The sequence below is a fragment of the Bufo gargarizans genome, chromosome 3 (assembly GCF_014858855.1).
Source record: "Bufo gargarizans isolate SCDJY-AF-19 chromosome 3, ASM1485885v1, whole genome shotgun sequence".
NCBI classification, from domain to species: domain Eukaryota; kingdom Metazoa; phylum Chordata; class Amphibia; order Anura; family Bufonidae; genus Bufo; species Bufo gargarizans.
Window position 1 is genome coordinate 423511043 of NC_058082.1, and position 72089 is coordinate 423583131.

Below are 72089 nucleotides of genomic sequence, written 5' to 3' on the forward strand. Positions count from 1 at the left end.
GTTGAAGAGGGGGGGAAGGCATATGCCAGTTGAAAGTCCCACTTCTGTGACAACGCATCCACACCTATGTTCCCGTCGAAGGGGTTCAGGGAAAATAACTTTTCCATATTTGCATTTGCTGCTGAGGCAAATAGATCTACTTGTGGGGTCCCCCATAATTCTGTGATCTGAAGAAAAATCTGTTTTTCTAGGCTCCATTCTGTTGATGTTAGTGAAGTTCTGCTTAAAAAGTCCACCTTTGCATTTAGGGATACTTTTAGGTGTATAGCTGACAGGAATCTTAAGTGAACTTCCGCCCAATAATTTTTATTTTTTTTCTGTTAACGGGCTCAGAGCTAAGCTTCTTGTTCCTCATTAATGATTTAGGTAGGCAACTACTGTTGTCTGTCCTTACTTGATTGTCCTGTCCTTTTATGTAATGAGACAATGCCTTTATCACTTCCCAGACATCCACCAACTCTCTCTGATTTGAAAAGAGGGATCTCTGACTGTCGGACCATTGTCCTTGGAAAGAGAGATGAGAGCAGTGCGCTCCTCATCCCCAAAGGTTTGCATCTGTTGGAATAACTAGTAGATGTTTGGGATTCCAGGGAACCCCTCTCATCAGATGTTCTGGATTTTTTCACCACTTTAGGGACTGATTTACTAGTAAGTGAATTTGAGCTACCCTCTCTAACGATTCCTGACTTCTGTTCCAGCACCCTTATATTCACTGTTGTAGAATCCAAGTGTGGAACTGTGCCCATTTTACTACCGGGATGCATGAAGTCAAAGAAGCCAGTAGCTTCATAGCCTCCCTGATTGTGCATACAGATTGATTTTGAAATCTCGAGACCTTTTCGCTTATCCCCATCACCTTCTGAGTTGGAAGAAAGGTTTGTTGAAGAATAGAATCTAGACGGACCCCTAAAATGTTAAATCCTGAGAAGGGCAAGGATTTGATTTCATCCAGTTTATTATCCAACCTGTCTGATAAAGGGTCCAACAAGTTATGAACAAATAGTTTTCCAGTGTTTGTTTTGAGACGTCTACAATTAACATATCGTCCAAGTAGGGATGATTAGTATGTTCCACCTTCTTAAGTGAGCCACCACCTCTAGCATATTACTTTGGTAAACACCCTCAGGGTGGAGGTGATTCCAAAGGGAAGTACTTGGAACTGGAAATGTAGTTCCCCCCCAAAAAAATGCTATGCGGAGAAATATCTGAGCTTTCTCACATACAGGAATATGGTAATCTGCATCTTTTAGAGCTATAGATGCCAAAAATCTCCTTTTAACAGATTTATTGTGGATCTTATGGTCTCCATTTTGAATTTGTCGTATTTTATGAACCTGTTCAGTATTTTTAGATTTATTTTTAGTTGGAACCCTCCAAATTTTTTTTTTTTTTTTTTTACCAGAAAGACTGTTGAATAGCTCTTTTTTTGTTGTGAGAAAGAAACCTGGATAATAGCTTTTTGAGCCAAGAGATTCCAAATCCCTACTTCCAAAGAAGGTCGATCTTTGAATTGGGGTTACCTTGAAGATATTTAAGGGAGGAGGAAGACAAAGTAATATCGTGACCTTTTGCAATAATGTTTAGTACCCAAGGATTTACCGTGATCTCTTCCCATTCTTTTACGAAAAACTTTAGTCTTCCTCCCACCTGAAACCTGGCGTCATTGTTTGGAAGATTAGTTTCCACTCCTGATTTTTTCCTTTGGACCAGTGTGTTTCCCTAGTATATCTTTTTGCCTGAAAGGTACCGCCTTTTTTAACTCTTCGAAAGGGAAATTTTATTTGTATCCTTAGGAAAGGACTTTTTTTTTTAGAGTCTAAAGCCTTTTCTAAAATGCTTTCTAAATCCTGGCCAAACCAAGTTTCCATGAAAAACTACATAATTTAATCTTTCATCTTGTAATTTCATCTTGTAACTGATCACTTGTCCAAGATTTCAACCAAATAGACATTGGAGGTTTACCTTTACAAGTGACTGACAGATTTAAATATCTAGGTGTGATGGTGACTCCATCTCCAACTTACTATATTAAGTTGAATATAGAACCATTGATACTTGGCAAACTGCTGCCTGGGATACCGTTTCTGATAGCCAGGATATTTTACAGCGGTTCAGAAATTATGAACTATTATATTCCTCTAGATTACAGCGTAGTGACCGAGAGATTGAGGGTTTCCTTGCTCCCATGGGTCTGTTGACTTTGACAGAGGAGCAGAGAGACATTTTAGAAGCTCCTCTTAGTTTGGAAGAGCTAGCGGAGGCGGTGCGGGGGCTCCCAAACGAGAAGGCACCTGGACTGGCTGGTCTCCCCGGGTAATTTATGAAAAGATATGCTGACTTTCTTCTGCCACATCTTCTTGGGGGTGTTTGAACAGGCTGCGGTTGAGGGTGCGTTGCCGGATACCATGAACAAAGCCAGTATAATTGTTTTGTCAAAACCGGGTAAAGACCCTGTGTACCCAGATTCATACAGGCCCATTTTGCTCCTGGGTACGGATGTTAAAATCCTTGCCAAAGTATTGGCCAGCAGGCTAAATACAGTCATTATCAGTTTGATACATCTGGATCAAACGGGTGTTATGCCGGGAAAATCGACAGCTATTAATATTAGACGACTGCAGCTTAATCTACAAGTTGGCGGGAACCGGAGCGGGTAATAAGGCAGTTCTTTCGCTCAATGCTGCGAAGGCCCTTCAACAGCGTCAAGTGGAAATTTCTGTGGGGAGTACTGAGGACGATGGGCTTTGGATACAAATTCCTATCCTGGATCCAATTGCTATATGCCCGACCACGAATGCGGGTTAATGGGCGGGTATCGGAGACCTTTGCCCTAGAGAGGGGAACGAGGCAGGGATGTCCCCTATCACCATTGCTATTTGCTTTAGCCATTGAACCCCTGGCCCAGCTGATCCGTAAAGATCCCCGGGTGCCGGGTTTACGTTATGGCACTATAGAGGAAAAAATAGCACTATATGCTGACGATGCTCTTTTTGGATAATATTTCCCACTCACTACCGTATGTAATGCAGCTGATAATAGATAATAGCCTACAGAAAGTAAACTGTTAGTGTAAACTACCGCTATCTCTTATAGGCAGAGCCAATTTAGTTAAAATGGTACTCATGCCCCAATTTTTGTATATACTACACAATAGCCCGATCTGGATCCCCATAAAATACTTTTATAAAATTCAAGGTCTATTTCGGTCATTAATCTGGAACACAAAATCCCCTAGAATTAGACTGGAAACCTTGCAGAGAAATAAGGAAAATGGAGGATTAGCTGTACCCAATTCCTGGCTCTATTTTTTAGCTTCGCAAGCCCAGCAGTTTCAATCCTGGGAAGTCAATGGTGGTATGAACCCTGTTGGGACCCGGATATCTTTTTCTCTTGGGGGGCAAACCACCATCTTATATCTTGGAACTCAGCTCGGACACGCATCCGCCAGATACTACCCCTAACTTCTATCAATATTTACAACTGCGCCATTAGTGACACAAGGAAAAGTGAAAGATCTTGGTATAAAGGTATCATTGATAGCTGATCAGATTTAAAAAGGCGGAGTACTAGAGGAACGATATCAGTATTTTATAAGATCCTGCTTTCATTTTATCAAGACTTTTTCCCATTGAAGGTACGAGATCAGTGGAGCGTGGATCTGGGACCTTTGTCTGACTCCCAATGGTCAGAGATGTTGGAGATAGGCCCATCTTTATCTCTATGCGAACCGCAGAGATTGTAACAATTGTATTTAGTGCATAGGGTATATCGCACGCCCATGTTCCTTCACAAGCTGGGCCTGCGAGATACTGAGTGCCCGAAATGTGCTGGTACAGATGCTCACATTTTACACATGTTTTGGGAATGCACGGCGCTGGGGACTTTCTGGAAGGATGTTCTAGATGTTATTCATGCAATATACAAGATTAGGCTTCTAGCTGACCCCATCGTCTGTGTACTGGGTCCCTTGCAGGATGACTGAGGAGGGTACAGCCACAGCTATTCGTAGGTTACTGTATAGTGCCAGAAAACTAATAGCCAAGTACTCTAAACGAGAATTTATAGCTCGCATGAATGCAATGATTGAATTAGAAAGAAGGGTATATACCAAAAGGGGTACTGCAAAGAAATTTGCTTCTATATGGGGACCATGGATGCAAACGCCGGGTATACCATCTGGTCGCCTTTTATTGGCCGATATGGGGAGAAGCCTTTTTGGCTAAGACACACAAGGTGTATATTATTCGCTGCTCTGGGCATTCTATCATGGGTTTAAGTACTGGCTGATGGAGCGGAATGGAATGGTCTGGTGTGGTGTGGTGTGGCTCGGGTGGGGGGAGGGGTATTGTGGTATGTTATATTGACTGTATTTGTGTTCATGTCTTATTATATTCCTACATTATACTGCACTGGATTACTTCTGACATTCTTGGATAGCTATGTCAATACTGCTGTACTTGCGTTGTACTTAAGTATTATATGCAAAAAATAAAAAAAGACGACTTGATAAAAAAAATGAAAAATCTAATACTTGGTGTAAATTGCCTTTATCAGTTATTGGTCGCAGTAACCTTATAAAAAATTGTACTTATGCCTCAGTTGTTAGATCTTCTTCATAACTCTCCAGTGTGAATCCCAAAACATTGTTTTTTTAAAATTCAGGGGATTTTTAGATCCCTAATTTGGAAGAAACAGCAGAGGGGGTAAGTATTGAAATGCTTCAAAAAAGTAAAGAGGGGTGGTCTATCTTTGCCAAATCCCTGGTTTTATTTTATAGCTGCCCAGCTGCAACACTTTAAAGGGTGGCTTCAAACTGATGACGTGGATTCTTCAGCTAGCATTTCATTCATCACAAAACAAAGGGCTCCTATTACCACAGTGGAATTAGGTACCTCCCGGTCGGTTTATGGAACACTTCCCACATTGTCCCTGGTGACCAAAGTGTGGTCTAAATTCAAAAATCCGATAGGTATTTCTGGCTTCTGTGATGTTACCCCTTTATGGCGTAACCCTCAATTGCCTGAGATATTTCGTCTGGAAGGTTTTTCTCCATGGGAGAGGAAGGGTGTATTTTTTTTTAGGGACAACTTCAATCAGGTGGAGTTTTTAAATTCTTTACGCAGTTGCAGTTGCTTGACCAACAAGTTTTTTTTTTATCTTTCAGTTTTTACAATTGAGGCACGCGTTCCAGGCACAATTTCCCAAGGGAGTGCGGATTTCTGACTCTCCCTCAGTGATTAAGCATTTACTAAAGGGCTCCTCTACTAAAGGCTGCATATCTTTGCTATATAGACATATTATTGATACCTCCTCCTCTTCTATTACCATTAAGGCAAAGGCCTAGTGGGAAAAGGATCTTGGAGTGTTGTCCCAGGAACAATGGACAGATATTCTGGCCCTCACTCCCTCTTTGACAGTTAGTGAATCCCAGCGACTGTCACAACTGTTACTTATCCATCGAGTATATAGGAACCTCCAATTTATTTTCAGGATTGGTGTTCGTTCAAACTCAAAGTGCCCTAGATGTGAGGAAGAGGATGAGACATTGCTCCATATGATTTGGAGTTGACCACGGCTGCGATCCTATTGGGAGGATATCAGAAATATAATAGCGACGGCAACTCAGATACGTTTACCTGATGACCCTAGGAACAGTGTGTTGGGGCTACTGGATTTTCCAGGACAGGGAGACAGGAACTCCTTATGTATTCATAGACTCCTGTTCCAGGCTAGGGTACTGATAGCTAAACACTGGATATGAGAGGCTCCGCCTACAAGCAAGAGTTTATTAATAGGATTAATCTAATCCTGAGATTAGAAAGGTGAGTATATGCTAAACAAAACTGTCCAAATACGTTCTTATCTCTATGGCAAGGGTGGGTTGAGTCAGTGCAACTAGCTTCACAGGCATTCGTTCAGGATTGTGTATGGGTACAAATGTCCTCCTTACATTCCCTCTCCAGGTGATTTACATAGTTCCTGTGTAAAGTTTGAATGACTGAGCCATCATATTTAGACAGAACTGTCTTGATGCCCAAATGTAAGGTTGTCCTTAATGTGCCGACATTGAGGTCTCTCTGCTCAAGTTGGGTTGGGGTGGGAGGGTGTTATGGTGCTATTGACTAAAATGTTACAGTATTTTAATCATTTTAACGCTGTATTGTTCATATAAACCTTGACTTCCCATATTTGTCTTAAGTGTCTGCGTACACCATTATCTTTGCATCTTTTTATACTCATTTTTACAAAAAACGAAGAACTCCTTTTAGATGTTCACGTGATAATGTTAATTTTAATAAAAATTAAACCGATTCAAAAAAAGATTTCAACCAAAGAGCTCTTCTAGCCACTACTGCTAGTCCAGTGGCTTTTGCTGCCATTTTGACTAACTGCTGTAAAATCCGACAAGAAATCCACTGCTTTTAAAAGCAAAGGGAAGGAGTCTTAGTGCGTCATAAGAAAGAGCTCCTTCTTTTAGGAGAGCTTATAACTGCAATAACCACCTTTTCAAGGATCTAGATAAGGACGTGGAGGCAAGATTAGGATTGAATAGAGCAGCGCTAGCCTCCCAGGTCTTTTTTAAAGTCAGATCTGCTTTCTTATCCATGGGGTCTTTTAGGGTCCCTATGTTTTCAAATGGAAGTGCATTTGCCCCTTTTACCAATTTTGAGAGACACATAAACTTTAGGGTAGGATGTTAGCAAGGCCTCATCCTCTTCACTAAAGGGGAGGCAACAGAAAATTATTTCTCCTGAAAACTGTTTGGCATCTGGAGTTTTCCATTCTCTTTTTACTAATTCCTGCATGTTTCTGTGGACTGGAAAAACTCTTGTTCCAGTCCACTAAACATTTTATCTTGGACGGACCGATGGACTCTCATCCGAGAGATCCATAGTCACCCTGATCGCTTTAACTAACTTTTGTATCTTCAGAAGAGAAGGTTTTTGAATTCTGAATCAGACCCAGGTGAATTAGAAGAGTCCAGATCCTCTGAATCGGATTTCTGTTCAGAATCTGCAGCTGACGAACTGGAGACACTCATTTTAGGATCCCTATGTTTTGAGCTAGATGTCCCCGGATAAGATATAGAATTTTTAGCTAGGGCAGACCTCATCTCTTCCTTAATTACATCCCTTAGTTCTTCCCTATAAGACGGGACTAGGTCTTTTGCCATTTTTTTTGTAACAATCTATTAATTTCATAACATTGTAATTATCATTTCAAAAAAACACCTTGTGCCGTTTTAACATATGGAGATCACTTTATTAACCATTTCTGCCATGTTCTAGTGAATTTCAGTTTTCTCTTAATATTTGCCAGATGAAACTCCTCTATGGCAAGTGAGATTCTAGTGGACCTCTCCCATTCCCTGACCGTGGGCACAGCACTACCTCCCCAATGCCGAACAATGCATTTCCTTGCTTGAAACAAAAGTTTGGAGGTGACCTCTCGATGTGGAGCGGTGTCAATTTTTTCCATCACCCCCAATATACATATCTCACATTTCCTGGGGAATTTAATCCTATAATATTGTTCTATCTTATCGTTTACCTTTGCCCAACTTCCCCACATTTTGGACAGCTAAAGATTTTAGGTTTATAGCACTTCATTAATATCCTTGGGGAATAATATAACCGATATAGTATATTGAATTGAGTAATCCTCTATGAAAAGTTCTTTGAAATCCTATTTTTTCCTTGTATAGCCATATCCCAAAACTCTTCTCGCTGAGAGCTTATATCATCTTTCCATTTATGCATTAAACTAATACCTGCTCTCTTCTTAGTCTTTTGCTGTAATAAACATTGATATATTTTAGATACTAATCTTCCCCCTGTTGTCAATTTAGAGATATTTAGTAACGACTGTGGCAGAAAGGAGATTTTTTGTGAAACTCACCTGTAAAATCTTTTTCTCGTCTTTTCCATTGGGGAACACAGACCATGGGTGTAGCTTAGAGGTATTAGTAGGAGGAACACTATGCAAATACAAAAGAGCTCCTCCTCATCGGGCTATACCCCCCGACTCCACCAGGAGGAACTCAGGCGTTGCACAAGCAGTAGGAGAAGGAGCAAGAAAAAATTATGGAAACCATCGGACCAAGCCATAAGGTCCAACCACAAACAGAAACTGAACTGAAGACCCCTCCTGCAACAGGCAGAATGGGTGGGAGCTGTGTCCCCCAATGGAAAAGACGAGAAAAAGATTTTACAGGTGAGTTTCACAAAAAAAATCTCCTTTTCTCGTACTTTTTTCCATTGGGGGACACAGACCATGGGACGTCCTAAAGCAGTCCATGGGATGGGAAAAAAACATCAACACCGCCAGGAGGAACGTCCAACGGTCAAACAGGAACCACAGCCTCCAAAACCCTGCGGCCAAAGACAGCATCAGCAGAAGCCAGTGAATGCAACTGATAAAACTTCGTAAAGGTATGCAAGGACGACCAGGTGGCCGCCTTACACAGCTGAGACACAGAGGCACGATTGCGTCTTGCCCAGGAAGCCCCCACCGCCCTAGTGGAGTAATCCTAGCCGGGGGAACTCTACCACGAGCGCTATAAGCCGTGGAAATAGCCGAGCGGATCCATCGTGCCACAGTGACTTGGGAGGCTGCCAAACCCTTGCGATGCCCCTCGGGAATCACAAAGAGGGAATCTGAACGGCGGACGGAAGCAGTAGCCGCGAGATACACCTTCAGGGCCCTTACGATGTCCAGGGAATGCAGAGTGCGTTCCTTGGGGTTAGCCGGAGAAGGGTAAAAGGAAGGCAAGACAAGATCCTCGTTAAAGGGAGTCTGTCACCTCCATATGGCCATATACAGTGCTTACATGGCTCTGTAGCACACCTATACAGGATTGTAACGGTACCTTTGTCTTTAGACTTGCACCAGCAGGAAAAACTAAGTGCCCAGGGGCGGCGTTCAGTGTGTAGGAGCCCAGGCTGCTCTGCCTTCTTTTCACTTTACTCCTCCCCAGCCTCTTCCTTTGCCCGCCCTCCAAGTCCGGACCTATCAATGAGGCAAGAGACTTGGAGGGCGGGCAAAGGCAGAGGCTGGGGAGGAGTAAAGTGAAAAGAAGGCAGAGCAGCCTGGGCTCCTACACACTGAACGCCGCCCCTGGGCACTTGAAAGTGCTCATTTGCGTATGAATTAAACTTAGTTTTTCCTGCTTGTGCAAGTCTAAAGACAAAGACAAAGGTACCATTACAATCCTGTATAGGTGTGCTACAGAGCCATGTAAGCACTGTATATGGCCATATGGAGGTGACAGACTCCCTTTAAGGTGGACGGGAGAGACCACCTTGGGCAAAAAGGAGGGGACCGGACGAAGCACAACCTTATCCTGGTGGAAAACCAGAAAAGGCTCCTGGCAGGAAAGAGTGGCCAGCTCCGACACCCGTCTGATGGAAGTTATGGCCACAAGGAAGACCACTTTCCAGGTGAGAACAGTCAGAGAGACCTCCCTCAAAGGTTCAAAGGGGGCCGACTGCAGAGCGCGCAGGACCAAATTGAGATCCCAGGGAGGCAAAGGGGGAACATACGGAGGAACCGAATGTGCCACCCCCTGCAGAAAAGTCTTCACAGGACCCAGAAGCGCAAGGGACCGCTGAAAAAAGATGGCCAGCGCCGAAACCTGACCTTTCAGGGAACTCAGCGACAGTCCCTTCTCAAGGCCGGACTGAAAAAAAGACAGCACCATCGGGATGGAAAAACGAAGGGGAGGGAACCCTGAACTCTCACAAAAGGACAGGAAGGCCCTCCAGGTACGATAGTAAATCCAGGAGGAAGCAGACTTTCTCGCTCTGATCATGGTCCTAATCACTGAATCCGAGAACCCCCTCTTCTTCAGGATGGCGGTTTCAACAGCCACGCCATTAAACGAAGAGACCGTAAATTCTGGTGAAAGAGCGGGCCCTGAGACAGTAGGTCCTGTCTGTCGGGAAGAGGCCATGGGGCGTCCGCCAGCATCCGAGCCACGTCTGAAACCGCGCGCGGCGAGGCCCCTCTGGGGCGATGAGAACGGTCGGGATTCCTTCCGCCTCGATCTTGCGTAGAACCTTCGGTAGGAGCGGAAACAGAGGGAAGACATAGAGGAGACTGAAGTCCTACCACGGAGACACCAGCGCGTCCACCCCGTGCGCCTTCGGATCTCGGGCGCGAGTCAGGAACACTGGGAGCTTGTTGTTGAGCCTGGACGCCATCAAGTCCACATACGGACAGCCCCATCTGTGGCAGATTTCTTCGAACACTTCTGGATGCAGAGACCACTCGCCTGGATCCACCTTTTTGCGGCTTAGAAAGTCCGCTGTCCAGTTGTCCACTCCTGGAAAGTAAACTGCTGACAACACTGGAACGTGCGACTCCGCCCATGTCAGAATTCTCGTCACCTCCTGCATCACCATCCGGCTGCGGGTCCCGCCCTGATGGTTGATGTAGACCACGGCCGTGGCATTGTCCAATTAAATCCTCACCGGGAGGCCCGCAAGGAGAGGGGTCCAATGGGAGAGAGAGTGGAAAATCGCCCTCCGTTCCAGAATGTTGATCAGCAGGCGAGACTCCGCCGCCGACCAAATCCCTTGAACCGTGTGAGACTGGAGAACGCCGCCCCAACCCAGGAGGCTGGCATCTGTGGTGACGACAGTCCAGGAGAAAGGGAGAAAGGATCTCTCCAACCTCAGGTTCATCGGGGATAGCCACCAAGGGAGAGCTGCCGGAACCCGCTAAGACAAGCGGATGCGATTGTCCAGACCCCGAGGGGTTTTGTCCCAGAGGGAAAGGATCTCCTGTTGCAGCAAGCAAGTGTGAAACTGGGCATACGGAATGGCCTCGAAAGAGGCCACCATCAGACCCAGGACCCGCATGCAGTCCCGTATGGAGAGGGACTGGGAGCGCAGTAGATGCGATACTGCCCCCTGGATCTGGGAGGACTTGGAGAGTGGCAGGAACACTCTGGAGGACGAGGTGTCCAAAATCATCCCCAGGAAGGAGAGCTTCTGGGATGGGGGGAGAGAGGACTTTGGGAAATTGATTATCCAGCCGAACTGTTCCAGAGTCTGAACAGTGATCCGGACACTGCCCTCGGCCTGCGGAAGCGAGGGGGCTATTATCAGGATATTGTCCAGATAGGGCAGCAAAGAAATGCCCCTGGTACGAAGAAGCGCCATGATCGGTGCTAGGATCTTGGTAAATACTCGAGGGGCGGTTGCCAACCCAAAAGGAAAGGCGACAAACTGATAGTGACGACCCCCAATGGCGAAGCGCAGGAATCGTTGGCGAGATTCTGCGGTCGGAACATGCAGATAAGCGACCTGGATGTCCACGGACGCGAGGAACTCCCCTGGAAGAAGAGAAACAATAACGGAGTGGAGGGATTCCATTCGAGACCTCAGCACCCACCCGTAGAGATTTGTTGAGTAGTTTTAGGGCCAGGATCGGACGCACCGACCCCTCCTTCTTTGGGACCACGAACAGGTTTGAATAAAAACCTGTGCCCTGTTCCTCTGGGGGAACGGGGGTAATGACCCCACAGTCCAGAAGGGAAGAAACTGCCAGTAAGAGGTCTGAGGCTCTGGTCGGATCCTCCGGAACGCGAGAGGAGAAAAAAACGTTCCTGCGGTCTGGACGCAAACTCTATCTTGTAACCAGACGTTACAATTTATAGAGCCCATGCGTCCTGAACATGAGCCCTCCAAACCTGCTGATAAGAAAGCAGGCGGCCCCCCCCACCACAAGAGGTGGGGGCACCCCTTCATGCAGAAGATTGCTTGGGAGCGGCAGGGCGGGTCGACTGTGTCCTCGGGCGCCAGGCAGGATGGGGTTTGAAGGAGGGCTTCTTGCAGGAGTCCTGTGACCCTCCTGCAGAGGAAGCAGTCGACGACCTGTTCGCAGAGAAGCGGCGAAAGGACTGGTACCGAGAACCGCAAGTCCTCGCCCAAAAGGGGCGTTTAGCCCTAGGCTGGGGAAGGTGAGTGCTCTTGCCCCCTGTAGCGGCAGAGATGAACTCATCCAGTTGAGCCCCAAAAAGTCTGGAACCCTCAAAAGGGGAGGTTCGCAAGGGAACGCTTGGAGGAAGCGTCAGCGTTCCATACCTTCAACCAGACCTCCCTGCGTTGAATGACCAAGAGGGCCGAAATGCGGGCAAAAAGGGAACCAATGTCCATGGAAGCTTCACAGAGGAATTTGGAGGCCTGAGACATCTGGAGAACCAAATCCAGTGTCCGCAGACGCACCTTGGTCCGGCAGGTCCTGGTGATGGCCCTGAAGCCACATTGAGAGGGCTCTGGCCACCCATGCCAAGGCAAAGGCAGGTCGTAGGGACGTGACCGCCAGCGAGAGTATGGATTTTGCCAGAGAATCTAGGCGCCTGTCCACAGCGTCCTGCAGAGAGGAGCCGTCCAGGACAGGGAGGGCCATGTTTTTGGCCAACCTGGCTACCGGGGGATCCACCCTAGGGGGAGAAAACCACTTCTCTACGCTGTCCGCCGGGAAAGGATAGAGAGTATCCATGTGTTTTGTGGCGGAAAACTTCTGATTAGGACGGTTCCATGCCCTGGCTATGACAGCAGAAAATTCCTCATGGACCGGTAAGGCAGCAGCCTCCGTTTTTTAGGGGAGGAAAAAGGGCGAACTCCCTCCTAGTGGAAGGAGGAGAATCCCCTTGGAGATTAAAGGTGTCACGGACAGCCGCTACTAGATCAGCCACCATGGTGGAGAGCTTTGGCGGAAGGTCCCGCTCCATGACCTCGTCCGAGCCGGACAATTCCCCTTCAGACCTGCGCTCCCTAGGAGGGGGAGAGGAGTCTGAGCAAGCTTCTAGCGGAGGGGGAGAAGCGGAGTCATCCGAGGAGGGATGCTGTCGCTTACGCTGCCTCTTAGTAGTCAGGCGTCCTCTGCGGAAACCGCTGCAAGGGGACGGAGTGGTTGGCGCTGCAGGATTGGAAACGGACATACGTTCCATAAAAGACATGGCTGCCTTGGCGAACAGGGCCAAACAAATCAGCAGCCGCGCTGGCCATGGCAGATGGCCAAGCGGGGGCCGCAGGCTCCGCAGTGACCGGGGGGGGGGGGGGGGAACTGGTCTGGGCAAGAGCAGGGGGAGAAAGGTGATTCTGTCCAGGGGCAGGGCAGGAGGCACAGGCACCGGCACCAGTGACCGAAAGTGGGAGCAGACACTCCATACAGGACCCCATTGGGGTCTGAGAAGGTCTTACCGGACTTAGGCTTAGGCATGATGTCTCTTCACAAAAAGTGACTGGAATCAGTACAGAGAGAAGACTGGTCTGGGCAAGAGAAGGGAGAGAAAGGTGATTCTGTCCAGGGGCAGGGCAGGAGGCACAGGCACCGGCACCAGTGACCGAAAGTGGGAGCAGACACTTCATACAGGACCCCATTGGGGTCTGAGAAGAGGTCTTACCGGACTTAGGCATGATGGTCTCTTCACAAAAAGTGACTGGAATCAGTACAGAGAGAAAAAATCCTACCGCTCAGGCAGAGCGCAAAGCAACCAATCCAGAGAGGAGCAGGGGAGCAGCCGTTCGTTGTGAGAAGCTTCTCAGCAGCAGCAGGAAGGAGCCAGAGTTCAGATTAGGCTCCGCCCCCGGCCGCAGCAGCAGGGAGGCGGGGGTGCTGATTAGGCCCCGTCCGAGTCATAGGAGCGCAAAAACAGCGTGCGCTCCGCTCTGTTAAAGAAGAGGAATAAAATGGCCCCCGGCGCCGCTCGGCGTGGCGGGGGAGTAACAAAGATATGGCGTCCCCAGCAAGGGGGTTGTAAGGCCCAGAGAGAGAGGAGACCGGAAGGGGAAATGCGCTGCTTGCCGAGAGTAAAGCAGCACCGCTTCATAGAAAATGATATGCTGCCAGAGAAAGCCGTAAGGAGCAGAAGCGTCCAGAAACGCCTGCCCCGCTGGGTGGCAGCAGGTGACCCAGGAGCTGGTGGGATGCCGGAGCTGACAGGTCGAGCCCGGATCCACTTGCCTTCTTGGGGGGATAATGGAGGCAGCCTGGCAACGTCCAACAGACAGCGGTGGGCAGTCCATGGGGGACCAGGAAGGCGCCGTGCGCACTGTGTCCCCAGCTAGAAGAAAAATAACAAAAGGGAGACGAATCAAGAAAGTGTCAACCTCCTTCACCAGACACTAAGCAAAGACTGAGTTCCTCCTGGTGGAGTTGGGGGGTATAGCCCGAGGAGGAGGAGCTCTTTTGTATTTGCATAGTGTCCCTCCTACTAATACCTCTAAGCCAGGGATGTCAAACTCGTGGCCCTCCAGCTGTTGCAAAACTACAACTCCCATCATGCCTGGGCATACTACAGCTATCAGGGAATGATGGGAGTTGTAGTTTTGCAACATCTGGAGGGCCACGAGTTTGACATCCATGCTCTAAGCTATACCCATGGTCTGTGTCCCCCAATGGAAAAAAGTACGAGAAATATAAATTTGGGTATCTATTCCTGGCACTACTTGTAGTGCATTTTTTAAATTGCAGGTAATAGAACCTCAGGTCTATATTACCAAACCCATGCTCCTTTTTAAGATCCTCGTATAGTCTTACATTCCCGTCTCCACACCTGCCCTAATTTGTAAACTCCATATTTCCACCATATTTTCTGTTCGATTAACTTAAGTTAGAGTTGAGTATCCCCCCCACAACAAAGTATCAGCATGGAGTCCGGATTGATTCCATAGTGCTTTTGCCTGCCTCCAGACTGTCCATCAGCTGAAATAGCGGTATCTTACTACCCTGTTGTGTTAGAATACCCGCTTCTAGTATTTGGAAGATAGTACAGTTCTTTAGCCTAGGATTTATCCCTTCAATGATAGCCTTATATCTTTGCATATTACTCCATGTTATGTTTTTTTATATGTCCAGACAAAGTAGACTTCCAGGTCTGGCACTGATAGTCCACCCTCCTTCTCGTGAATACACAATATTTCTGCTTTTATCCTTGGTTTTTTTCCCCCTCGCCATATCAGATCCCTTAAGAGGCTGGCTAATATTTTAAATATTTTTTGGGGGATAATTACAGTTGCATTCCATAGAATATAGTTCAGGGAGGGTAGACATTTTTACCAGAGATATGCGACCTGCCATAGAGACTTATAATCTTTTCCATACCTCTTTTTCCTAATCTCTTGTATTTTAGAGATCACATTCAGTTTAACATATCCATTGTGGTTTAGAGTTATTTGAATACCCAGATATTTAACGGGTTCCTCCATTCTCTTAATTTCCAGTGATCCTGGTATGAAATTGTTTAGAGGATCAATCGGGACACAGGCCGATTTAGACCAGTTTATATTTAACCCTGCATGTTTTCCATACTGATCAAATACCATATTAGTGGTACATTTTTTGCCGAGTTGTTTTACTATATGTATCAGGCAATTTTACTGAACATATAAAAGACTTTAGCTTTCAGACTAGACTTCGCTTTCTGAGCCCCATCCTTCTCACTCTGCATACATACAGGAAGAGAGGGAGACAGAGGAACAAGGGGTTAGCATTAGTAACATAACCAGCATTCTCCCAAAAAAAGACTTCCTTACTTACAATAGTAGGGCCCTGTGAGGGCTCCATCTAACAAGTACCTAGCTCAGACATGTTTGTCTGAACTACCTCTGATCCCCTTTAAATACTCATACCTGTAGACATCAGATCAGCGGGCGACCTCCTCCATGATCTTGTGTACCAATTGTAGCTCCACACCCTCAGCATGCATTCCACAGACCAGAAGTACCTCCTGGAACGCACGTGAACCGAATCCAACTCCAGGTGGAGTCAACACGATTGCCAAAGGTATCGGATCGCAATGAGCTTACAATTCAACTGGAGGGACTCAGTGTCCTGTCACAAATGGAACCCCAAGCCCAAAGCGCTGAGCGGGAGGTAAGAAGCATGGATCTTGAACGGTTCACCAGAATCTCAATACCAAACTAGGGCACGGGTGCTGCCTGCTTCCCTCATGTGTATAAGGCATTCCATTTTCTTCTATCCACCGTCTCTGCCTGCCTTAGAATAGAAACGGGCTCATAGCAAGTGCCAGGAGGCGGGTCAAATTTATTCTTCCTGTCCCTACCTGGTTGGAGGCAGGTCATCTCATGGTATGCCGTCATGGAGGATGAAAGGGAAAATGTACTTTAATATGCTGAAATCTATAAAAGCACCACCACCAGGTGATTCTCCTAATAAGTTGCTAAGTACAGGACAAGCTGCTACAGAATGCACAATACAAAATAGCACTGGGGAGATTTACTGGGCTTACGCCCGAATCAGACGCAACAGGAGCAGACATGATGAGGCTTCTAGCAAACTGACCGCCACCATTCTTGCGCTACATCATATGCGGACGTGCCCACACAGCTGATGGAAGCCGCCCAGCAAACTGAATATTCATGAGCTGGGCGGCGCTTCAAAGCGGCAGTTGGGGGAGGCTGGCTGGGCGCAAGAGAGGTGAAACTCCGCCCCTTGGGCAGATTGAAGACCATTGGAGCAGGACTGCAAAGGAGGAGCTGGGCACATCGCTGATGAAAGCAAAGGAGGAGCTGGGCACGAACGGCGGCGGGTGGCATCTTGGAGACATGAGCGTCCGCCTGGGCACCTTAATCTGATGAATGACAGGTTAGATAAAATGTTTTTTTACACTAAATGAGCCTACAGATTTAGCTTATAAGACCACATTAGGAATCACAAGGGCACCATGCACATAACCATATTTTTGAATGTGGGGGTCAAAAACTGGTGACAGAATCCCTTTAAATCAGAAAGATGCTCTGGATTCTAGGCCTCGTAGCTCAAGGGCCAGGGACCGGTTGAAACAGTGCAGCCATGACCGATTTAAATTCCTCATGACCCTACACTTGTCTGTCAAACTGGATGAGTCCTAGGATTTCTTTAGAATATGAAACCTCAACTTTTATGGGCACACAACCAGCATAAAGGGTTTAACTTTCAGATGAAGGGGCAGAGGGAAAAGGAATTCCTCAGTAAGACAACCTGCACATCAGAAGATAGCGCAAACATGGCACCCCCACAGAGATCAGCAACCAGACCTCTTCCATTCATCCATCCATCATTTCTACTGAAGGGACAGAAGATACTGTTGGGAGGATGAGGAAGAGAGTTTAATCTGACTGCGCTGTTCCTGCCCCTACAAAAAGTTAAATATCCAGGTAGTGGCATCATGACAAAATATAAGAGAAACCCTACTGAATTCAGCTCTGTTCCAGCATCAAGGCTTCAGCAGTAGTGTGTTCTTGAATTGCATGTGACAGTGGATCAGAGACAAATCATTAGCAAGGTAAAATGGTTGCAACTGCCCATGTGACCACAGATACCACATTACACCTTTGGTCTGCCACGACAGGAGCGGCATTCAATGGGTGAGAGTTCACCCCCTTCTGTCACACTGAGCCTCAATTTATATGAATTTTTAAATATGAATTCTTATTAACCTGAAACCTACATATATTTTTTCTGAAAAGCACAAGCATTTTTGCCATGTTTCTCACGCAACTCTAGCCTACACTGCACCCTTGCAGTTTCTCTAAAGCAGCAACCTCTGTCACTACAGATTTTCTATGTGGATTGCTGTGTTTCTGCACCAATCTCACCCTTTGCATTGCAGGGTGAAATCAGCACTAAAGCCACAGAAAAATTGACATGCTGCGAATATCAAAATCCACATGGCAGGCATCACTGCATAGGGAGAAAGGTGTAACATTTGTACTGTTTAACGCTGCAGATTTTCCACACAAAATCCATGTGGAAAACCCATGTGTAATTAGCAGAGTGTGCAGGTACCCTAAGCTTTCCATATAAAAGTCAAACTGCAACTTATGAAATCTACTAGGAATAGCGCTTCACAGGTAGCATTAATGAGTTATCATTGATTAAAAGAGCCAAGAGAGTGTTGTGATACCAACTGCATGTTCATGATTTATTTTCATATTATAACCAGCTTCTTTACAATAAAGGAGAAAATTGAAACGTATAACAGATCACTTTCAACTTTTTATAAGATGGCTTCCAACAATTAAAAATTACACATCGTTTACATTATTCTGACAAAAATTAAATACACATCTTTTGTCAGTACCTTCAAAATTGTCAATCCAAAAAGGTAAATTGTGATTTTAAGATTCCCTGCATGGGCAGGAAGGTCAAACCGTGAAAACCCTCAGCAGTACATTTGGGTAATACAGCACTGCACAGCTTAAATCTGTTAGCGCTTAGAGGCATACCATTTGCTGGAGTTCAGTGCCCCATGAAGGTTTGAACTGTGACAGAAAGGGAAAAACCCATGCCATTATATAAAACAAAATAAAAAAACAAAAAACAAAAAAACACCACATTAGTGTCAACATTTAGGAAAAACTATAAATGGTACAATGGCTAGCTTCCCATTGGTTACTGGCAGAGGGAAATGACCACATACAAATGAATCTACTGAACAGCAGAGAACATTCCAAATTCCAGATTACCATTCAGATCACTAAAAATGCTAATGAGTAATGTAAAAACAAATGACAGAAAAATAAAGGGACTATATATCAGCGATGCAAACTTATTAAAAATGTGCATGACTTTATTTCAGACAGGTGATGGGAGCAACCATTAACCCCAAAAATGGCAAAAAGTATCACCTTTTGCTGGATAAAATAGAAAAGCGCATATGTAACTCTTAAAACAGAAATTATTAAAGACAGTTGGAGGTGAAAAAGTCAAGCAATAGCCTAAATCAGGTTCTAAACCAAGTCTGTCTGTTTTGTTGTTGGCTTTTTTTTTTTATATCTTTTATGTTTTTTTTAATAAAATCTCCCCAAACAATCACCCTCACACCCTCCTAACAATTTAGTCTTCTGTACTCTGCGCTTCTTCATCAGATGCCTCTTCACCAGACTTCTCTTGCTGAGGGCTGGCAGGTTTCTTCTCTGGGGGTGGTGTCTGTGGCTCATCATCCTCCTCTTCCTCCTCCTCCTCCTCCTCTGCTTTGGGTGATGGAGGTTTTTCCTTTGATGCCTTTGCTGCTGCAGGGCGACTCTTTCCTTTGGCCTTTGCTGGACTTGGGGTAACTACAAAATATAGTTTTGTGAAAATAAATGCTTGTCTATTTGGTAATCTGAAGTCACAAAGGCAGAGTTACTAAATGTTTTTTTAGCTCTGTATATACAAAAGAGAAAGGAGCCGATATCTGTGGTGCCGGGGCTGTTAGCCAATTGAGTATGTTACTGGATGTACTAACTGTAGATATGGTCCAAGATAAGTTAAATAGGGTAAACCAGGCTCTGGGTCCAGATAGATTACACCCAAGAGTGCTTAAAAAGCTCAGGTCATTGCTGTGCCCCTGTTAATTTTTAAAGATTCTCTAGGTACTGGTACAGTGCCAAGTGATTAGCACAAGGTAAGCTTGGTGCCCATATTCAAAAAAGGATCAAGATCCTTCACAGGTAGTTATAGACCAGTTATTTTAACTTCTGTTGTGGGAAAAATGCTTAAAGGGACTCTGTCACCAGTTTCTAACCCCCACTTTTAAAAATATTGTTCTGTCCATGGAGCCCTTGTGATTACTAAGGTGTTGTTATAAGCTAAATCTGCTGGCTCGTTTGATAAAAAAAAACGTTTTATCTAACCTGTCAGTCATATAGTTAAGGTGCCCAGGGCGTTTCTCATTGCCTTTAGATGCCGCCCGCCGCCGGTGCCCAGCTCCTCCTCTGCCCTCGTCAGCGCCGCCTGAAAATCATGAGATACGCCTCCGGCTCTCCCTCACTCCCCCCTCCTTTTCTAAGATCCTGCGCGTGCGGCAGTGTTCGCGTTATCGGGAGGTTGAGCGAAGTGCTCGCGCATGCACACTTTGCTCAATGAGGCTGAACCGAAAAGTCCGCACGGGCGCATCAGGCACAGGCCTGTGCGCACACGTGGGAAATTAGAAAAGGAGGGGGGAGTGAGGGAGAGCCGGAGGCGTATCTCATGATTTTCAGGCGGCGCTGACGAGAGCAGAGGAGGAGCTGGGCACCAACGGCGGCATCTTCAGGCCATGAGAAACGCCCTGGGCACCTTAACTATATGACTGACAGGTTAGATAAAACGTTTTTTTTTATCAAAACGAGCCAGCAGATTTAGCTTATAACACCTTAGTAATCACAAGGGCTCCATGGACAGAATAATATTTTTAAAAGTGGGGGTTAGAAACTGGTGACAGAGTGCCTTTAAGGACTCTTAAAGAGGACCTTTCACCTTGAAAAACCACATTGTGAACGAGGTATGCAGCCATGGAGAGCGGCGCCCGGGGATCTCACTGCACTTATTACCCCCGGGCGCTGCTCCGTTCTCCCGTTATGCCCTCCAGTATATTCACTCTAAGTTATAGTAGGCGGTGTCTGCCCTTGTCCTGTGGGCGTCTCCTTCTCCTAGGCGGCAGCGCTGGCCAAACGCAGCGCACAGCAGTGGGAGAAAAAAAAACTCCCAGGCTGTGAGCTGTGAACTGCGATTGGCCAGCGCTGCAGCCTAGGAGAAGGAGACGCCCACAGGACAAGGGCAGACACCGCCTACTATAACTTAGTGAGTTAACATACCGGGAGAACGGAGCGGCGCCCGGGAATAGTAAGTGCAGTGAGATCCCCGGACTGTCCCTCAGAATCTTAAGTAAAGTAGTAAGGTTTATTGGTTTGGAAAGTATAGTTTGTAATTTGAAAATTGGCTGAAGGACAGTGTCCAGAGAGTTGTGGTCAGAATGGTCCTGGGTTATACGTGGTGTACCCCAAGGTTCAATGCTGGACCCTTTATTAATGATATTGAGGACGGGATTAATAGCACCATATCCATTTCTGCGGACACCAAGCTGTGTAGAACTGTACGGTCTATGGAAGATTTCATATACTACAAGCTGACTTGAACACTGAGTGATTGAACCTCTTCTGCCAAGTTGATGCCCAATGTGGACAAAGGTAAAGTTATGCATCTTGGTAATCTCTGTGCTTCACATGTCTTAGGTGATGTAGCACTGGGAGAGTCACTTAGAAAAGGATTTCTTTTTTTTAAATAAAAAACAGAAAACATCCATGGCATCAGTGGGGGGGCCACCCTACAAGTTAATACTATAATTAGCCTAGGTAAAAACTGATGAAAGGCCCTCTTTAATGCTTATGAAAGTGTAGAAATCCGAGTCTCACTTCCTTTTTAGGATTCACATTCCCCACCTATCCCTTGGTTGAACGTGATGGACTTATGTCTTTTATTAAGCGTATTAACTATGTAACATAGGTGCAGTGCTGCAATAAAACTAACAAACTTGATATCAGTATTGAAGATATTAAAATTATTTTTACATGAATACATACAACCAATTTTATTCTCCAAGTTTTTTCTTCAATTGGATCCAAAATTAAGTGTTCGATCATGCCAAATCAAACTTTTTTTTTTTTTTTTTTTTAAAGAGATCCGTTGACATAACGGGGCTCTCAATGTGGAAAGCTAGGCGGAGGCTTCTGCCTAGCAGTGAGGCCGGTGATGACACTGGAAACCGGCTAGTGCAGCGCTAAAGCATGCCCATCAGAGCCGTTGACATTACTGGCAACACTGCTAGGGGGAAGCCACCGCCCAGTAGTGTTAAAAGCATATAATATAAAAAATAAATAAAAAATAAATGGCATTAAATGCTCCGATGTTCAGCTCTGAACCTGGACAACCCCTTTAATTTGTCAAACTCCAGACAAAGCTAACCAGCACTACCCAGCCTGTCTAACAGGTCAAAAGGCATGCTACACAGCAAGAGGTGGAGAAGTAGGGAGCATAGTGAATGTATGGACAGGTTTGCACTTTTTTTTTTATTAAGATGTACAGCATTTGTTACTGTGGCCCTGGGTTTACAGAACCTGGCTCAGTGAGCCACAGCTTGTTCCTAGTCCTGCTCAAGATATGTGCAGACTTGGCACCGATTCACACAACCACGCTGTTTGGGGAAGGAAAGGCCATGTGTTGTCCGAATCTCCTGAACAGACTGTGGCACTCCTGACCCCAACTAACTGCATCATAGTACTTAGGACAATCAGTTCCTAGCTGATCGTGGGTTTATTGTACTGTAGGAAAGGAATGTACTACAATAAATTACTATAATAGTTAGGGTCAGGAGTTCCGCAGTTGGTCCAGGAGATGCAGCCGACAGCGTTTCCCAGACTAAGCATGGCTGTGTGAATCAGCCCTGTGAGTAATTCTGTTTCTTACCTGTAGCTTTTAGCCTAGGCTTCGGGACTTTCTTCTCCCTTTTTTCAGGCTTAGATTTTTTCACAATTTTCTTCTTCTTCTTTGATCGCCCATAATCGCTGTCATCATCATCTTCCACCATGAAGTCTTCGTCACTCCCAGAATCTTCTACAAATATGTAAACATGCAATTTTAAAGATTGAATTCCATAAGAGTATTACTGAGAACATATGCATTTAAATATTCAGAGTGCCTGGCTATTACCATGTTTTCTTACATATGGATGTCATAGTGGGTTGAAAGGTCAGCTAACCAACATAGGATATGATGTTTATTTATGTTGAAAGACACCCGTCATGTGCACCTCCATACTATGTCCTTTAAAAGCTATATGCATGGAGCTGTTCTCCTGTGACGGCATTGAGTCCAGGAAAGAATACAGCACCAGAGGGAACATACAACCAGGACTTTGCTAAATGACATACAATGGCACTAACAGCGATGTCACCACTTTCAAGCTAGTACTAGATTGAACATCCAGCAACATCACCAATGTTTAGTTATGCATGCCTGAACACCTGAGGCATTAGGAAAATATTTAAATATTAAATCTTTCAGCTTTAAAAAGGGGTTGTCCAACTTTTATTAAGTGATGGCCTATGCCCAGAATAGGTCATCACTAGCTGATCGGCAGTGGTCTAACACCTCGCTCCCCTGACAATCAGCTTTTCAGGTCTGGCAGGTTAGAAGCAGACAGCTCTGTCCACTTTGTAGTGGATGACCTTGTAATAGCCTATACTATTAGATGGACAACACCTTTAACTAGCACACATACATTTTAGAAATTACAGCAAGTTGGAATTTTATTGTGCAAGATAATTCTGTTGCTCTTATAACACTGCACTGAGGCTTCAGTCAAAAATGTTTTGTACTATATTTAGGTGCACACTCCAAGAAATCTCAGGTAATCTGGGTAGCATTTTTTTTTTTAAAAAAGGTAATAGTAAAAACAAAATGGTAAAGAGTCATAGCCATGTGATGGTTTACCTTCATGAGACTGCTGGGTTAGCATTTTTATTTTACTGTGTGCAAGTTTGTACTAGTGGAAGATGTGGGGAAAATCCCCTTTTTCAAACCTGTTATCACAAAAATGACTGGTTCATAGTAAAGTAAAAAATACAAGCTGTCTAAAACTCACTTTCCAAAAACTGTGCTTCATCTTCATCCTCTGGCTCCTCCTCTTCACTCCCAACATCTTCCATTAGCATCTCCCTTTGCTTTGAAACAGCCTTGGATGCAGCTTGCCGTTGTTGACGGACATTTTTCCGTTGTTCCTTTTCATCGTCACTGTCATCTAAAAACAAAGTTTTAAAGAAAGTGAAAATTAAACATTTAATAAGTGTGTAACAAAACAATCCATAATTATCTGAAACCAAGAATCTATCAATAGAAAGCTGCTACAGCACAAAATAGTGAATGCAGATTTACAGCGAAACCGCTCCAAAAGACCTCCAATTTAAGGGTACTTTCACACTAGCGTCTCTCTTTTCCGGCATAGAGTCCCGTCCTAGGGACTCTATACCGGAAAATAACTGATCAGTTTTATCCCCATGCACTCTGAATGGAGAGCATTCCATTCAGGATGTCTTTAGTTCAGTAATTTTGACTGATCAGGCAAAAGATAAAACCATACTACGGTTTTATCTCCGGCCAAGTAAAAGAGAAAATTCAGTCCGGATCCGTTTTGCCGGATGACACCGGAAAGACGGATCTGGCACGTCAATGCATTTTTCCTGATCAGTCTTAAAAATGCCTGATCAGTCGGCATACATTTTGCCTGATCCGGCAGGCAGTTCTGGCGACGATCACTCTGCCGCAAGTGTGAAAGTAGCCTTACAGTATAGTAGAATCACAACTCAATACTTTATCAACTATTGCTTTATAAAGCTCCAATGGAGGACTTCTGGCTTAAAGTAAATTCATAATTACTCAAAATGTATTTGCTACCTTGGGCTGATCGCTTCCTTCCTTTAGAAACACGTTTCTTTTCAGGCGGTGTTGGTTTTTTGACTTTTTTACTCTTTTTTGGACTCTCATAGTCACTATCTGCTTTTCCGTCCCCTGCTGCCACATCATCATCACTGCCAAAGTCTTCCTCTGGAATAAAAAAAATTAAATGATTTACTATTAGTACAGAAAACTTGGGGTCCCATTAGGCTGGAAGATATTTATTCATTAACTAGTCGTGATTGACAATTTAGCGAGTAGTTGCTTTCGGTGGCTACTAATCTTTCCTTTGGACATCTGTTAGTTTTTTTTTGTAAATCTATTACATGCAACAATATCTTTTTAAACGATTATATTCGATTTCAAGCGATAGTAGCCCCTAATGGGCACTTTATTGTGCAGTGCGATTCCACCGATTTGTCACAAAATCCAAACTGCCCATTTAACACATCACAAACCCCATACCCAGGTGTCATTTTGTGGTTTCCTCCGGTGGAAATGGATACCACTCCATTCAAAAAGATTTTTAAGACATTCACAGGACAGAAGATAGAGTACTGAACTTGGCCATCTCATTCAGGGCCAACTACTTTAATAGCGTTCCTTTTTGGTGAGTCTTTATTGCCAGACTCCCTCTGGCAAGACCTGAGGAGTATAGTATACTTACTCCTTGACACTGGGTTCCATCTCCTTTGGTCATCACCTGTCAAAACATGACTCCCAGTTGCTGGGGGTCATGTGACCAGTGCGGACATGTACCCCATATACATCACATGACCCATTGACGTGACACACAGGGACTATGTCACCAATGCGGCAGCAATGTGAACTGTGTAAAACAAGATGTTGACAGGCTGGGAACAGAGCAATGCAGCTACGGCAGGGGACAGGAGACATCTGCCCAGTCACTGGGCAGATAAGTATACTTCCCTCTGTAGGTCCAGAAGTAAGACTGGCTCACGTGCACTAGCATGAGAGGGGGAGAAGACACGGCTGCAGCCCAAGAGAAAAATACACTGCTTTTGTTATATTTCATGGTCTGCAATTGTGATATTGGACAAAATATATGCGTCTAGGGTTCCTTTAAATTAAAAGGGATTATTTAAAAAAAAAAAAAAAAAAAAAAAAAGTCATCTAGTATGGTATGCAATTCTCATTCTAATGACAAATAAATAAATAGGGGGGGGGGGGGGGTGTAATATAAGTATACCTGCAGAGTCGCCCTCTTTTTTGGTTTTCTTGACTTCTTTTTCCTCTGAATCCTCACTGTATAAAATGAGATAACTAGGTTAAAAAAAAAATAAACACCTATGTGCATAAAAAGGTGTTCCTGGAAATACCCTTTAGCCATTTTATTAAATGCGACAAAAATCACATCTGGATTCCACCGGACATGTAAAATTTAAGAAGGACCCGTCACCCTTTCTGACATGTCTGTTTTAGTAACTACTAGCATTCTCCAAGTAATTCTGGAGCATCTATTTTTATGACTATGTTGTGCCATTCCTTTGTTATTGCTACTAAAAAGGTATGCCTGAATTGCAGGCAGTAAAAGGTACAGATGAGTGTAATCAGTTGCCGTCTCCTTCACCCTGGCTGTGGCGCGGTCCAATCGCAGCAGACCACGCCACAGCGAGGGTGGAGACGCCCACTGAGAAAAGCTGGAAGTCCCCGCCTCTGTGTACAGATGCCATTAATTAGCCTACTAGGCTCCAAAACTGAATGGGGCAATACAGCACAACAGAGGGCTATATCATGAAAAAAAAAAAAAACATCTACTAAACATGGGCTACAGTGTGAGGTATTACTTTTATAAACTAAAAACTGGTGAGGGGTCCTCTAAGCTGCTGAAGGGACTTCAATATGCAATTCCCAGATTGCTTCCCCCATAGACCAAGATGAGTTGCTACAGCAGATTTAATTTCCTATCGGCAAGGCTTCATAGGAACATAACTGTGGCAGGGCTGTGGAAAAGACCTCTTAGACGACATGGTCGCAACTGACCACAGTATCTGAGATGGTAAGTTTTTGATTGGCGTTACGGCTAATCAGACAATGTTGATTGTCTGATGTTTAAAGACCTGACCACTGCCAAATATATACTGTGAAGACTGAAGTGGAAATAAAGCAATTCTCATTAGTAGACATGCACATTTACCTGTCTTCCTGTGAATTTTTGCCAGATCTTTTCTCCTTCACCTCTCTAGGAGATGACCGAGATTTCTTAGAAGGGGGAGCAGATTCTCTTCCATAATCCTCATCTGTTTGCGAAATCAAATGTTTAGGTTCATATCTACATCTAAGTCTCTTAAAAGCCCACAACAAAATAAAAACATGGCAGAATTCATCTTAATCTTTCCCTCATGTGTACCAAATCTAGCTTTTTTTGTCAACAACCAGCAAATGGTCTAATCTTTAACCTATAGTTAGGCTTATATTATACCTGCAGATAGTTGGGCAGGTCATCGCTAACCAGCATTCATATGGCCGCTCGTTAGCAATGATCTGCCTGTGTAATACTGCTGCCGACTACTCTATGAACAAGGAAACGCTTGTTCATCAGGTGATCAGTTTTTAAGCAGGTTGAAATTAGGCATCGACCGATATAGATTTATATTTTTTTTTGAGCAGATACCGATAATCTGAACGTCCAGGCCAATAGGCGATAATTTATACAGATATTAAGTGCATTTTTTTATTTATTTTTTAACTCCTACACAAATCTGCTGAAAATGAACATGTTTATTGGTAACTTGCAGCTTTTTTTAGCAAATATTTTTTTCATTGATACTTAATATTTTGGTGTTTGTGTTTTGTTTTTACTAACTTTTAGCCCCCTTAGGGGCTAGAACCCTTGTCCTATTCACCCTGATAGATCTCCATCATGGTGAATAGGACCTCACACTCCCTGCTGATCTGTGCTTTGTGCACAGGGAGCCGACTATGGCAGCCAGGGCTTTAGTAGAGTCCTGACTGCCATGGTAACCGATCAGAGCCCTGCGATTACACTGCTGGGGATCTGATCAGAAGCTGCCACTGCACCACCAATGAGGGGAGAGGGGACTCAAGCCAGTGCCACCAATGATTAATACTGGGGGGCTTAGGTGGGGCACACTGTGCCACCAATGAAGATAACTCACCCATTAATTAATATACAGGAGGCGGGTGCTGGCTGCAGAATCATATAGCCGCACCCTACCTCTGTCGCCACCTGAGGGGTTAACTACTGCAGATCGCAGCTACTTGTCATAGAGGTCGGGTGTGGCTATACGAGTATGCATCCAGCTCCTGCCTCCTGTTGAATTTGAATGAGTCATTGGTGACGCAGTGGCTTCAGCCCCTCCCCTTCTCTCATTGGTGGCAGCAGCGGCACAGGGGGGGTGGGGGAAGGGACACTGCTTCCATCTCCCCTGTGCTGCTGAGGGAAAACAGATCAGCGCGATCCTTGTTCCCGATTCGTTATCGGCAAAAGAGATGCTGATAGCTTTCAAAATCCTGAATATCGGCTGATATTGGTAAAACCGATAATCAGTTGATCCCTAATTGAAATATTGTTTGCCGGCAGCGCACGAAGCTGTCTAGTCATGCTCTGCCGCTGGCAAATGATTTTGTATGGGGATGAGCGATGGCATTAGCGATGTCTTTTCCATACTGTGGAGAAGATCCTTGCATGTAATAAAGGACCAGGGTAACCCTTTAAAGTGACCGAGTACAAGGACAACAAAGGGGTTTTCCCTGAGAAGACTCAGCCCTACAAAAGCCTACAACAAACACCTGATATACTCCAGGGCTGAAACTGCAGCGGTGACAGGCTGGGACGCGACACCGCTGCAGTCTGTAAACAAGACAATCCATGCAAGCACTGGAGATTTTTTTATTTTGAGCTACTATACAAGTTGTCCAAGACATTTAGTCATCTTGAAAAGCCAATTGAAGTCTATGAACGCGGGTAGAGAGCCAATGCACAGACACTTCAGAAGTTTCTCCCCTGTTTGACTAGATGGCAGGTAAAACTAAGCCTCACTGTTTTCCTATAGAGAAGTGCATGGGAAATGTCTGAAACCGCATATTTAGAGCTTTTCGCAATTCAACTTCGGATACCGGAGGTTTTTTAGTTTATTTTTCTTCCCCATTTTCCTTGGGCCATAACCATTTTATATTCCATTCACATAGCTGAGAGACTATTTTTGTGGGACAAGTTGTACTTTCTAATGCCACCATTAAAGGGGTTCTCACATCAGTAAGTGGCATTTATGTAGAGAAAGTTAATACAAGGCACCTACTAATGTTCTGGCACTGCCCATATTGCTTCCTGTATTCCTCACTTTATACACTGCTCACTTCCATGGTTACAGACAACCCTACAATCCTTAAGTGGAGGTCGCACTTGCACACTAGGAAAAAGCGTCAGCCTCTCTAGTGGCCAGGACCATGGAAGCGTACATGGGCTAGTTCTTCTCCTATATTGTGCAAGCACGACCACCACTGATTGATTACAGGGTGATCTATTACCATTGAAACAAGCAATGTATGATGTGATTGAAAAATGAATCCAGCCAGCAAAGGAAGCAATATAGATAATACATTATTTGTCTTGTATTAACTTTCTCTACATGATAAATGTCACTTACTGACGTGAGACATGCCGTTCAATTATGGGATACAATGTAGTGGGAAGTGGTTACAATAAAAATAAAAAATATCCAAATTGGGTGGAATTAGGAAAACAAAACTGCAATTCCTCCACCGTTTTACAGGTTTTATTCCCACTGTTTTGTTTGTGGCAAAACTGACCCATGCTCTTCATTTTCTGGGTCAGTACTATTAGAACAATACCACATAGGTTTATGTCTAAAAAGTGTAAAAATAAATGCAAACTTTGAAAAAATAAAAAAATTAATTCTGACCGCCCATAACACATCTCAAGACAATCTGTAGTTTTTATTGATACCATTTTGAGTGCGACTTTTTGATCACATTTTACAACATTTTTCTGGGTAAGAGAAGCAATGGAAAAAAAAAAATTGCCCTTTTGACCTTTGTTCCGTTACGCCATATTGGAAAAATATTTTATATTTTAATAGTATGGGCTTTTTTTGGTCACGTGATAACCCATGATGTTTATATTTTGTTATTTAGGCATTTATTTTTTATTATAAGGGGGGTGATTTAAATTTATTTATTCTTATTATTTTTGTAATGACTTTGAAGCTCAGTCGAGTCTACAAAAATATGCTTTTTAAAATCTGAACAATCATGTATTTTTAAAATTAGTTTATTACTGTCTATTGCTCATTTTTATGTTGGCCTGTCGTCTGGTTTACACAATGGTCCAGTGCCGTACATGAACGGCGCTGGGAGCGAAAGGGTTAAATACAAGTGCCAAAAGGAGCAAAAAAAAAAAAAACACTAGTAAACAGTCCTATAATATCTTATTGGCTAGCATAGCATTCTGAAGACATTGCACATGATTCTCTAGCGCATTCACAAGACTTTCTGATCACAGAGCCTTGCGCCGTACAGCACTCGTGTCGCCTGGAATGAGGAAGGAATTGCGTGCTAACCAATGACAGTAGCACGTTTCCTGCAGGTCTGGGTTGTTCCCAGGGCAGGGCTTATATGCCCCGATTTCTCTCTGCTTTACATGAAGGCAAGCGCTCGCCCAGCGAGTGCTTTCACTGCTTGCGCAGAAGCTTGACAGACACAATAACTGTGCATGCTCGACCATGCTACACAGAAAACTACAGGTTATAACCATGGAAAACTGAATACAAAAAGGCTGACTGCTGGGGGGAGGGGAAGCACATTGAAAACAAGACCATATACATACCATCAGAATCCTGGAATTGTGAATAATCAACCACTTTTCTGTTCCTGTAAAATAAAAGAGGATTTGCCTTTACATCAGAGGGGAGTGGCCGCCTTCCCACAGCAGTTTTTGAAAGTGCTCACATCTCCGGCCAGAGAACAGCCTGCTAGAGTTCACCACCAGATCTCCATTGACTGTACTAAGGCCCATCGGTGACTGGGCCGGGATAAATACCAGGTTTCAGCCAGACATACTGCTACATGCAGTGGTTTTAACTTTTTATGCCCAAGCTGCATTTACGCTGGCCGATTATGTGAAACAAAGTCTCGTTTTGATAAGCAGCCCGTGCAAATGTGCCGCAAATTACATGAACAAGAAAAACACTTGTTCATAAAAAGGTCAGATGATCTTTGGTGAAGACTCCTCAATGATCGTAAAACACCACTTTGCTTTTCAGAAGCAATGATGATGTATGGGGGACGAGCGACAGAAGCAGCGATCACTCATCCCCATACTGTGGAGGTGATCACCACATGTAAATGCAGCTCTTCACCTCCACTTAACGAGCAGTCGACTGTTGGGAAGGAACACCTCCCAAATCAGCTGCTTCTTGCAGGGTCTACGTTCAGCTTTAGAACTGGAAATTTACTTTGATTTTCAGTCTTTGCCCAATTTCTAGTGGATGTCTACATTAGGGATCGACCGATATTGATTTGTTAGGGCCGATACTGATAATTTGTGAACTTTCAGGCCGATAGCCGATAATTTATACCGATATACTGGGAATTTTCATTTTTGAAAAAAAAAAAATTTAAATTCCCACAAATATGCTGAAAATTAATGTTTATTGTTAATGTGTTTTTTTTACTAACTTTTAGCCCCCCTTAGGGACTAGAACCCTTGTGCTATTCACCCTGATAGAGATCAGGGTGAATAGGAGCTCACACTGTCCCTGCTGCTGTGTGCTTCAATAGCGTCCTGGCTGCCATGGTAACCGATCGGAGCCCCAGCATTAGGCCCCATGCACACGGCCGTGTGCGGGCCGTGGAACCACGGCCTGGATCCCTCCTGAGAGCAGGAGCGCACGGCGTCACTGGTTGCTATGACGCTGTGCGCTCCCTGCTGCCGGCACAGTACAGTAATACACTGGTATAGATCATACCAGTGTATTACTGTATTGCGGCGGCAGCAGGGAGCGCACGGCGTCATAGCAACCAGTGACGCCGTGCGCTCCTGCTCTCAGGAGGGATCCAGGCCGCGGTTCCACGGCCCGCACACGGCTGTGAAACACGGCCGTGTGCATGGGGCCTTACACTGCTGGGGCTCTGATCGGAGGAGCAGGGGAGAGGGGATCCTGTGGAGGGGCGCACTGCGCCACCAATGTTTTTAATACTGGGGTGGGGGGGGGCACTGCGCCACCAATGCTTAATACTGGGGGGCTTGGGGGGGCACACTGCGCCACCAATGAAGCTTAATCTCGCATTTATTCATATACAGGAGGCGGGAGCTGGCTGCAGGATCACATAGCCGGCTCCCGACCTCTATGAGCTGTAGCTGCGATCCTCGGCACCTGAGGAGTTAACTACCACAGATCGCAGCTACAGCTCATAGAGGTCGGGAGCCGGCTATGTGATCCTGCAGCCAGCTCCCGCCTCCTGTATATGAATAAATGAGAGATTAAGCTTCATTGGTGGCGCAGTGGCCATAGCTCCTCCCCTCCTCTTGTCCCCTGTCCTTTCATTGGCGGCAGCACAGGGGGAGGAGACACTGCTCCTTCTCCCCTGTGCTGCTGCTGAGGGAACACGGAGAGCGCTGTCAGCAGCGCGATCTGTGTTCCCCATACGCTATCGGAATATCAGCAAAATAAATGCCGATAGCGTTCAAAATCCTGAATATCGGCTGATAATATCTGTAAATCCGATAATCGGTCGATCCCTAGTCTACATAAACAACATTTACCCGCAGGTCCTCTATAAGGCCTTTCATTAACCCCTTAAAGGGGGGGTTCTGTCACTTCAGGAAATAGCATTTATTATGTAGACAAAGTTAATACAAGGCACTAATGTATTGTCCATTTTGCTTCCTTGATTTATTTTTCCATCACATTATCCACTGCTCGTTTCCATGGTTATAACCACCCTGTAATCCATCAGCAGTGACCGTGCTTGCACACTATAGGAAAAAGCACCAGCCTATGTGCGCTCCTACAGTTCTGGCAACCAGAGAGGCTGGTGCTTTTGTCTATAGTGTGCAAACACATCCACCGATGCTGGATTGCAGGGTGGTCGTAACCATGGAAACGTCTAGTGTATATTGTGATGACAAATGAATCCAGCCAGCAAAGGAGGCAATATGGATAATACCAATACATCAGTAAGTGCCTTGTATTAACACTACATGATAAATGCCATTTGTTGAAGTGAGACAACCCCTTTAAAAGGGAGTCTGTCACCTACCTGACAGGTTTCACACAGGGGACATTGTTCAGTGGGGCACAAAGACATGACACAGATGTTACCCATGGTTAGTTCTTCTGATGCTTCAAATCGCCCCAAAAAGGTCATTTTTATCATATGCTAATGAGCAGTCGCATGTGCCCAGGGGCGGAGAGTTTTCTGAAAGTGCCCAAGTTCCTCCGCCTCACTCCGCCCCTTAGCAAGCTCAAGCCAGCCCTGTGACATCATATTTCCCTGTAGGATGTTTGCGCATCACTGCCGGGCATGCGCAGTGTTCTGCCCACCGTGGGAAGAGGCACAGAGATATGTAGTGCACATGCGCCAGTTACTAGCGTGAAATTGGCGAATGCGCACTGCACATCTGTGCCTCTGACCACAGTGGGCAGAACAGTGCGCATGCCCAGGCTCGGCAGTGATGCGCCTACAGAGAATTATGATGTCACAGAGCTCTTGTGACGGCTCATTAGCATATGATAAAAACGACCTTTTGGGCGATTTGAAGCATTAGAAGAACTAACCACAGGTAACATCTGTGTCATGTCTTTGTGCCCCACTGAACAATGTCACCTGCTTGAAACCGGTCAGGTAGGTGACAGACTCCCTTTAAAGGGTTTCTGTCACCAGATATAACCCTATTCAGCTAGCTGACATTAGCAATCTGCTAATGTCAGCTAAACCCAACTAGCCTATTCCTACGTTTATCTATGCCCCCTTTATGCCAGAAACCTAACTTTTATAATAAGCTAATTAACCTCTAGGAGCAGCTTCGTTCTCCCACCTTTGTCGCCTCCCTCCAAGTCCTGATTGACAGGGCCATGCAGCGCTTGCATCTGTCTGCCAGCCATGTGCTCTGGCGAAATCTCGCGCGGTGAGGGAAAGACGCTCGCAGGCTGCCAGCTTCCTCGCCGAATACTGAATGGCGCGAGATTTCACCAGAGCACAGGGCTGGCAGACAGATGCGATCAGGACTTGGAGGGAGGCGACAAAGGTGGGAGAACGGAGCCTCTAAGAGAAGTGTGGAAAGGGGTGCTTGTTTACATGTCAACACTGCTAGGCTTCTAATGGGCGCTGCCCAGGCTAGTGCAGCTCTAAAGAGCGCCAATTAGTGCTGGTGACAGCAGTGAGCCCGGTGACAGGTGGAAGCCTCCACCTAGCTTACCCATGTAGAACCCAGTACGTCAGTGGCTCTCAAGATAATTGCCTTGCCCTGCGCGACATGGGGACCACCAGAGAGGTCACGCTACAACGGCAGGGGAGTTGTCGGGTGAGTACTGAGCATTATTTTATGGCATTTTACACCCCCAGGCCAATTCTGCGCTAAGCTCAGAAACCCTCCAACACAAAAAGAGTTTACCATTTATCTAAAGATGCATTTAAACGCACCAATAACCATCCAGATAGTCGTTCCCGACCTGGTCTAAATGTGCTGCCGATCACCCAATCAATGAGTGAAACTCATTCATCGGGTGATCCTGACGCTCTTGCAGGTGCCACCCATCATGGAGTAGATCATGCTGCCCATACAGCGACCTTCTGCTCAGAAACCACGATTTAGAGGACAGCAATAGTGACACCACCCCCCCCACAGTAAAGGAGATCTCTGTATGTAAGTAGGCAGTCTCCTTCACTGAGCGAGCAGAGTTCCTTCCTGACAATCTGCCAGTCAACCCATCTAACGCTACTTTCACACTCACGTTTGGTGCCGATCCGTCATGATCTGCACAGATGGATCCATTCAGATAATACAAACGGATCCGTTCTGAACAGATACAGACGGTTGCATTATCTTTAACATAGCCAAGACGGATCCATCTTGAACGCCACTGAAAGTCAAATGGAGGACGGATCCGCTTTCTATTGTGCCAGTGAAAACGGATCCGTCTTCATTGGCTTACATTGTGTGTCAGAACTGACCGGTTTGGCTCAGTTTCGTCAGACGGACACCAAAATGCTGCAAGCGGAATGGAGACAGAACTGAGGCAAACTGATGCATTCTGAGCAGGACTCATCTCAGGTTAATTATGCATATGTATCAAATCGGTTTTTTTTGTTTTACACAATTTAAAGCCAACACAGAAGCTATGGGGACTCTGAGTCTTGCAGATGTGCTAGAGGACATCTCGCAACCCATGTTTCCTCAGCTCTATACACATAATCCTCGTGACAGGTTCCCTTTAAAGGGAGTCTCATCAGTTTCACCTTTTTAACCCTTCCCATAGCTTTCTAGCAGCATTACAGTTGATAAAAACCATTACCTTTATAAGCAATCGTGGACTTATAAAACTGGCAAAAATCATCTTAGTAGGATATGCAAATAAGGGCTTGCAAGTGCCCAGGAGCGGCGTCAACCTCGTAGATGCCCGAGTTAGCCGGCGCATGCACATTAATATGATGCCATACCAGGAATGGACATCGCAGTGCGCATGCGCCGGCCGACTCAGCGCGCAGGTGCGGGATCTCGGAGAGAGAAGTAGTAAAAAGATGGGCAGGCAGAGGGAAAGACTGGGCCGGGGGAAGTGACAATAAGGCAGAGCTGCCTGGGCACCTACGAGGTTGACGCCGCCCTGGGCACTTGCAAGCCTTCATTTGCATATCCTACTAAGATGATTTTTGCCAGTTTTATAAGTCCACGATTGCTTATAAAGGTAACGTTTTTATCAACTGTAATGCTGCTAGAAAGCTATGGGAAAGGTTAAAAAGGTGAAACTGATGCTGAATGCGAACAACTACTGATGTAGCAATACGCCAGGACAAACTGTTAAAAAGCTGTGGGATGACCCACATGCAAGCCAGTGTAAAGGCCATATTATTCTGCACCCAGATTTTTATAAAAGGAAAAGGCTTCCTCTACTAATATAAAAAAAAAAAAAAAAAAAAAAAAAAAAAAAAAAAAAAAAAATGCACACAACTGAATCTAATAAACTATAATGCAAGGACTTCTGTTCAGCCATTAGGTGACCGGGGGGGTTATACAGAATTCACACAAAACAATCAAATGCAAAAATAAAAAAATATGCACATTGTCCTCCGTAAACAGGGGGTTGGGTGTCTACAAGCAATATTCAATGGGGCAAAACATGTGGATCAGGGTAACAATCTGCACGTCCACCTCAGATCTAAGAGCCATGTGCATACCCTGACTAGCCCAGAGCAAAATTTAATTTACCTCCTTACTAAATAAATATGGCAGCCCCCCCCCCGCCCCCCCCCCCAATAGTCTGAACACAAGCCCCAACAAATTGAGTTTTTTATCCCCCCCCCCCCAGATTAGCTTAAAAAGACATGCAACTAAGTCAAATCCATATGTTTCTTTACACGTTTTGACTTCCCAGGCATCACCTTCATGAGAAGCATGATGGTGGCTGCAAGATCGCCTTTGTTCAGGCGGCTAGTGTGTACACTTTGTGCCCTTCCCCCAGAAACAGCTGCTGGCCCGAAGGTCTGGAGGTAGAAGGTATACAGTCCACCATGCTACGTAGATAAATGATAAAGTACATGGAAGATATACTATATTGGACTGTAGTATTCAAGGTAAATTGCTGTGTTGGCACTTTGCGATAAATAAGTGGGTTTATGTTGCAGTTTGGGCACTGGGTCTGTAAAAGGTTCGCCATCACTGCTATATACCGTACACGTGATTACAGCTCCCTCCACATTACACGACCCTGCACGGCCATCGCTGGCGAAACTCAATGAAACATGGAGGGCAGCAGCAGCACTCAGACCTCCTGGAGGCCGGAGTCTACCAGGCGCTCCAATGGAGGAGGCAGCACACCTGTGCAAGTACAAAGCCCAACGTGAAGCGCTATGGCTGCGATCACTGCCGCTATACATTATACAGATTATACACACACACACACGTGTGCCCGGAGCAGCAGACAGCGTGCACGGCCTGCTCTCCCAGGCTTTGTACTCACCTGACCGGCCTGGACATGGTTCCTGCGGAGACTAAGCAGCAATAACAACCGAAAGAGGTGGGAGATGAGGGGGGGCGAGCGGCTTCCTTTGTATGAGACCCCCGGGAGGCCGCTTTATGGAGGGTGGGGGTTGCTGAAGGAGGGGGCTGGGAGAAATGAGGCCCAAGCGTATGTATTCTCTTATTATAGAAGGGGGGGGAGAAAAAAAATTCCCAGCTATCCCTTCTTCCCCGGGAAAACCTTATATTAATGGCCGTCTAAGCCAGCAGTGAAAAGAGGCGGGAAAACCGGGGGAGGCGGAGCAGACTGCCTACGCTACCACCAGGCGACGTAATGGGCGAAAGCTACGGTTCCAAGTATCGCTCCCTAGTCACACCCACCCCCTATAGAGACAAGTACAGAATCCTTAATCCGAATTAAAATGCAATTTATCGCTGCCTCAGGCCGCGAATCCCCCCCTCCCCAACAGCCGCCTCCTGCCCCTGAGCCAAGGGAAACAGCCTAACACGCTGGGCGCACGCCTCGTAATGCTATTGGTGCGTTCGGGACACACAGGCCGCTGATTGGATGATTCAAAACATCACTCTGGCTGATAATTTGCTGCGAGGAGGGTTGTGGAGGTGGTGCGGCGGGCCTAGGCACTAGTGGGTGTGGTTGAGAGGTCGCGTCTCACACAAAAATGGAAGATGGTGTCTACTTGAGTGTGCCGCGAGGACGGCAGATTCGCCACAATGTCCTGTTGTCTGTTAGACGCTATTGTGCCGCTCGCGTGACTCTAGACACAATATGGAGGCACCAGGGCTCGAAGTCAAGAGTTTATTTGCAGCCTAATGAGGTATAAAGAACTGGCATATGCAGATTCGTCATTAAAAAAGATTATTATTTTATATTAGCCTATCTGGACGTCTGCAAGGAATTCCATGACAATGCCAAAGTACAATGAAACCTTTGAGATGCCTAATCGAAACTGCATTGAGAAGTGGCATTATAGAGGGTGGTCCTCACAAAGAACATGGCCAGTATACATAATGGAGCACATTTACTAATGGACTTGTGACACTTTTAGAAGTAAAAAGGGTTACAACGCCCCCTTTTCTGTCCAGCCGTGTGCCAATTTTTGTGCACATCCGATTTTGGCACCTTGTATGCCATTTGGGCGTGCCGGGAATCCAGTCCAATTGACTTACATGTGGGTGCAAATGTTAGCTAGAATCCACACCAGCCAGGGGGTGACCTCGTTTTTACAACAGGTGCACGGACTGCCACAGATTTGCCTAATTTATGATGAGGCACACGTCTTGTCATAAATTAGACGTATTTAGCGGCCGCACAGAGGGGGAAACTAAGACCGGCGTAAAAAGCCCCAATATGTGGTGGAAATGAAAATCTGTCACAGGAAATCCAATCTGGGTTAGGGTATGTTCACACTAAGGATTTTTGGCACAGGTTCTGAGTAGATTCTACACCCATGACTGTGCCGAAACAGCCTCCCATCATTATCAGTGGGAGGTCGCGCCGCAGTTCATGTAGGGAAGATTTTTTTTTCGTGTGATTTTCTAGACAGTGCCAAGAATGGACATTTCTGGAAACCGTGGCGGGAGTCTGCTTGTGGTTTATCTCCATTCAGTGTCAGGTGTATAACAAATCCAGCAGTTAGGTAAGTAAAGTCTCACAGGGTTAGTCAACACAAATCTAAGTCCAGCAAATCATATAACCCTTACAATTAATATATTTTATTTTCAATCCTTTAAAATATGGGGATTAATAGACAAAAATGACAATAATCACTGAGGATCCACTCAGATACGTTCCACAATAAGCACCTCTTGAGATACCAGGGGATATAGGGAGACTGTCCCTATTGTCTCTCCCTGGTCTGTTGCTCAGCCCAGGGACGACCCCTAATGGTGGGGACTCCCTGTTCTCGAACCTGGGCTATTCTGATCCTCACACAACCCTAACACGGTAGTACTAGAGGGTAGGAAAAATACGGTAACTTGAAAAGGTGCTTAAAAGTGGACAGATACTATACATACAAAGAACAACAACAACACATACACCCTACCCTATAAATGTAGGGCCTGTTGGCGAGAGCTGTGTATACAACCCTAGTGCTGAAGTGTTACAGCTCCGTTGGTACGCAGTACACCATCAAATATACAGATATACGTCATTCATAGTACCCCAACGCGTTTCCCCCACTTTGTAGGGTCAGTAGGATTTGGGTGCCGGATATCAGTATTGATATTAAGATATCCGTTGTTATATAAATGATATCCAGAAGATAATCAAGGGGATCATTTGTTAATAGCTAGAGAAGATCTCAATCACTCGGACTTAGTACAGACAGTTTAGTAAAAGACATGCCAGTACCGTTATATAGTGTAGCTGGAGTTTATTGCAGGCATCTGTGGAAGAAAAATATATTTGGTATAGCACACAACATATCCCATACAATACTTCCACCAGTATCCACAATTGAAGGATAGAACTCACAGTCTCTGTACAAACATCAAGGGTCCAGTGGTTAAATGGGTAGCCTCGATAAGCATAGATGACCCATAATTCTGGTTGTCCGTCTCAGGATCCGGTCATCCCAGCTCTTCATTAAGCCCCTCATCTATGCTCCTCATCTATGCTTATTGAGGCTACCCAGGTGTATAACATTATTCAAAGTGAGAAACCGCAGTCGTTTTTTCTGTTATATGGGGCAGATTTTAACACTCAAAATCTGATGTGTGAACGAACATACTCTAAGGCCTCATGCACACGACCGTTGTTGTGTCCGTTTTCCGTGATTTTCTGCGCACCCATTGACTTTCAATGCAATAATTCAAGTCCAGCAATGGTGTGATGAAAGATAATAATACAGACGTGGACAAAATTGTTGGTACCCTTTGGTCAATGAAAGAAAAAGTCACAATGGTCACAGAAATAACTTTAATCTGACAAAAGTAATAATAAATTAAAATTCTATAAATGTTAACCAATGAAAGTCAGACATTGTTTTTCAACCATGCTTCAACAGAATTATGTAAAAAAATAAACTCATGAAACAGGCATGGACAAAAATGATGGTACCCCTAACTTAATATTTTGTTGCGCAACCTTTTGAGGCAATCACTGCAATCAAACGCTTCCTGTAACTGTCAATGAGACATCTGCACCTCTCAGCAGGTATTTTGGCCCACTCCTCATGAGCAAACTGCTCCAGTTGTGTCCGGTTTGAAGGGTGCCTTTTCCAGACTGCATGTTTCAGCTCCTTCCAAAGATGCTCAATAGGATTGAGGTCAGGGCTCATAGAAGGCCACTTTAGAATAGTCCAATTTTTTCCTCTTAGCCATTCTTGGGTGTTTTTAGCGGTGTGTTTTGGGTCATTGTCCTGTTGCAAGACCCATGACCTGCGACTGAGACCAAGCTTTCTGACACTGGCTAGTACATTTCTCTCTAGAATTCCTTGATAGTCTTGAGATTTCATTGTACCCTGCACAGATTCAAGACACCCTGTGCCAGACGCAGCAAAGCAGCCCCAGAACATAACAGAGCCTCCTCCATGTTTCACAGTAGGGACAGTGTTCTTTTCTTGATATGCTTCATTTTTTCGTCTGTGAACATACAGCTGATGTGCCTTGGCAAAAACTTCGATTTTTGTCTCATCTGTCCACAGGACATTCTCCCAGAAGCTTTGTGGCTTGTCAACATGTAGTTTGGCATATTCCAGTCTTGCTTTTTTATGATTCGTTTTCAACAATGGTGTCCTCCTTGGTCGTCTCCCATGTAGTCCACTTTGGCTCAAACAACGACGGATGGTGCGATCTGACACTGATGTTCCTTGAGCATGAAGTTCACCTTGAATCTCTTTAGAAGTCTTTCTAGGCTCTTTTGTTACCATTCGGATTATCCGTCTCTTAGATTTGTCATCAATTTTCCTCCTGCGGCCACGTCCAGGGAGGTTGGCTACAGTCCCATGGATCTTAAACTTATGAATAATATGTGCAACTGTACTCACAGGAACATCTAGTTGCTTGGAGATGGTCTTATAGCCTTTACCTTTAACATGCTTGTCTATAATTTTCTTTCTGATCTCTTGAGACAGCTCTTTCCTTTGCTTCCTCTGGTCCATGTCGAGTGTGGTACACACCATATCACCAAACAACACAGTGATTACCTGGAGCCATATATATAGGCCCAATGGCTGATTACAAGGTTGTAGACACCTGTGATGCTAATTAGTGGACACACCTTGAATTAACATGTCCCTTTGGTCACATTATGTTCTGTGTTTTCTAGGGGTACCATCATTTTTGTCCATGCCTGTTTCATGAGTTTATTTTTTTACATAATTCTGTTGAAGCATGGTTGAAAAACAATGTCTGACTTTCATTGGTTAACATTTATAGAATTTTAATTTATTATTACTTTTGTCAGATTAAAGTTATTTCTGTGACCATTGTGACTTTTTCTTTCATTGACCAAAGGGTACCAACAATTTTGTCCACGTCTGTAGGTCAAAAATTCATAATCAATCTAGTCCAGCAATAGAGTCAACCCTTATGAGAAAATATACAAATCGGATTCCAAAAAAGTTGGGACACTAAACAAATTGTGAATAAAAACTGAATGCAATGATGTGGAGATGGCAAATGTCAATATTTTATTTGTAATAGAACGTAGATGACAGATCAAACGTTTAATCCGAGTAAATGTATCATTTTAAAGGAAAAATACGTTGATTCAAATAAGAGGCTGGAAAAATTAAATTTGAGCATAACGAAGAGCTGGAAGACCAATTAACACTAATTAGGTCAATTGGCAACATGATTGGGTATAAAAAGAGCTTCTCAGAGTGGCAGTGTCTCTCAGAAGCCAAGATGGGTAGAGGATCACCAATTCCCACAATGTTGCGCAGAAAGATAGTGGAGCAATATCAGAAAGGTGTTACCCAGCGAAAAATTGCAAAGACTTTGCATTTATCATCATCAGCTGTGCATAACATCATCCGAAGATTCAGAGAATCTGGAACAATCTCTGTGCGTAAGGGTCAAGGCCGTAAAACCATACTGGATGCCCGTGATCTCCAGGCCCTTAAACGACACTGCACCACAAACAGGAATGCTACTGTAAAGGAAATCACAGAATGGGCTCAGGAATACTTCCAGAAACCATTGTCAGTGAACACAATCCACCGTGCCATCTGCCGTTGCCAGTTGAAACTCTACAGTGCAAAGAAGAAGCCATTTCTAAGCAAGATCCACAAGCTCAGGCGTTTTCACTGGGCCAGGGATCATTTAAAATGGAGTGTGGCAAAATGGAAGACTGTTCTGTGGTCAGACGAGTCACGATTCGAAGTTCTTTTTGGAAATCTGGGATGCCATGTCATCCGGACCAAAGAGGACAAAGACAACCCAAGTTGTTATCAACGCTCAGTTCAGAAGCCTGCATCTCTGATGGTATGGGGGTTGCATGAGTGCGTGTGGCATGGGCAGCTTGCATGTCTGGAAAGGCACCATCAATGCAGAAAAATATATTCAGGTATTAGAACAACATATGCTCCCATCCAGACGTCATCTCTTTCAGGGAAGACCCTGCATTTTTCAACAAGATAATGCCAGACCACATTCTGCATCAATCACAACATCATGGCTGCGTAGGAGAAGGATCCGGGTACTGAAATGGCCAGTCTGCAGTCCAGATCTTTCACCTATAGAGAACATTTGGCGCATCATAAAGAGGAAGGTGCAACAAAGAAGGCCCAAGACGATTGAACAGTTAGAGGCCTGTATTAGACAATGGGAGAGCATTCCTATTTCTAAACTTGAGAAACTGGTCTCCTCGGTCCCCAGACGTCTGTTGAGTGTTGTAAGAAGAAGGGGAGATGCCACACAGTGGTGAAAATGGCCCTGTCCTAACTTTTTGGGGATTTGTTGACACCATGAAATTCTGATTCAACATATTTTTCCCTTAAAATGGTACATTTTCTCAGTTTAAACTTTTGTTCCGTGATTTATGTTCTATTCTGAATAAAATATTAGAAGTTGGCACCTCCACATCATTGCATTCAGTTTTTATTCACGATTTGTATAGTGTCCCAACTATTTTGGAATCCGGTTTGTAACTATTTTTAATGAAAATCAAACACGTATGACATGACAAACTCCACTATACTGTTTAAAGGGTAGAACCTCAAATGGCTGGGTGAGCTAATCGTGGGGGGGGGGGGGGGGAAATAGTATCCCTATGCTGATACCCTGAGCTACACCTCAGCCCAGGGACGCCCCCTGGTGGTGGGGACTCCCTGTCCTCGAGCCTAAACTACCGCCTCCTGCCGTTCCCTAGAATGGTGACAGGTGGTGGATGCTGGCTAAGTGGTGGGCTACCAAAAAAAAAGACAAACATATAGAAAAGGTGCCCAATGTATACAGCCCTGACGATGTGAGACCACATATATGATGGTTAGGATAGTAATCAAAGAAAACCGCAATGCGTTTCCCCCACAGAGTGGGATCATCAGGCGGTGATGAAGTTAGATATATGGATAATCAAAGACAACAGATAAACTTAGTAAAAAAACGGAGAGCAAGTAAATAAACCGAGCACTGTTAAGCGGGTGCAGAGCACCGTTGTTGGTGCCTCGGTATCGTTTTATATTAGACCCAGCGATAATATGTATAGGAGGACGAAGCACATCCGATCAGGTGACCACTCAAAGAGCGGATAAGGGTCTCGTAGCGGTCATGAATAAAGGGAGGGCCTCTGTGAAAGAAAAAGACATGTATATACACACTTGTATATTGGAAATGCACAATATGGCCATCACCAGTAAGCACCGTAATCAGAGGGGCAACTCACTGTGTCTATAAGGTGCCCAGTGTCCAATTCAGTGCAGCGTACTGGATAGATAATAGTACGGTAAAGTGTAGCTGTGATGGTCACTTGGCATCCCTGTTTGTAACCCTGCGGGTCAAATCTCGGACCAGGTAGCGCGGCGGTGATGCTCGATAAGCGCATGCGTTCCACTGTGGAACGCATGCCGAGGCGCCTACTTCCGGTGAGTGAGTCTTAGCTGTTCATACGCCGTGACGTGTATCCGGCCGTTGAACCGCACTGCACTTCCGGTCCCTTGCCAACTGCGCTCCAGCTCGGATGGAGAAGGCGGATGAAACCGCAAGTGGGCGTACTTAAGTAGAAAGGGAGAGGATGACACAGAACCAGAGAAGCGGCATAGTCCTTTATGGGACAGAAGCAGTTATTAGGGAGGTGCAAAAAGAAACCCTTAAAAATGGGCCGGATAGAAGGGGGAACACAGAGAAGGGGGAAAGGGGAGAGCAAACTAGTGATATAGAGGAGCACGTAAGATTCTCTGATATAAGCTGACCCTTCGTGATAAGAAGGGGACAGACTGGTGTAAAATGAACCAATTAATGTCCATTTAGCAAAAATTTAAACATTCGGGTGCTTTGCGCACCCAGGCTAAGTTAGGGGGGCCTAGCTTTCCTGATGGCCTAACATGCTAGCGGGACTGAGGGAAGAAAAGGGAAGGGTAAGAAGGCCAGAGACATCCCGCCACTGGGCCAGAGGATCAGGCACAGACAGTGATGATGATATTAGGGAAATGTAAGAAAAAAGGATTTATTAAGAAGATTTATTAAGAAGCAGGTAGGTGGATGGACCGGGGATAAGGGGGAGGAGGGAGAAGAGCGAAAGTACCCCCAGCCTAAATAGTCAGAGAAAACATGAAAATGTTAATCTCTCATTAAGGCCACGGGGGGACTGGGATCGAAGTCTGTGGATCCACTCGCTCTCCTTTTGTAGGATCCTCCTGTCCCGATCACCCCCGCGAGGGGAAGGAGGTACCAGCTCAAGGACAGTTAATAGGAGGGACGTGGGGTCGCCCCCATGATACTCATTGACATGGGTGGCCACTGGTGTTACCTCCTTCTTGATCACATCGTTAATGTGCTCAAGTATCCGCCTTCTTAGCTCTCTCACGGTTTTCCCGACATAATCCATGGGGCACGGGCATTGGCATAGATATACAACACCTTTAGACTGACAATTGATAAAGTCTCGGACATGAAAGGATTGCCCCGTGGCAGAGCAGGTGATAATTTTGGCAGTGGACACGTAGTCACACGCCTTGCATCTGCCACATTTAAAAACACTCACGGGTTTGCGGTCTAGCCATGTACCCATTTTAGCGGGTGGTGAATAGTGGCTACAGACGAGACGGTCTTTCAGGCTCCTGCCACGTCTATAAGAAACAGCAGGATGCTCAGTAACAATGTCTGAGAGATCTGAGTCCATGCGTAAAATCGGCCAGTATTTGTCAAGCACCTGCCTGACTTCCCGGTTAGCGATATCGAAGTCGGCGATGATACGTGTCGGTTGGGGGCAGTCCACAGATCTACGTCTGGGGACTAACAAGTCAGTCCGAACGCTTGTCGATGCATGCTTGAATGCGTCTCGTAGTACTGGTTGTGGGTATCCCCTGGCCCTAAATCTCTCCTGCAAACCCTTTGCCTCACTGAAGAATGATGCATCATTGGAGCAGTTCCTCTTCACCCGGAGGTATTGGCCCCTGGGTATGCCTCGTTTGAGAGGAGTAGGGTGGTGATTGCTCCAGTGAAGCAAGGAGTTTGTGGCCGTGCTCTTCCTATAGATGTTGGTGGATAACCTATCCTCTAGTTTGGTGACTCTCACGTCCAGAAAGGTGATACTCACTGGATCGAGTTCATAAGTGAACCTGAGACCTACCGCATTTTTATTGAGATCAGAGACAAACCATTTAAAATCTGTTGGTCCACCCTTCTACACCACGAACACGTCAATGTAGCGCGTCCAAAACTGGATGTTATTGGCCCACCAGACGACGTGATCGGGAAAGACGTGGGTGTCCTCCCTCCAGCCCAGGAAGAGGTTGGCATAAGATGGGGTGCATGGGCTGCCCATTGCCATCCCCCTGAGCTGGTGGTAGAAACGCGCGTTATAAAGGAAAAAGTTATGTCTCAGGGTGAACTCAAGCAGTTCCAGGATAAAGCCATTGTGTGAGACATATGGAATCCCCCTGGTCCGGAGGAAATATTCAACGGCTCTAAGTCCACATTGATGTGAGATGGAACTGTACAATGATTCGACATCAATGCTAGCCAACAGGCAATCTGGATCGAGGTTAAGGGTGTCAATTTTGTTGAGGAAGTCCATTGTGTCCCTCGTGTAGGCCAGGAGGGGCACGACGAACTCTGCCAGCACCCGGTCCAGATACACCCCACAGTTCTGGGTTAGGGAGTTCACGCCCAAGACTATTGGGCGACCTCTCAGGGGGGCTGTCCCCTTATGTATTTTGGGGAGCCCGTAAAAGGTGGCTATCAAAGGTTTGGCCGGTAGAAGAAAGTCGAATTCGGTCGTGCTAATGACTTTGTTGTTTAAGCTGGTTAGTAATATCTGTCTCAGATCCTCTAGAAATGATAGGGTCGCGTTAGTGGGTAGGATCTACTAGCCCTCTTTGTCCTTCAGGAGATCCAGGCACATGCGCATATATAAGTCGCAATCAAGGACAACTAGATTGCCGCCCTTGTCCAACGGCTTAATGACGATAGTATCGTCTTTTTCAAGTGACCTCAGTGCCTGCATCTCCGTGGCGGAGAGATTAAATGATTTGGGTCTCATTTGCCCTAGTTGTTCAAGATCACTCGTGACCATCTGAAGGAAGATGTCGACGTGTTCATAGTTGGCCGGGGGTGGCATCCTTTTACTTCTGGACCTCAATGTGGTAAAAGGGCCTGTACCAGGGACATGGTTATGATCCCTATTAAGGTCAGTTCGGTTTTGCAGGTTGCCGAAATCACCTTCATCTAGACCTAGCCTATTACACGTCTCCCTATTAGAGATCCTGAAGAACTTATGCCACTTTAGTCTCCTGCAGAAGAGGTGGAGGTCCTTAGTCCAGATGAAGAGGCTGAAATTCGTAGTCGGTACAAACGACAATCCCCTCTTAAGGACCCCCACCTCTTCCGGACTGAGACTCCTGGCAGACAAGTTAACAATCTGGAGGTCGGCTACTGTCCCCTGTCCTGCCGGCCACGATCCCGAAGTTGGTATGGGATAACGCTCTTCTCTAAAAAAGAAGAAGGCTGTTGTTGCGGCATGGTACTGTTGAAGGGACCAGAGGGAGGTGAGGAGGTATTTTGATAACCCGATCCTCGTGTCGCTCGTCCCTTGCCTCTGTAGCCTCCACTTCTCGGCCATCCTCGTCCTCCTTGTCGTCTAGAGCTCAATCGACCCCGGTTGGACGATACACTGTATGGTTTAGAATACGAATCTGTATCAGATGAGTCAATCTCAGAGGAAGAGGGTTCCGAGCCTGCAACGGGTCCCTGACTTGCCATATATGCGTGGTTTTCCTTAAAGTCACCTTGGTCCCTGACAAACTGTCTATGTTTGCGTTCTTTTATTAGTCCCTGAAATCGATCTACGGAGGATTGTAATGACGTCTCGCGCCTTGCAAACTCAGGGTCTTCTCTGAGCTTCAAGGCGGTCTCTATTTGTTCCTGTAATTTCTTAGAGGAGCGATCAAACATCTGTTTTTCCTCCTCTAATAACAGGCTCATAAGAGCTAATAAGCTCTGGGTGAGTGTATCTTCCCACTTGGTCAAGAGTGCCGGTGAAAAGATTCTGTCCGCTGGTCGTACCCGAAGGCGTAGCCCACGCGGGACGATCTTATGCCCTATGTAGCTCTCCAGGGATTTAATCTCCCACCATGACTTTATATTGTCTTTATAGCAATTATATAAATCACTGAATACCTGCTTACTGGTGGCCACCTGGCCCAGCGCTGGGACATCCCTGTCTGAAAATATGTCCCTAGCTTCGTTGACCAGGTCATCAGTGAAAATGGTCCCCAACAAGAAACTAGCCATAACTAATCATACACAAAATAATTCAAGTCCAGCAATGGTGTGATGAAAGATAATAATGGGTCAAAAATTCATAATCAATCTAGTCCAGCAATAGAGTCAACCCTTATGAGAAAATATAACTATTTTTAATGAAAATCAAACACGTATGACATGACAAACTCCACTATACTGTTTAAAGGGTAGAACCTCAAATGGCTGGGTGAGCTAATCGTGGGTGGGGGAATAGTATCCCTACGCTGATACCCTGAGCTACACCTCAGCCCAGGGACGCCCCCTGGTGGTGGGGACTCCCTGTCCTCGAGCCTAAACTACCGCCTCCTGCCGTTCCCTAGAATGGTGACCGGTGGTGGATGCTGGCTAAGTGGTGGGCTACCAAAAAAACAGACAAACATATAGAAAAGGTGCCCAATGTATACAGCCCTGATGATTTGAGACCACATCAAGAGGTACACGGTGCACCGAGTAATCTAAAAAAACACCCAATAATATGATTAGGATAGTAATCAAAGAAAACCCCGACGCGTTTCCCCCACAGAGTGGGATCATCAGGGGGTGATGAAGGGTGATGAAGTTAGATATATGGATAATCAAAGAAAACAGATAAACTCAGATAGTCAAAAAACGAAGAGCAAGTAAATAAACCGAGCTCCGTTAAGCGGGTGCAGAGCACTGTTGTTGGTGCCTCGGTATCGTTTTATATTAGACCCAGCGATAATATGTATAGGAGGACGAAGCACATCCGATCAGGTGACCACTCAAAGAGCGGATAAGGGTCTCGTAGCAGTCATGAATAAAGGGAGGGCCTCTGTGAAAGAAAAAGACATGTATATACACACTTGTATATTGGAAATGCACAATATGGCCATCACCAGTAAGCACCGTAATCAGAGGGGCAACTCACTGTGTCTATAAGGTGCCCAGTGTCCAATTCAGTGCAGCGTACTGGATAGATAATAGTACGGTAAAGTGTAGCTGTGATGGTCACTTGGCATCCCTGTTTGTAACCCTGCGGGTCAAATCTCGGACCAGGTAGCGCGGCGGTGATGCTCGATAAGCGCATGCGTTCCACTGTGGAACGCATGCCGAGGCGCCTACTTCCGGTGAGTGAGTCTTAGCTGTTCATACGCCGTGACGTGTATCCGGCCGTTGAACCGCACTGCACTTCCGGTCCCTTGCCAACTGCGCTCCAGCTCGGATGGAGAAGGCGGATGAAACCGCAAGTGGGCGTACTTAAGTAGAAAGGGAGAGGATGACACAGAACCAGAGAAGCGGCATAGTCCTTTATGGGACAGAAGCAGTTATTAGGGAGGTGCAAAAAGAAACCCTTAAAAATGGGCCGGATAGAAGGGGGAACACAGAGAAGGGGGAAAGGGGAGAGCAAACTAGTGATATAGAGGAGCACGTAAGATTCTCTGATATAAGCTGACCCTTCGTGATAAGAAGGGGACAGACTGGTGTAAAATGAACCAATTAATGTCCATTTAGCAAAAATTTAAACATTCGGGTGCTTTGCGCACCCAGGCTAAGTTAGGGGGGCCTAGCTTTCCTGATGGCCTAACATGCTAGCGGGACTGAGGGAAGAAAAGGGAAGGGTAAGAAGGCCAGAAACATCCCGCCACTGGGCCAGAGGATCAGGCACAGACAGTGATGATGATATTAGGGAAATGTAAGAAAAAAGGATTTATTAAGAAGATTTATTAAGAAGCAGGTAGGTGGATGGACCGGGGATAAGGGGGAGGAGGGAGAAGAGCGAAAGTACCCCCAGCCTAAATAGTCAGAGAAAACATGAAAATGTTAATCTCTCATTAAGGCCACGGGGGGACTGGGATCGAAGTCTGTGGATCCACTCGCTCTCCTTTTGTAGGATCCTCCTGTCCCGATCACCCCCACGAGGGGAAGGAGGTACCAGCTCAAGGACAGTTAATAGGAGGGACGTGGGGTCGCCCCCATGATACTCATTGACATGGGTGGCCACTGGTGTTACCTCCTTCTTGATCACATCGTTAATGTGCTCAAGTATCCGCCTTCTTAGCTCTCTCACGGTTTTCCCGACATAATCCATGGGGCACGGGCATTGGCATAGATATACAACACCTTTAGACTGACAATTGATAAAGTCTCGGACATGAAAGGATTGCCCCGTGGCAGAGCAGGTGATAATTTTGGCAGTGGACACGTAGTCACACGCCTTGCATCTGCCACATTTAAAAACACTCACGGGTTTGCGGTCTAGCCATGTACCCATTTTAGCGGGTGGTGAATAGTGGCTACAGACGAGACGGTCTTTCAGGCTCCTGCCACGTCTATAAGAAACAGCAGGATGCTCAGTAACAATGTCTGAGAGATCTGAGTCCATGCGTAAAATCGGCCAGTATTTGTCAAGCACCTGCCTGACTTCCCGGTTAGCGATATCGAAGTCGGCGATGATACGTGTCGGTTGGGGGCAGTCCACAGATCTACGTCTGGGGACTAACAAGTCAGTCCGAACGCTTGTCGATGCATGCTTGAATGCGTCTCGTAGTACTGGTTGTGGGTATCCCCTGGCCCTAAATCTCTCCTGCAAACCCTTTGCCTCACTGAAGAATGATGCATCATTGGAGCAGTTCCTCTTCACCCGGAGGTATTGGCCCCTGGGTATGCCTCGTTTGAGAGAAGTAGGGTGGTGATTGCTCCAGTGAAGCAAGGAGTTTGTGGCCGTGCTCTTCCTATAGATGTTGGTGGATAACCTATCCTCTAGTTTGGTGACTCTCACGTCCAGAAAGGTGATACTCACTGGATCGAGTTCATAAGTGAACCTGAGACCTACCGCATTTTTATTGAGATCAGAGACAAACCATTTAAAATCTGTTGGTCCACCCTTCTACACCACGAACACGTCAATGTAGCGCGTCCAAAACTGGATGTTATTGGCCCACCAGACGACGTGATCGGGAAAGACGTGGGTGTCCTCCCTCCAGCCCAGGAAGAGGTTGGCATAAGATGGGGTGCATGGGCTGCCCATTGCCATCCCCCTGAGCTGGTGGTAGAAACGCGCGTTATAAAGGAAAAAGTTATGTCTCAGGGTGAACTCAAGCAGTTCCAGGATAAAGCCATTGTGTGAGACATATGGAATCCCCCTGGTCCGGAGGAAATATTCAACGGCTCTAAGTCCACATTGATGTGAGATGGAACTGTACAATGATTCGACATCAATGCTAGCCAACAGGCAATCTGGATCGAGGTTAAGGGTGTCAATTTTGTTGAGGAAGTCCATTGTGTCCCTCGTGTAGGCCAGGAGGGGCACGACGAACTCTGCCAGCACCCGGTCCAGATACACCCCACAGTTCTGGGTTAGGGAGTTCACGCCCAAGACTATTGGGCGACCTCTCAGGGGGGCTGTCCCCTTATGTATTTTGGGGAGCCCGTAAAAGGTGGCTATCAAAGGTTTGGCCGGTAGAAGAAAGTCGAATTCGGTCGTGCTAATGACTTTGTTGTTTAAGCTGGTTAGTAATATCTGTCTCAGATCCTCTAGAAATGATAGGGTCGCGTTAGTGGGTAGGATCTACTAGCCCTCTTTGTCCTTCAGGAGATCCAGGCACATGCGCATATATAAGTCGCAATCAAGGACAACTAGATTGCCGCCCTTGTCCAACGGCTTAATGACGATAGTATCGTCTTTTTCAAGTGACCTCAGTGCCTGCATCTCCGTGGCGGAGAGATTAAATGATTTGGGTCTCATTTGCCCTAGTTGTTCAAGATCACTCGTGACCATCTGAAGGAAGATGTCGACGTGTTCATAGTTGGCCGGGGGTGGCATCCTTTTACTTCTGGACCTCAATGTGGTAAAAGGGCCTGTACCAGGGACATGGTTATGATCCCTATTAAGGTCAGTTCGGTTTTGCAGGTTGCCGAAATCACCTTCATCTAGACCTAGCCTATTACACGTCTCCCTATTAGAGATCCTGAAGAACTTATGCCACTTTAGTCTCCTGCAGAAGAGGTGGAGGTCCTTAGTCCAGATGAAGAGGCTGAAATTCGTAGTCGGTACAAACGACAATCCCCTCTTAAGGACCCCCACCTCTTCCGGACTGAGACTCCTGGCAGACAAGTTAACAATCTGGAGGTCGGCTACTGTCCCCTGTCCTGCCGGCCACGATCCCGAAGTTGGTATGGGATAACGCTCTTCTCTAAAAAAGAAGAAGGCTGTTGTTGCGGCATGGTACTGTTGAAGGGACCAGAGGGAGGTGAGGAGGTATTTTGATAACCCGATCCTCGTGTCGCTCGTCCCTTGCCTCTGTAGCCTCCACTTCTCGGCCATCCTCGTCCTCCTTGTCGTCTAGAGCTCAATCGACCCCGGTTGGACGATACACTGTATGGTTTAGAATACGAATCTGTATCAGATGAGTCAATCTCAGAGGAAGAGGGTTCCGAGCCTGCAACGGGTCCCTGACTTGCCATATATGCGTGGTTTTCCTTAAAGTCACCTTGGTCCCTGACAAACTGTCTATGTTTGCGTTCTTTTATTAGTCCCTGAAATCGATCTACGGAGGATTGTAATGACGTCTCGCGCCTTGCAAACTCAGGGTCTTCTCTGAGCTTCAAGGCGGTCTCTATTTGTTCCTGTAATTTCTTAGAGGAGCGATCAAACATCTGTTTTTCCTCCTCTAATAACAGGCTCATAAGAGCTAATAAGCTCTGGGTGAGTGTATCTTCCCACTTGGTCAAGAGTGCCGGTGAAAAGATTCTGTCCGCTGGTCGTACCCGAAGGCGTAGCCCACGCGGGACGATCTTATGCCCTATGTAGCTCTCCAGGGATTTAATCTCCCACCATGACTTTATATTGTCTTTATAGCAATTATATAAATCACTGAATACCTGCTTACTGGTGGCCACCTGGCCCAGCGCTGGGACATCCCTGTCTGAAAATATGTCCCTAGCTTCGTTGACCAGGTCATCAGTGAAAATGGTCCCCAACAAGAAACTAGCCATAACTAATCATACACAAAATAATTCAAGTCCAGCAATGGTGTGATGAAAGATAATAATGGGTCAAAAATTCATAATCAATCTAGTCCAGCAATAGAGTCAGCCCAGGGACGCCCCCTGGTGGTGGGGACTCCCTGTCCTCGAGCCTAAACTACCGCCTCCTGCCGTTCCCTAGAATGGTGACCGGTGGTGGATGCTGGCTAAGTGGTGGGCTACCAAAAAAACAGACAAACATATAGAAAAGGTGCCCAATGTATACAGCCCTGATGATTTGAGACCACATCAAGAGGTACACGGTGCACCGAGTAATCTAAAAAAACACCCAATAATATGATTAGGATAGTAATCAAAGAAAACCCCGACGCGTTTCCCCCACAGAGTGGGATCATCAGGGGGTGATGAAGGGTGATGAAGTTAGATATATGGATAATCAAAGAAAACAGATAAACTCAGATAGTCAAAAAACGAAGAGCAAGTAAATAAACCGAGCTCCGTTAAGCGGGTGCAGAGCACTGTTGTTGGTGCCTCGGTATCGTTTTATATTAGACCCAGCGATAATATGTATAGGAGGACGAAGCACATCCGATCAGGTGACCACTCAAAGAGCGGATAAGGGTCTCGTAGCAGTCATGAATAAAGGGAGGGCCTCTGTGAAAGAAAAAGACATGTATATACACACTTGTATATTGGAAATGCACAATATGGCCATCACCAGTAAGCACCGTAATCAGAGGGGCAACTCACTGTGTCTATAAGGTGCCCAGTGTCCAATTCAGTGCAGCGTACTGGATAGATAATAGTACGGTAAAGTGTAGCTGTGATGGTCACTTGGCATCCCTGTTTGTAACCCTGCGGGTCGAATCTCGGACCAGGTAGCGCGATTTAAGAATTGTGGCTGTGGAATGAAAACATTTAACCTTGCTAATAAGGACGGTTCATGAATCTAACCTATATGAGTCAATCCAACATACCTAGTTTCCAGAAGGCTGCCTTATGATCCACCCCTCAAAGGAAGGATTCAAACAGATGCATGGCAACTGATTGCATAAAATCTCCTGTATTACAGAGAGTGCCAGGTTACCAAAGATCCATATCATTAGAGTAAAGATAAGGTGCCCAAGGCGTACTTACATCCGATATCAGCCATGTCTGATCCAACATAGAAAATTATCCTCTGGGTCCAATACAATGCTCACCAGTCATCTCCCCGTTTAAATATCCCTCCTAAACCCGTCCGAGATGTCATTTCCGTCCGGCCATAGCTTTGTCACTTCAATGGGTCCGTGGAAAACTCGGCTAATGCACCGTTTGTTATCCGCGTCCTTGATCCGTGTTTCCAGTCCGTGAAAAAAATAGGACCTGTTCATGGACCCATTCAACTCAATGGGTCCGTGAAAAAACACGGAGGCACACAAGATTGTCATCCGCGTCTGTTTTTTTCCTATCATTTGCATGGCAAACTTGACTTAGATTTTTTTTTTACTTTCCTTCATGTCTGGAGATCCTCCAAAAATAAAGGAAGACACACGGAAACAAAAACGGATTTCGGAACAACGGAACCGCTTTTTGCGGACCTCAAAAAAATACTGTCGCATGCATGAGGCCTAAGGCTGCATTCACATTAAAGTAAAAAAATCACCGCTCATGTGCAAAGCCCCATAGAAATGAATGGGTCCGGATTCAGTGCGGGTGCAAAGCGTTCACCTCACGCGTTGAACCCGTGCGGAAATCTCGCCCGTGTGAAAGAGGCCTTAGGGAGAGCTTTAGTTAGGCAGGGAGAGTTCTGAGGGTGGTGTCTGGGGTCCACAGCACCCTCAGCTGTGCGACCCCCCCAGGGGTGCTGCAGCTTGCCCCCCCACACACAAATTTTTTGGGGCGCAAGGGCTTTTTTTTTCCTCTTTGTAGCCGTAAAAGAGCTTCCGGCCACTGTTAGCGCATCGCCCACCCCACCGCTGATCAGTTTGGTACCGTCGTTTTTTTTTTGTTTTTTTTTATATACAGTACCAAAAGTTTGGACACACCTTCTCATTTAAAGAGTTTTCTTTATTTTCATGACTATGAAAATTGTAGATTCACACTGAAGGCATCAAAACTATGAATTAACACATGTGGAATTATATACATAACAAAAAAGTGTGAAACAACTGAAAATATGTCATATTCTAGGTTCTTCAAAGTAGCCACCTTTTGCTTTGATTACTGCTTTGCACACTCGCTTGATGAGCTTCAAGAGGTAGTCACCTGAAATGGTCTTCCAACAGTCTTGAAGGAGTTCCCAGAGATGCTTAGCACTTGTTGGCCCTTTTGCCTTCACTCTGCGGACCAGCTCACCCCAAACCATCTCGATATGGTTCAGGTCTGGTGACTGTGGAGGCCAGGTCATCTGGCGCAGCACCTCATCACTCTTCTTCATGGTCAAATAGCCCTTACACAGCCTGGAGGTGTGTTTGGGGTCATTGTCCTGTTGAAAAATAAATGACGGTCCAACTAAACACAAACCGGATGGAATAGCATGCTGCTGAAAGATGCTGTGGTAGCCATGCTGGTTCAGTATGCCTTCAATTTTGAATAAATCCCCAACAGTGTCACCAGCAAAGCACCATCACATCTCCTCCTCCATGCTTAACGGTGGGAACCAGGCATGTAGAGTCCATCCGTTCACCTTTTCTGCGTCGCACAAAGACACGGTGGTTGGAACTAAAGATCTCAAATTTGGACTCATCAGACCAAAGCACAGATTTCCACTGGTCTAATGTCCATTCCTTGTGTTCTTTAGCCCAAACAAGTCTCTTCTGCTTGTTGCCCTGTCCTTAGCAGTGGTTTCCTAGCAGATATTCTACCATGAAGGCTTGATTCACACAGTCTCCTCTTAACAGTTGTTCTAGAGATGTGTCTGCTGCTAGAACTCTGTGTGGCATTGACCTGGTCTCTAATCTGGGCTGCTGTTAACCTGCGATTTCTGAGGCTGGTGACTCGGATGAACTTATCCTCCGCAGCAGAGGTGACACTTGGTCTTCCTTTCCTGGGATGGTCCGCATGTGAGCCAGTTTCTTTGTAGCGCTTGATGGTTTTTGTGACTGCACTTGGGGACACTTTCAAAGTTTTCCCAATTTTTCGGACTGACTGAACTTTATTTTTATAAAGTAATGATGGCCACTCGTTTTTCTTTACTTAGGGCTCTTTCACACCTGCGTTATTGTCTTCCGGCATAGAGTTCCGTCGTCGGGGCTCTATGCCGGAAGAATCCTGATCAGGATTATCCTAATGCATTCTGAATGGAGAGAAATCCGTTCAGGATGCATCAGGATGTCTTCAGTTCCGGAACGGAACGTTTTGCTGCGTGCTGCGCTTTTTGCTCCGGCCAAAAAAACTGAAGACTTGCCACAAGGCTGGATCCGTAATGAATGCCCATTGAAAGGCATTGATCCGGATCCGGCCTTAAGCTAAACGTTGTTAGAGACCTAGTTTTAGGCAATATAAATTATTATTTTTTGGTGTTGCTCCAGGGTACAAATTAATTGATATTATGTTTTATTGTGGAAATATAAAAAAGAGAGAATTTACACTTAATAACCTGATAAATGAACTAGGTTTTTATGGTTGGATACCATGTATATGGAGGTTTTATAAATTTTTATTTAATGTGCATAATTAAATATATTTTATGCTAAATACTACTCTTTTAGAGATATTTTAAAACATTTTATTTTTATTTTTTCAGACTATAAGACTTGCTTTTTTAATTTTTTTATTTGCAATGTCTTATCTGAGGTCTGATGAGGGCTGGAGGTTCTGATCTGAGGCTTATTGGGGCTTGGGGATGGGGTCTGATGGGGTATGGGAGATCTGATGGGGGGCTGATCTGAGACTAATGGAGGCTGGGGGGTTCTGATCTGAAGCTGATGGAAGCTGGGTGGTCTGATGGGAGGCTGATGGAGGTTGGGGGTCTGATTTTGGGGTCTGATCTGAGGTTTTATGAAGAATTGGGGTCTGATGAGGATTGAGAGTCTGATAAGGGTCTCATCTGAGGTCTGATTAAGAATGGGGATCTGATTTGGGGGTCTGCTGTGTGGTCTGATGAAAAATATTTGTTTTCTTATTTTCCTCCTCTAAATCCTAGGTGCGTCTTATAGTCTGAAAAATACTGTATAACTTTTTTTTTTTTTAAACCCATAATTTATTGCATAACCATATATATACAGTTGCAAGAAAAAGTATGTGAACCCTTTGGAATGATATGGATTTCTGCACACATTGGTAATAAAATGTGATCTGATCTTCATCTAAGTCACAACAATAGACAATCACAGTCTGCTTAAACTAATAACACACAAAGAATTAAATGTTACCATGTTTTTATTGAACACACCATGTAAACATTCACAGTGCAGGTGGAAAAAGTATGTGAACCCTTGGATTTAATAACTGGTTGAACCTCCTTTGGCAGCAATAACTTCAACCAAACGTTTCCTGTAGTTGCAGATCAAACGTGCACAATGGTCAGGAGTAATTCTTGACCATTCCTCTTTACAGAACTGCTTCAGTTCAGCAATATTCTTGGGATGTCTGGTGGGAATCGCTTTCTTGAGGTCATGCCAGAGCATCTCAATCGGGTTGAGGTCAGGACTCTGACTGGGCCACTCCGGAAGGCGTACTTTCTTCTGTTTAAGCCATTCTGTTGTTGATTTACTTCTATGCTTTGGGTCGTTGTCCTGTTGCAACACCCATCGTCTGTTGAGCTTCAGCTGGTGGAGCTGGTGGACAGATGGCCTTAAGTTCTCCTGCAAAATATCTTGATAAACTTGGGAATTCATTTTTCCTTCGATGATAGCAATCCGTCCAGGCCCTGATGCAGCAAAGCAGCCCCAAACCATGATGCCCCCACCACCATACTTCACAGTTGGGATGAGGTTTTGATGTTGGTGTGCTGTGCCTCTTTTTCTCCACACATAGTGTTGTGTGTTTCTTCCAAACAACTCAACTTTGGTTTCATGTGTCCACAGAATATTTTGTGGAACATCCAGGTGCTCTTGTGCAAACTGTAAACGTGCAGCAATGTTTTTTTGGACAGCAGTGGCTTCCTCTGTGGTATCCTCCCATGAAATCCATTCTTGTTTAGTGTTTTACGTATCGTAGATTCACTAACAGGGATGTTAGCATATGCCAGAGACTTTTGTAGCTGACACTTTAGGATTCTTCTTCACCTCATTGAGCAGTCTGCGCTGTACTCTTGCAGTCATCTTTACAGGACGGCCACTCCTAGGGAGAGTAGCAGCAGTGCTGAACTTTCTCCATTTATAGACAATTTGTCTTACCGTGGACTGATGAACAGCAAGGCTTTTGGAGATACTTTTATAACCCTTTCCAGCTTTATGCAAGTCAACAATTCTTAATCGTAGGTCTTCTGAGAGCTCTTTTGTGCGAGGCATCATTCACATCAGGCAATGCTTCTTGTGAAAAGCAAACCCAGAACTGGTGTGTGTGTGTTTTTTATAGGGCAGGGCAACTGTAACCAACACCTCCAATCTCATCTCATTGATTGGACTCCAGTTGGCTGATACCTCACTCAAATTAGCTCTTGGAGATGTCATTAGTCTAGTATAGTCACATACTTTTTCCACCTGCACTGTGAATGTTTACATGGAGTGTTCAATAAAAACATGGTAACATTTAATTCTTTGTGTGTTATTAGCTTAAGCAGACTGTGATTGTCTATTGTTGTGACTTAGATGAAGATCAGATCACATTTTATGACCAATTTGTGCAGAAATCCATATCATTCCAAAGGGTTCACATACTTTTTCTTGCAACTGTATATATATTTATATATATATATTTATATATACACATATCGGCAAAACAATGAGCCTCTCCGAATTCCCACGAACTCCCAGAAAGAAAGAGAAAAACAATTGAATGCTTCCTTTAACGCTTTCCTTTAGAGGTTTTACCTTAGGAATCTTTCAAAACTTTAGTTCAATGGACATTATTGTGTTAGTCTGTTCAGCTTTCATTTATGATCCCCAAACTACAAGAACAGACTCCCCTAATATTTTGCCCTGTATGTATCTTTTGTTTGAAACATGGGAACTCTGACCTCTATACAGTAGAATGAGGCTGAACAGCAATACCAATGAATGGTGGTGGCCCCAGCATCAAACCCCACTGATCACACATTGATTCCATATGCTGTTTGACAATGCCAATTTAAGAAAGTCCTATTTAGAAAAAATTCCATTAGTGTCTTATGTAATGTATGTAAAAATATATATAGCACTGTAAATCTGATGGTCAGCGATATATAACTAAGGGCCCTTTCACACTTGCGTTATCCGGATCCGGCATAGAGTTCTGTCGTCGGGGCTCTATGCCGGAAGAATCCTGATCAGGATTATCCTAATGCATTCTGAATGGAGAGAAATCCATTCAGGATGCATCAGGATGTCTTCAGTTCCGGAACGGAACGTTTTTTGGCCGGAGAAAATACAGCAGCATGCTGCGCTTTTTGCTCCGGCCAAAAATCCTGAAGACTTGCCGCAAGGCCGGATCCGGAATTAATGCCCATTGAAAGGCATTGATCCGGATCCGGCCTTAAGCTAAACGTCGTTTTCGGCGCATTGCCGGATCCGACGTTTAGCTTTTTTAGAGTGGTTACCATGGCTGCCGGGACGCTAAAGTCCTGGCAGCCACGGTAAAGTGTAGTGGGGAGTGGGGGAGCAGCATACTTACCGTCCGTGCGGCTCCCCGGGCGCTCCAGAGTGACGTCACGGCGCCCCAAGTGCATGGATCACGTGATCACATGGAACACGTCATCCATGTGCACGGGGCGCTCTGACGTCATTCTGGAGCGTCCCGGGAGCCACGCGGACTGTAAGTATACCGCTCCCCCGCTCCCCGCTCCTACTATGGCAACCAGGACATTAATAGCGTCCTAGGTGCCATAGTAACACTGAACGCATTTTGAAGACGGCTCCGTCTTCAAATGCTTTTGGTACACTTGCGTTTTTCCGGATCCGGCGTGTAATTCCGGCAAGTGGAGTACATGCCGGATCCGGACAACGCAAGTGTGAAAGGGCCCTTAGCTAAGCAAGTTTTAGGTAAAAAAAAACAACTATTTTCTCATTTCCCTGGTTCTCTTCTGGCCCCTTGTTTACTTGCAATAAAAACAATCTCTGCCCCTCCCCCGGCACTGCTAAGGGAGTGAATACAAGTGCTGCCCTGAGTGTCTGCCTGCTGGGATACTCAGCAGCATGTTGTATGTGTAGGACTACAAGTCCCAGCTGTATAATGACACTGCTAAGGGAGTGAATACAAGTGCTGCCCTGAGTGACATGTCTGCCTGCTGGGATACTCAGCAGCATGTTGTATGTGTAGAACTACAAGTCCCAGCTGTATAATGACACTGCTAAGGGAGTGAATACAAGTGCTGCCCTGAGTGACATGTCTGCCTGCTGGGATACTCAGCAGCATGTTGTATGCGTAGAACTACAAGTCCCAGCTGTATAATGACACTGCTAAGGGAGTGAATACAAGTGCTGCCCTGAGTGACATGTCTGCCTGCTGGGATACTCAGCAGCATGTTGTATGTGTAGGACTACAAGTCCCAGCTGTATAATGACACTGCTAAGGGAGTGAATACAAGTGCTGCCCTGAGTGACATGTCTGCCTGCTGGGATACTCAGCAGCATGTTGTATGTGTAGAACTACAAGTCCCAGCTGTATAATGACACTGCTAAGGGAGTGAATACAAGGTGCTGCCCTGAGTGACATGTCTGCCTGCTGGGATACTCAGCAGCATGTTGTATGCGTAGAACTACAAGTCCCAGCTGAATAATGACACTGCTAAGGGAGTGAATACAAGTGCTGCCCTGAGTGACATGTCTGCCTGCTGGGATACTCAGCAGCATGTTGTATGCGTAGAACTACAAGTCCCAGCTGTATAATGACACTGCTAAGGGAGTGAATACAAGTGCTGCCCTGAGTGACATGTCTGCCTGCTGGGATACTCAGCAGCATGTTGTATGCGTAGAACTACAAGTCCCAGCTGTATAATGACACTGCTAAGGGAGTGAATACAAGTGCTGCCCTGAGTGACATGTCTGCCTGCTGGGATACTCAGCAGCATGTTGTATGCGTAGAACTACAAGTCCCAGCTGTATAATGACACTGCTAAGGGAGTGAATACAAGTGCTGCCCTGAGTGACATGTCTGCCTGCTGGGAGACTCTGCAGCATGTTGTATGTGTAGGACTACAAGTCCCAGCTGTATAATGACACTGCTAAGGGAGTGAATACAAGTGCTGCCCTGAGTGACATGTCTGCCTGCTGGGATACTCAGCAGCATGTTGTATGTGTAGGACTACAAGTCCCAGCTGTATAATGACACTGCTAAGGGAGTGAATACAAGTGCTGCCCTGAGTGACATGTCTGCCTGCTGGGATACTCAGCAGCATGTTGTATGTGTAGAACTACAAGTCCCAGCTGTATAATGACACTGCTAAGGGAGTGAATACAAGGTGCTGCCCTGAGTGACATGTCTGCCTGCTGGGATACTCAGCAGCATGTTGTATGCGTAGAACTACAAGTCCCAGCTGAATAATGACACTGCTAAGGGAGTGAATACAAGTGCTGCCCTGAGTGACATGTCTGCCTGCTGGGATACTCAGCAGCATGTTGTATGCGTAGAACTACAAGTCCCAGCTGTATAATGACACTGCTAAGGGAGTGAATACAAGTGCTGCCCTGAGTGACATGTCTGCCTGCTGGGAGACTCTGCAGCATGTTGTATGTGTAGGACTACAAGTCCCAGCTGTATAATGACACTGCTAAGGGAGTGAATACAAGTGCTGCCCTGAGTGACATGTCTGCCTGCTGGGATACTCAGCAGCATGTTGTATGTGTAGAACTATAAATCCCAGCTGTATAATGACACTGCTAAGGGAGTGAATATAAGTGCTGCCCTGAGTGACCCATGTCTGCCTGCTGGGAGACTCAGCAGCATGTTGTATGTGTAGAACTACAAATCCCAGCTGTATAATGACACTGCTAAGGGAGTGAATACAAGTGCTGCCCTGAGTGACATGTCTGCCTGCTGGGATACTCAGCAGCATGTTGTATGCGTAGAACTACAAGTCCCAGCTGTATAATGACACTGCTAAGGGAGTGAATACAAGTGCTGCCCTGAGTGACATGTCTGCCTGCTGGGAGACTCTGCAGCATGTTGTATGTGTAGGACTACAAGTCCCAGCTGTATAATGACACTGCTAAGGGAGTGAATACAAGTGCTGCCCTGAGTGACATGTCTGCCTGCTGGGATACTCAGCAGCATGTTGTATGTGTAGAACTATAAATCCCAGCTGTATAATGACACTGCTAAGGGAGTGAATATAAGTGCTGCCCTGAGTGACCCATGTCTGCCTGCTGGGAGACTCAGCAGCATGTTGTATGTGTAGAACTACAAATCCCAGCTGTATAATGACACTGCTAAGGGAGTGAATACAAGTGCTGCCCTGAGTGACCCATGTCTGCCTGCTGGGAGACTCAGCAGCATGTTGTATGTGTAGAACTACAAATCACAGCTGTATAATGACACTGCTAAGGGATTGAATATAAGTGCTGCCCTGAGTGACCCATGTCTGCCTGCTGGGAGACTCAGCAGCATGTTGTATGTGTAGAACTACAAGTCCCAGCTGTATAATGACACTGCTAAGGGAGTGAATACAAGTGCTGCCCTGACTGACATGTCTGCCTGCTGGGAGACTCTGCAGCATGTTGTATGTGTAGAACTACAAGTCCCAACTGTTTAATGACACTGCTAAGGGAGTGAATCAGTGGCGGATCCAAAGCCTGGTCTCGGGAGGGGCACTTTCAGATTATTTTCTGTCCGCCGCCACAAAACAATGGTGCTTATAGAACAGACTACACAGTGTAGCGGTATACTGTATATTGTGTGGCACAGTGTAGAGGTATACTGTATATTGTGTGGCACAGTGTAGGCTATATGTGTATAACAAACATATTGCTCATGAAAACTTACAATTACTTGACTTGGCCCTTGGGGATCTCGGACACCACTTCAACACTTTGGTCGGGGGCTCGGCAGAGCTGATGTGTTTTATCCTAATGAGAAAGATTTCATAATAAGAATTTGGAGAAGGGGCAGAGGGATAGCAGAGCAGGCAGAGGCTGGTGCTGCTACTAGGGGGCTCAGACCATGGGGGAGTAATAAAGCTCACCATAATGTCCCCCCCCAGTAGAAATAATTCTCCTTATAATGTGAAAGTGCAAAAAATACCCCCTTGTAATGCCCCCAGTTGAGCTGGTGCCCCCATAATGTGCCAGTATAAAATACAACAAAATAATAGCAAAAATACAACAAAATAATAGCAAAGACAGGTGCACTCTGCGGTCTTACTAAACCCTCAAACTGATTTTAAAATTGAAAGATTAGTCAACATGTCCTACGGTGTAGGACATCTCTAAGCCCGGGCACCACGCCAAGGTTTCTCAAGTAGCCCGGGACCTAACACTCTCCTAACTGAGCCGTATGGGCAATACCAGGAACCAGTGGGCAAATTACAGGAGCATGAGGCCGACTCACAAACAACTCACCAGTTACCTCCAGCATGTAGCCATGCTTGCAATGGGAGGAGTCTGCGAGTCCCACTCAAGACTGGCTGATATGGCCCAGGCCTCACAGGTGCACCTAAATGTGGCCTGTAGATGGAAAACAGGCACATTTAAATTGGAGTTTATACACCTCCAAGAATCTCTATATGTACAAACTGAAAAGAATGGCGTGGTATTAGCAGGAGGTGCTCAAACCCACATGCAGTCGTGCATATATATATATAGGGGAGCAAATCCTGCACTTGTGGCCCGTTGCTATGACGATCCCCAGTAAAAATGCATACGGTGGAGGATGCCCGCAGCGAACCACAAGTACCACAATAGACATCCTACACAAGGTAGCAATTATGTGGATGTGATAATCAATATAACAATATAACAAAATAATAGCAAAGACAGGTGGACTCTGCGGTCTTACTAAACCCTCAAACTGATTTTAAAATTGAGAGATTAGTCAACATGTCCTACGGTGTAGGACATGTCTAAGCCCGGGCACCACACCAAGGTTTCTCAAGTAGCCCGGGACCTAACACTCTCCTAACTGAGCCGTATGGGCAATACCAGGAGCCAGTGGGCAAATTACAGGAGCATGAGGCCGACTCACAAACAACTAACCAGTTACCTCCAGTTTAAATGTGCCTGTTTTCCATCTACAGGCCACATTTAGGTGCACCTGTGAGGCCTGGGCCATATCAGCCAGTCTTGAGTGGGACTCGCAGACTCCTCCCTCCTGCCATTGCAAGCATGGCTACATGCTGGAGGTAACTGGTGAGTTGTTTGTGAGTCGGCCTCATGCTCCTGTAATTCGCCCACTGGCTCCTGGTATTGCCCATATGACTCAGTTAGGAGAGTGTTAGGTCCCGGGCTACTTGAGAAACCTTGGCGTGGTGCCCGGGCTTAGACATGTCCTACACCGTAGGACATGTTGACTAATCTCTCAATTTTAAAATCAGTTTGAGGGTTTAGTAAGACCGCAGAGTGCACCTGTCTTTGCTATTATTTTGTTATATTGATTATCACATCCACATAATTGCTACCTTGTGTAGGATGTCTATTGTGGTACTTGTGGTTCGCTGCAGGCATCCTTCACCATATGCATTTTTGCTGGGGATCGCCATTAGCAACGGGCCACAAGTGCAGGATTTGCTCCCCTATATATATATATATATATATATATATACACGACTGCATGTGGGTTTGAGCACCTCCTGCTAATACCACGACATTCTTTTAAGTTTGCCAGTATAAAATACCCCTATATAGTGCACCTAGTAAATGCCCCCATAGTGCTCCACACCCTCCTTCCTCCTAGTGCCACCCATAATGTACCAGTATAAAATGCTCCAGTAGATGCCCTCAGTGTACCCCATAATTTGCAAGTATAAAATATCCCTTCTTAGTGCCCCCCGTAGATGACCCCATAGTATTCCCCCCCCCCTTCCCCATAGTGCCCACCACAATGTGTCCCAGTATAAAATTGTATCGTACAGAGCGCCCATATAAAATACCCCTTCTTTGTGGCCTCAATAGATGCCCCTATAGTGCCCCCAATCATGTGCCAGTATTAATAACAGCCCCCATGTGCCAGTATTAATAACAGCCCCCATGTGCCAGTATTAATAACAGCCCCCCATGTGCCAGTATTAATAACAGCCCCCCATGTGCCAGTATTAATAACAGCCCCCCATGTGCCAGTAATAATAACAGCCCCCCATGTGCCAGTAATAACAGCCCCCCATGAGCCAGTAATAACAGCCCCCCATGTGCCAGTAATAACAGTACCCCATGTGCCAGCAATAACAGCCCCCCCTGTGCCAGCAATAACAGCCCCCCCTGTGCCAGCAATAACAGCCCCCCGTGTGCCAGCAATAACAGCCCCCCTGTGCCAGTAATAACAGCCCCCCTGTGCTGTCCAATATTTTATTTTTATTTATAAAGAAACAAAAATGTAACAAAAATCGTTAGAATTTCCTTGCTTTAAAGATAGAGAGTCATGCCTTACAAAATAGTAAAAAATTAACATTTATCCTTTGTCCACTTTATGGTGCCATCATTTCTCAAATGTACTTTTATTAAAAAAAAATGAAATATATAGAAATATATAGTATAAAAACAAAACGTTATTATGCTTGTAAGTTTATCATTAATTTTCAAGAAGATTTCCAGATCCTATTTTTTTGAGATTTCAGTTATGAAGTGTTCAGTTCAGTTATGTTCTGGCCCCTTTCACATGGGCGAAAATTCTGTGCGGGTGCAATGCGTGAGGTGAACCTTCAATGGGGCTGTGCACATGAGCGGTGATTTTCACGCATCACTGGTGCGTTGCATGAAAATCGCAGCAAGCTCTATATTGTGCGTTTTTCACGCAACGCAGACCCCATAGAAGTGAATGTGGCTGTGTGAAAATCGCAAGCATCCGCAAGCAAGTACGGATGCGGTGCGATTTTCACGCATGATTGCTAGGATACGATCAGGATGGGGATAAGGGAAAACAATAGCATTCTTAATACAGATGCTTAGTAAAATAGTGATGGAGGGGGTTAAAAAATAAAAAACAATTAATAAACTCACCTTAATCCACTTGAACGCTCAGCCTGGCATGTCTTCTTTCTTTTTTGATGAAAAGCACCTCTGGTGACGTCACTGCGCTCATCACATGGTCCATCACATGGCCCAGCACAATGGTGAGGTACTATGTGATGGACCATGTGATGTCATCAAAGGTCCTTTAGCCAGGTCCTGAAGAGAGTAGAAAGAAGAGGACATCTGCTACGCGATCAAGTGGAAGGGGTGAGTTAAATTTGTTTATTTTTAACCCCTCAATGGACATTTTACTAAGCATTCTGTATTATGAATGCTATTATTTTCCCTTATAACCATGGTACTAAGGTACTTTTTAGTAATTAATGATTGTATATAATTAGTTAGATTATAATCAAATATCCACATGACAGGTTCCCTTTAACATAGATGATGCCTGTGGATGGCCTAATTCCTAAGCTATGGATTAGGTCCAGTATTTCTTTGATGAATATTCTGCAGGTCAAGGTATCCCCTGGCTGACCTTTTCGAATCGCTACACTAGGTCTAGGGGGCTCTGAGGAAATCTCTAATGCAAGCATAGGGCTTATGATGGGCACTCTCCTGTCTGTGTGAAGTGGTTCTGCTTCCCTCGTTTTGTTTAGACAGACCTTGTGTTCTGGTTTTGGGAATAAAACATTGACGATTTTATGGCTAGCCACAAGAATGTCAGGGGGGTTTCTATTACTCTTCTATCTAATAATCATTTTGATATATACAGTGCCTTGCAAAAGTATTCACCCCCATTGACTTTTTTCGTGTTTTGGTGCCTCACAACCTGGAATTAACATGGGCTGTTTGAGGATTTGCATCATTTAATTTACAGAACATGCCCACAACTTTGAAGATGTTTTTTTATTTTATTTTTCTATTATGAAGCAAACAACAAATAGGACAAAATAACAGAAAAAGTCAATGTGCATAACTATTCACCCCCTAAAGTCAATACTTTGTAGAGCCATCTTTTGAGGCAATCACAACTCCAAGTCGCTTTGGATAAGTCTCTATGAGCTTGCCACTTCTTACCACTGGGATTTTTGCCCATTCCTCCTTGCAAAACTTCTCCAGCTCCTTCAAGTTGGATGGTTTGCGCTTGTGAACAACAAACTTTAAGTCTGACCACAGATTTTCTGTTGGATTGAGATTTGACCTTTAACTAGGCCATTCCAACACATTTACATGTTTCCCCTTAAACCACTCAAGTGTTGCTTAGCAGTGTGTTTTGGGTCATTGTCCTGCTGGAAGGTGAACCTCCGTCCTAGCCTCAAATCACGCACAGAGTGGTACAGGTTTTGCTCAAGAATATCCCTGTATTTAGCACCATCCATCTTTTCCTCAACTCTGACCAGTTTCTCAGTCCCGGCTGCTGAAAAACATCCCCACAGCATGATGCTGCCACCACCATGTTTCACTGTGGGGATAGTGTTATTTGGGTCATGTGTTGGGTTTGCACCAGACATAGCGTTTTCTTTGATGGCCGAAAAGTTAAATTTTAGTCTCATCAGACCAGAACACCGTCCTCCATACATTTTGGGAGTCTCCCACATGCCTTTTCGCAAACTCACAACGTGCCTTTATGTTTTTAGCTGAAATAATGGCTTTCTTCTGGCCACTCTGCCATAAAGTCCAACTCTATGGAGCGTACGGCTTATTGTCGTCCTATGTACAGATACTCCAGTCTCTGCTGTAGGAACTCTGCAGCTCCTCCTTTTTTTTTTTATTCCAATAAAAATTTAGTAGGTTGGAGTCGGTTCATTTTTGCCGACTCCGACTCCAGGTACCCAAAATTGACTCTGACTCCACAGCCCTGGTTGGCGGCGTGGCTTCCACACTTTCCGGCTCCAGCTGGGGCATTTAAGCGGTGCAGTATCATTCAGCAGATCTCTTGGGCCTGATTCAATCAGTTTGCTGCAGGTATAGATTGTTTTTTCTGGCATTTGCTGATAAACTGCATCTGGGTATTTTTGATACTACATGCTCCAAGAGGTATGTCTGTTCTTTCTTTTACCTCCTTCCCAGATTATTAAATTATATTATAGGTATATATTGTACCAGGACTGGTGCAAGGATTTTAGCCACCCTAGGCAAAAGCTAATTTTGCCGCCCCCCTTGACTCCGCCTATTAACCACACCCTTTGACCCTCCCCTTTTTTGTCGCCCACTTATTTATACAGACTTTGTACCCTTCATTGTGGTAAGGCCACGTTTTCTCCCTCCAGCTACATACCATGTCATCCACAGATCTCCACAAGTGTCACATCCACAGATTCCCACAAGTGTCACATCCACAGATTCCCACAAGTGTCATATCCACAGATTCCAACAAGTGTCACATCCACAGATCCCCACAAGTGTCACATCCACAGATCCCCACAAGTGTCACATCCACAGATCCCAACAAGTGTCACATCCACAGATCTCCTCCCGCCCAGTGCTGCCTCCTAGCTAATTTATTCACTTCACTTGCAGCTGAGGTAAATGCAGAGAAGCGCCGTAATCTCGCACAGGCGCACTGGATACAGTAGTCTGCGCCCGTGCTGACTACTGGCAGAGGCATCTTCGAGCGAGGTGTGCTGGAAGACGGTGCATACGCACTTAGCTCGACAATGCCTCTGCCAGTAGTCCGCACGGCCCGGGCGCAGACTACTGTATCCAGTGCGCCTGTGCGAGATTACGGAGCTTCTCTGCATTTACCTCAGCGGTAAGTGAAGTGAATAAATTAGCTAGGAGGCGGCGCTGCGGGCCGGATAAAGAGGTCCTAATGCTAAGCTTAGCCAGAGCAGCGCCGGCGCCCCCAGCAAGAGTGCGCTCTACGCAGTGGCATACTTTGCTTATGGGTGGCGCCGGCCCTGTATTGTACATTCTTTTAGATGTCAAGAGATTCAGACAGAGGGTCTGCAGGAAAATCTACACAAAAGAGAAAGAATTTGGTGTGCAGGGAGTGTCAAACTCCTCTTCCAGACGGATATGATTATACAACATGTCAATCATGTCGTCCTCGTCTTCCTGAAGACCATACAGTATCTTCCCCTATGGACAAGGATGTTGCTATAATAGAGGAAAGAAATGCTTCTTCAAAAGAGACATCTTCTGATGAGGATGGCTTTGATAAAGGGAAGATTTACTTTCCTGCGGAAAAAGCACCAAAATTGCTTAAAGGGGTTCTGCATATTGTTTAAACTGATGATCTATCCTCTGGATAGATCATCAGCATCTGTTCGGCAGGGGTCGACACCCGTGACCCCCGCCGATCATCTGTTTGAGAAGGCAGCAGCGCTCCAGGAGCGCCACGGCCTTCTCACTGTTTACCGCAGGCCCAGTGACATCACGACTAGTATCAACTGGCATGGGCGCGGCTAGGCTCCATTCAAGTTAACAGAGCTTAGCCGTGCCCAGGCCAGTTGATACTAATCGTGAAGTCACTGCAATGGCGTCCCTAGCTTTCAAATTTTGGGGGGGCACACTGGGGGCCAGGACAAAAGTAGGGGGGGGGGGCAGCTATAACAACGATACATTTACACAAGTACGCTTAGAAATGCTGCGATACTTTATCCAACACCACTCGGCTAACTTCGGTAACAGGGCCAGGCTACAGCCTACAGGTACTGCCTGTTAGTTGTTACAAAGCGAGCGCTGATTTCTGCAGGTCAGAGGATACGGATTACAGTTTAGAAGAAATGTACACTCCTGTGAGCGGTCCAGACCAGTGGCGGATCCAGAGCCTAGTCTCGGGACGGGCACTTCCAGATTATTTTCTGTCCGCCGCCACAGAACAAGGGTGCTTATAGAACAGACTACATAGTGTAGAGGTATACTGTACATTGTGTGGCACAGTGGAGAGATATACTGTGCATTGTGTGGCACAGTGTAGAGGTATACTGTACATTGTGTGGCACAGTGTAGAGGTATACTGTACATTGTGTGGCACAGTGTAGAGGTATACTGTACATTGTGTGGCACAGTGTAGAGGTATACTGTACATTGTGTGGCACAGTGTAGAGGTATACTGTACATTGTGTGGCACAGTGTAGAGGTATACTGTACATTGTGTGGCACAGTGTAGAGGTATACTGTACATTGTGTGGCACAGTGTAGAGGTATACTGTACATTGTGGGGCACAGTGTAGAGGTATACTGTACATTGTGGGGCACAGTGTAGAGGTATACTGTACATTGTGGGGCACAGTGTAGCGGTATACTGTATATTGTGTGGCAGAGTGTATGCTATATGTGTATAACATAAACATATTTCACATGAAAACTTACAGTTACTTGGCTTGGCCCTTGGGGATCTCGGACGCCACTTCCACACTTTGGCCGGGGGGCTCGGTGGAGCAGTTGATGTGTTTTATCCTAATGAGAAAGATTTTATAATAAGGATTTGGAGCAGAGGGGTCACAGAGCAGGGAGAGGCTGGTGCTGCTATTAGGGGGTCATACCATGGGGGAATAATAAAGCCCACCATAATGCCCCCCCAGTAGAAATAATTATCCTTATAATGTGACAATGCAAAAAATACCCCCTTGTAATGCCCCCAGTTGAGCTAATGTCCCCCATAATGTGCCAGTATAAAATACCCCTATATAGTGCCCCCAGTAAATGCCCCCATAGTGCTCCTCTCCCCCCTTCCTCCTAGTGCCCCCCATAATGTACCAGTATAAAATGCCTCATATATAGTGCCCCAGTAGATGCCCTCAGTGTCCCCTATAATTTGCAAGTATAAAATACCCCTTCTTAGTGCCCCCCGTAGATGACTCGATAGTACTCCTCTCCCCCCTTCCCCATAGTACCCACCATGTGTCCCAGTAGATGCCCCTATGGTGCCCACCAATAACGTGCCAGTAATAAGTGCCCCCAATAACGTGCCAGTAATAAGTGCCCCCATCATGAGCCAGTAACAAGAGCCCCCATCACGAGCCAGTAACAAGAGCCCCCATCACATGCCAGTAACAAGCCCCCCATCACGTGCCAGTAATAAGCCCCCATCACGTGCCAGTAATAAGCCCCCATCATGTGCCAGTAATAAGCCCCCCATCACGTGCCAGTAATAAGCCCCCATCACGTGCCAGTAATAAGCCCCCCCATCATGTGCCAGTAATAATCCCCCATCATGTGCCAGTAATAAGCCCCCCATCATGTGCCAGTAATAAGCCCCCCCATCATGTGCCAGTATTGTAATAAACCCCCCATATGTGCCGCCAGTAATAAGCTCCCCCATGTGCCAGTAATAAGCCCCCCAATGTGCCACTAATAAGCCCCCAATTTGCCACTAATAAGCCCCCCAATGTGCCACTAATAAGCCCCCCAATGTGCCAGTAACAAGAGCCCCCCCCCCATGTGCCTGTAAAACTATTGTAAAAAAAAAACACTCATACTAACCTCCACATCAGCGATGCGATGCAGGCCTCTTCCGGCCTGTGTCCCACGCTGTATGGCTCAGGCGGCGCGATGACGTCATCGCGCCGCCTGCGCCGGCCTCTGATAGTCTGCCGGCCTAGTGCCTGCAGCCTATCAGAGGTAGGGGAAGGGACACGCCTCTCCCTCCCCTGCACCGCCACAGCACAGGCAGATTACTATGGAGATGAGCGCAATGGAAGCGCTCATCTCCCTGTGCCCAACTGCACTCACTTGGGGGGCATTATAGTTGGGGGGGCACAGCATGATGTAGGGGGGGCGTGGCCCCCTCTGCCCCCCCCCCTCCTGGCGACGCCAGGGAGAAACTCCCCCGGATGGTAGAGGGCCAAGGGCCTTCAAAATAGACAGCTTGAACTCCGCCTTAAAGGTTCCTGTAATCTCTAGGAGATTCAAACTGATGTACCCCTTGGAGGAATCCCAGTCTAAGGACTGGGTTTCTCCACCAAAGGTGGATACAGCTATAGCAGAAATCTCTAAGAGAACTTTAGTTCCCGCCGAGGATGGCTCGAGCCTTAAGGATCCAATAGACAGGAGAATTGAAGTTGCCCTCAAAAGATCATATGTAGCAGTGGCAAGTCAGTCTGCTGTATCTATTGCTTCTTGTGAAGTTTTGCGCACCTTGAGAAAGGGGCTTAACAAGATGCAAGAAGAGATAGACGGAGGGGTTCAGAGAGATGATATTCTGTCCTCATTTAGAAATATAAATATGGCGATTGACTACTTATGTTACTCAGCAAATCAGTTGCGGTTTGCCTGTAAGGCTATGGCCCTCTCTACCGCAGGGAGAAGAGTGTTGTGGTTGTGCCCCTGGTCTGGGGACAACCCTTCAAAATATCATTTATGTAACTTGCTTTACTTCCCCGGTAGGCTGTTTGGCCCAGAATTGGACACTTTAATGCTAGAATTGTCAGACAAAAAGGGTAAATCTTTACCGCAAGCTTCTAGACCACCCCGTAGGTACTTCTCCAACAGAGATAGATCTCCCCCTAGAGCAAGATTCTCTCAGGCATCTGGTAGAGGGGGTGGTCCCTCTAGAAGAGGTGGCATTTCAAGGGGCCCTAGGCCTAACAGGAAGCAACAGTTTTGACAATCAAGATACTCTAGTAGGCGGTCGTCTGTCTCAGTTTTTTTCAGGTATGGGTACAAAGAATAAAAGACCCATGGGTCCTGAGTAGAGTTGAGCGAACACCTGGATGTTC

At 45.7% G+C, this 72089-nt stretch overlaps 1 protein-coding gene across 1 annotated transcript; it reads right to left on the bottom strand.

Moving 5' to 3' along the window:
- Window positions 1-17908: 17908 nt before the first annotated feature.
- NUCKS1 (nuclear casein kinase and cyclin dependent kinase substrate 1) lies at window positions 17909-36891 on the bottom strand. The gene is made up of 8 exons (XM_044288437.1): window positions 36387-36891; window positions 30035-30078; window positions 26363-26465; window positions 25415-25470; window positions 24205-24354; window positions 23396-23551; window positions 22219-22365; window positions 17909-19070 (listed from the first exon to the last, which is right to left on the bottom strand). The coding sequence occupies exons 1-8, from the start codon at window positions 36401-36403 to the stop codon at window positions 18850-18852; spliced, it is 894 nt and encodes a 297-aa protein (XP_044144372.1). The 5' UTR covers window positions 36404-36891; the 3' UTR covers window positions 17909-18849.
- Between the last annotated feature and the right edge of the window lie 35198 nt (window positions 36892-72089).

Coding starts and splice junctions, on each gene's coding strand:
- NUCKS1 (XM_044288437.1), bottom strand. Junction 22,366..23,395: donor TGAAGCACAGTTTTTGGAAA/GTGAGTTTTAGA, acceptor ACATATTTGTAG/AAGATTCTGGGAGTGACGAA. Junction 19,071..22,218: donor GCCTAGGCTAAAAGCTACAG/GTAAGAAACAGA, acceptor TATATTTTGTAG/TTACCCCAAGTCCAGCAAAG.